Genomic DNA, 60,948 nt, shown 5'->3' on the forward strand with positions numbered 1-60,948 from the left:
CCCTTGGGAAAATAAAAAAATGGTGACTAAAAGATCATGTTTGTGGAAAAAATACGAATTATTTATTTTCACGCCCGAGCATTATAAACTTCTGTGAAGCACTGGGGGGGTCAAAGTGCTCACCACACATCTAGATAAGTTCCTTAGGGGGTCTAGTTTCCAAAATGGTGTCATTTGTGGGGGGTTTCCACTGTTTTGGTACATCAGGAGTTTTCCAAACGCGACATGGTGTCCGATCTCAATTCCAGCCAAAAACGTCAAATGGCGCTGCTTCCCTTCCGAGCTCTGCCATGCGCCCAAATAGTGGTTTACCCCCACATGTGGGGTATCAGCGTACTCAGAACAAATTGCACAATAACTTTTATGGTCCTGTTACCCTTGGAAAAATAAGAATTGAGGGTGAAAAGATCATTTTTGTGGAAAAAATATGATTTTTTAATTGTATGGCTTTATGTTATAAACTTCTGTGAAGCCCATGGGGGTTCAAAGTTCTCACCACACATCTAGATAAGTTCCTTAGGGGGTCTAGTTTCCAAAATGGTGTCATTTGTGGGGGATTTCCACTGTTTTGGTACATCAGGGGTTTTCCAAACGCGACATGTGTCCGATCTCAATTCCAGCCAAAAACGTCAAATGGCGCTGCTTCCCTTCCGAGCTCTGCCATGCGCCCAAATAGTGGTTTACCCCCACATGTGGGGTATCAGCGTACTCAGGACAAATTGCACAATAACTTTTAGGGTCCTGTTACCCTTGGAAAAATAAGAATTGAGGGTGAAAAGATCATTTTTGTGGAAAAAATATGATTTTTTAATTGTATGGCTTTATGTTATAAACTTCTGTGAAGCCCATGGGGGTTCAAAGTTCTCACCACACATCTAGATAAGTTCCTTAGGGGGTATAGTTTCCAAAATGGTGTCATTTGTGGGGGATTTCCACTGTTTTGGTAGATCAGGGGTTTTCCAAACGCGACATGGTGTCCGATCTCAATTCCAGCCAAAAACGTCAAATGGCGCTGCTTCCCTTCCGAGCTCTGCCATGCGCCCAAATAGTGGTTTACCCCCACATGTGGGGTATCAGCGTACTCAGGACAAATTGCACAATAACTTTTAGGGTCCTGTTACCCTTGGAAAAATAAGAATTGAGGGTGAAAAGATCATTTTTGTGGAAAAAATATGATTTTTTAATTGTATGGCTTTATATTATAAACTTCTGTGAAGCCCATGGGGGTTCAAAGTTCTCACCACACATCTAGATAAGTTCCTTAGGGGGTCTAGTTTCCAAAATGGTGTCATTTGTGGGGGGTTCCACTGTTTTGGTACATCAGGGGTTTTCCAAACGCGACATGGTGTCCGATCTCAATTCCAGCCAAAAACGTCAAATGGCACTGCTTCCCTTCCGAGCTCTGCCATGCGCCCAAATAGTGGTTTACCCCCACATGTGGGGTATCAGCGTACTCAGGACAAATTGCACAATAACTTTTAGGGTCCTGTTACCCTTGGGAAAATAAAAATTGGGGTGAAAAGATCATTTTTGTGGAAAAAATATGATTTTTTAATTGTACCGCTGTACGTTATAAACTTCTGTAAAGCCCTTGTGGGTTCAAAGTTCTCACCACATATCTAGATAAGTTACTAGGGGGGTCTAGTTTCTAAAATGGGGTCACTTGTAGGGGGTTTCCACTGTTTAGGTACATCAGGGACTCTCCAAACGTGACATGGCGTCCGATCTGAATTCCAGCCAATTTTGCATTGAAAAAGTCAAACGGCGCTCCTTCCATTCTGAGCTCTGCCATGCGCCGAAACAGTCATTCCCCCCCACAAATCAGGTATCAGCGTGCTCAGGACAAATTGCACAATAACTTTTGCAGTCCAATTTCTCCTGTTACCCTTGGTAAAATAAAAAAAATTGAACCTGAAGTATTTTTTTTGTGAAAAAAAGTTAGATGTTCATTTCTTTTTAAATATTCAAAAAAATTCCTGTGACGCACCTAATGGGTTAATAAACTTCTTGAATGTGGTTTTGAGCACCTTAAGGGGTTCAGTTTTTAGAATGGTGTCACTTTTGGGTATTTTCTATCATATAGACCCCTCAAAGTGGCTTCAAATGTGATGTGGTCCTAAAAATAAAATGGTGTTGTAAAAATGAGAAATCGCTGGTCAACTTTTAACCCTTATAACTTCCTAACAAGAAAAAATTTTGGTTCCAAAATTGTGCTGATGTAAAGTAAACATGTGGGAAATGTTACTTATCAAGTTGTTTGTGTGCTGTATCTCTGTGATTTAAGGGCATAAAAATTCAAAGTTGGAAAATTGCGAAATTTTCAAAATTTTTGCCAAATTTCCATTTTTTTCACAAATAAACGCAAGTTATTTGAATGAAATTTTACCACTAACATGAAGTACAATATGTCACGAGAAAACAATGTCAGAATCAACGGGATCCATGGAAGCGTTCCAGAGTTATGACCTCATAAAGGTACAGTGGTCAGAATTGTAAAAATTGGCCCGGTCATGAACGTGCAAACCACCCTTGGGGGTGAAGGGGTTAAAAAGCAATGCAGAGAACATTTTTTTTGCTCCATTTGCTTGTTGGCACTGCAGAATACTGCCAGATCCTTTCCATATTACAGAGCTTAAAATCCATCTATTTAAAACTGTGGTTTGTCCATCACAAGGATAACATATAAGTGCACTCAAAATTCTGCCATTTCTGGCCTCCATTTAAATTTTGTTGCAGTGTGTTAACAAAGTTATTGACACCAGTTTGCTGTTAAAAATAGTTACCTACATGCCAGCTATATAAAACTATGTATACCGAACAGATCAAGGAAGAATATTGCCATAAAATACACATTGCTTTATTGAAGTTCATACAAAAGACACAGACAATTATAAAAAGAGATGGATATTCAAATAGATACCTCACGTACATATGCCTACATGCAGTGCCTAAAAGTACATAAGGGGATACAGTCATGTGTGTTCAACACATTTGAAAAATCATAGTATAATACAAATTGTATAAAATATAGGGGGCACCAAATATGTGACCTGTACAAAATCTACACTGCAGAAAAATGCCACCAAATTATATATCACCAGCATAAAGATAAGAAAACTCTGCAAGTTATGCCTATTACTGAATTCTATCTGTGAAAATAAATTAGAATAACAGTGGGAGAGCTTATAATGTAGTACTTGGCAACAGTGCCATGCCAATTTAATCAAATGACACCGGAGGTATATGACAGTGTGTAACAGGGATTAAATGTAACTAGTGCCAAGACACTGAGCATTAAAATACCAGCATAAGTGCTCACATGACATTAGTCCCCCTATATCAAATATGTTGCAACAACCCCTAAGAAATAAGGTGGCAAGCATATGACCTGTAATATCGCAGACTCCGACGCGCATTTCGCCTTAGCTTAGTCCTGGAGAAGTAAGTGAATGAGGCTACAAGATAAGCATGGACATATATAGTGACATAATCACACATCTGTTACATGTGTGAAACTGTGATCGCACAGCGCCCGGCGTGTGACGTCATCATGGAGCGCGTCTCCCGGCCATCCAGTCACTCCCACATCAGACACGTCATGATGCGGAGGCAGCAGGGTCAGGCAAGGAAGGACGCATCACCAAGGCAACGCACCACGCTGCGGGATGACGTCGCGGACGGCCAAGCCACTCCTCCGCCCGGCGTGTCAGGGCAGAGAGGCGGTCCCGGCCCATCCAGCGAACCTATCCACGCAGAGTGTGCACAGATCACTACTGTGCTAAAGGAAAGGGACAACTTTCAAAGGAATCAGTATTATTATGTCATTTGCACCAATAATAAACACATTGCATGTGCACATATATAAGGCACGTTAGTCACATAACCATGATATATGAGAGATCAGTACTCAGTATATTAAAAGATCTCATATAATATAGCATGGTGAGGGGACCAGCCCCTCCAGGGTTTATATATGTAGTGTACATGATGCGATCCCACAAAAAGTAAATGAACTTAATGTTATTATATCGATTGTACCAATAATCAGGGATCCCTCTTGCATACACATACTGCGTATACATATGTATATTACACATTAATCGCATAACCATGATATATGGGAGATCAGTGCAACCAAGGGTATCCACCGATCCTCAGAAATTCTACAGCTCATATACTATAACATGGTAGGGGACCAACCACTCCAAGGTTCATTTGTGCAAAATACATGTTAAAAAATATACATACAAATATATAAAGATTCCCAACAGGAAATCTTATACAATTATGCTTGTCCAAATCTGAAAAAGCTGCAGATCATTCAGGTTTCCTATCAATTCCAAATAGATATAGGTTGATTCCTTTAGATGCTGTCCAGTGTCTGTTGACCCGTAACGGTTTCCCAGTCCGCTTGCTTGAGTCAGTGATACCTCCACCGATTCATCCATGCATCGTGAAAAAAATCACAGGATATTAGAAAGGACGATACACTAAAATAAAACTGAAAATTAAAAACACGTAGACCAAAACAACCACTTACAGGAAAGGGGCAAAGCTCAAAACCTCATTGAGTCCTTTTGGTTGTACTGTTCCCAGCTTGTATATCCACTCGACTTCTATTTGAGCCAGTTTTTTCCTCCAATTTCCACCACGCTGGTCAATATAGACTTTATCTATACCACAGACCTTAAGCAATTTAGGATTACTATCATGGAATAACTTAAAATGTCTCGGGACTGGTTTGAGAGTAGTGTTGTCTTCAATCTCAAGGGCATTTTTAATGTCCCTATAGTGTTCCCTTACTCTAGTTTTTAGAGGTCTAGAGGTCATGCACACGGCATAATACACTACACCAATAGAATTACAGGTGATGTGCTGGGTGATGTTATATGTTTTGCAACCATCACTGGACAAGAAGCAAGATGCCGGTATCATATTAGGACACGCAATGCATTCTCTGCAGGGAAAAAATCCCCATTTAGGACCCTTTGACACAAATATTTTCTCAGGCTTTTGGCCACCATGGTAACTATGTACTAATTTATCCCGGAGGTTGCTCGATCTCCTATATGTAATGGAGGGATGTCTAGGGATAAATTTTTCCAAAGTCCTGTCGGTCATAAGAATTGGCCAATATTTTTCCAGGGCTTGCCTGATTTCTCGCCACTTATCATTAAACGAAGAGATAAACCTCACTTTTTGTGTTTCTATGGGCTTCTTCTTTTGTACAAGAAAATCTGCCCGCTTAGCCCAACTGGCTTTTCTCATTCCTCTATTGATACCTCTCGACGCAAATCTTTGTGTTAAGTCCTCCACTTGCCCCCGATAGGCTTCTTCACTTGAACATATGCGTTTTGCCCTAAGAAACTGCCCAGTTGGAATTCCTTCCACTAAGGGTTTTGGGTGTGAGAATGCAGCGTGCAAAATGGAATTTACCGCTGTATCCTTACGATAAACGTCAGTACGTAAAATCCCATTTGCTCCCTTGGAAATTTTGATGTCCAAAAAATCAATGTCAGACTGACTATATTTGCATGTAAGCCTGAAATTGATGGAGTTGTCATTAAGTATGTCCAAGAAGCTGAGAAGGTCCTGCTCTGTCCCCTGCCATATCAGGATGTCAGCTATGTATCAGGCCCAGAACAGGACCCTCTCAATAAAGGCAACAGGGCGAGTGAAAAAGATATCCCTTTCCCACATGCCCAAGAATAAGTTGGCATATGAGGGAGCAAACGCCGCCCCCATAGCCATTCCTTGTTTTTGGAAATAGATAGTCTCTTTGAACATAAAATAATTATGTTCCAGGGCAAACCTTAGTAGTGTCACCAATAGGTTAACAAATTTCTCATCATAATTGGACATCAAATATGACTGGCTAACTCATATACCATCCCGATGTTGAATGGATGTGTACAAGGACTCAACATCAAAGCTGACAAGCCACATATCGTCTTCAATGGGGATGCCCTCAATTTTCCTAAGAACATCGCTCGTATATTTCACAAAAGATGGGAGCTCAGAGACTAAGGGTTTTAAATAAAAATCAAGATACTTTGACACAGTCTCGCACAAACTCCCATTACCCGATACAATCGGTCGCCCTGGTGGAGTAGTGCGATTTTTATGAATCTTGGGTATAAAGTATATGCACGCCACCTTAGGGAATTCAGGTACGAGGTTGTCCCTAAGTTCTTGACTGATCAACCCATCCAGAAAGGCTTGGTTCAAAATCATTTTAATTTCTTGCTGATACGCTGAGGTAGGGTTGAAAGTCATTTTTTGGTAGCAACTACTGTCCCTTAGCTGTCTGAAAGCTTCCCTCTCATATGATATAACAGGCCATACCACAACATTTGTCCACGGGTTTTATCACTACTTCTTTAAGGTTACTGAGCTCTTTGAGTGCTTCCCTTTGGGCAAAAGAAAGATTGCCATGGGAGATGTGTCTCGAGATTTTTTCAAATTCATCAGTAACTAATCGGACAAAGATTTCCACATTTGAGAGGGGGAAATTTTTTTGGCACAGGAGGTCTAAACTTACCCCTATTGGAAGGTCCTTCATTTTCTTCATTAAATTCCTCCAAGATAGCAATAGCATCCATTTCTTTAGGACTCCATACATCTCCATTATCATTTTTATCATGTAATTTTTTGAGTATTAATTTTCGTGCGAACAGGTGAAGGTCTTTTATCGCTGTAAAACAATTAAATGGAGCTGTAGGTGAAAAGGAGAGTCCTAAACTTAAAACTTCCATCTGTGGTTGGGTCAATTATAACTCAGAGAGGTTTATTACCTGGAGTCTAGAGGGTGTCGGCGTTTCCATCCTTCTATCCCTTTTCTTATAATAATCATTTCTCCTTTTATTGATGTTTTTTCTTAAGTTATATACCCGATTACTAGGTCTGTTCTCATCTTCTCTAGAGGAGATGGAAGATAGTGAAGATGACCTAGAGGTCTCCAATCCACCTCTAATAGCTGATTGCCACCTGTAGATCTGCCCACTTTTGAAATCATTCAGATCCGTCTGAAACTTCTTAGCTTTTGTATCTTTAACTTCTTTCTTCCATATATTCAATTGGGCATCTATCTCCTTGTTAAATGTTTCCACCTCTGACCCTGATAGTTTTTCAAGTAACTTAATTCGAATCTGTTCGATCTCAGAGTCTATTTTATCCAGGCTTTTCTTATTGTTGCCAATAAGCAATTTTTTGAGCAATTTTATGAGGGATCTTGAGCATATATTACAGGCATCTTCCCATCTCATACGAAAAGTGGTATCCTCCACAGGGTATGATGGCATAATCCTAACCCTTAAACCTCGAGGTATAAGACTTTTCGCCAGATAATTCTCTAATGATGCCTTAGTCCACCACATCCTGGTTCTTTTCATTAACAAAATTTTTATAGAACTTTTGAGGTCTGACCTTTGCCCACTTTCTGTAGTACTATTGGATATACCATCTCCATTAAAAACAGTCTCCATAGAGGTTAACCAGCATTTAGCATCTAGCTTTAGTATCCATAATGGCCACACAACACTGTAACAAAAGTACAGGAACCAATTATTATAATTCCACAAATTAGGCCTAAAGAAAATGGCACTTCCCAAGAAATATGTATACTGAACAGATTAAGGAAGCATATTGCCATAAAATACACACTGCTTTATTGAAGTTCATACAAAAGACACAGACAATTATAAAAAGAGATGGATATTCAAATAGAATATTTTTGGGCATGTGGGAAAGGGACATCTTTTTCACTCATCCTGTTGCCTTCATTGAGAGGGTCCTGTTCTGGGCCCGATACATAGATGACATCCTGATGATATGGCAGGGGACAGAGCAGGACCTTCTCAGCTTCTTGGACATACTTAATGACAACTCCATCAATGTTAGGCTTACATGCAAATATAGTCAGTCTGACATTGATTTTTTGGACATCAAAATGTCCAAGGGAGCAAATGGGATTTTACATACTGACGTTTATCGTAAGGATACAGCGGTAAATTCCATTTTGCACGCTGCATCCAAACACCCAAAACTGTTGTGAGTTCATTCTCTGGTTCACCAGTTGTGAGTTCCCCTTCTGGGCTCCCTCTGGTGGTGACGGGAGGTGGTGCGACTGGTTTGATCGGTGGAGATCTGCCACCTGAGATTGAGGATGACGATTGGATCTCAGGATTCTCAGATTGGATTTAAGACAGCCGACACCCTATTCAGTTGCTGGTGATTCCTCCTGGCTTGTCAGCTCTTGGTTTTCAGCTCTGTTCCAGTCATCTAAAGCTAAGTTTTTCTGCTAATGTTCACACTTGATTTTGTTGGTCTATTCAGTTTTTTGTGTGGTCTGCCAGCCCCGGCTGGGGGCTGAGCTGAATTTCCACTCTTATTTATCAGTATTTTGCCAATTGGCTTTTTGTCCCTTACTAGTTCGGACTCTTTTTGCTCTGTCTCAGAATATTCCAGAGTGCTGATATAGTGGGAGAAGTCTAGTGACTTCAGGGTTAATTTTGCTATCAGAAGTGTTGGACATTATTTTTGTAGGGTTTTTTGCAGGTTGCAGATGGTGACTTGCCTTTCCTTTCCTGTCTAGTTAGTTTGGGCCCCATCATTTGCTCAGCCTATTTTCCTGCCTGTGTTTGTGCCTTCATCTTGTTTCACCGTCAATACATGTGTGGGGACTGTCTATTCCTTTGGGGTCTGCTCTGGGGCAGTTAGTTTTCCCTTTTCTTGCTTTAGGCTTATGTAGTCCTCCGGCCGTGACGAGGCATCTAAGAACATCGTAAGCACGCTCCACGGCTACTGCTAGTTTTGTGGTAAGATCAGGGATCTGCGATCTGCATACTTACCAACTTCTCTGGTTTTCTGTGGCTTAGCTTGTTTTGTTTTTTTTCTCTCCTCGGTGACCCATTCATAACACAAAACCCTTAGTGGAACGAATTCCAACTGGACAGTTTCTTAGGGCAAAACGCATATGTTCAAGTGAAGAAGCCTATTGGGGGCAAGTGGAGGACTTAACACAAAGATTTGCGTCGAGAGGTTACTCTAGACGTAGTATCAATAGAGGAATGAGAAAAGCCAATTGGACAAGCGGGCAGATTTACTTGTACAAAAGAAGCCCATAGAAACACAAAAAGTGAGGTTTATCTCTTCGTTTAATGATAAGTGGCGAGAAATCAGGCAAGCCCTGGAAAAATATTGGCCAATTCTTATGACCGACAGGACTTTGGAAAAATTTATCCCTAGACATCCCTCCATTACATATAGGAGATCGAGCAACCTCCGGGATAAATTAGTACATAGTTACCATGGTGGCCAAAAGCCTGAGAAAATATTTGTGTCAAAGGGTCCTAAATGGGGATTTTTTCCCTGCAGAGAATGCATTGCGTGTCCTAATATGATACCGGCATCTTGCTTCTTGTCCAGTGATGGTTGCAAAACATATAACATCACCCAGCACATCACCTGTAATTCTATTGGTGTAGTGTATTATGCCGTGTGCCCGTGTGAGAAAATATATGTTGGCATGACCTCTAGACCTCTAAAAACTAGAGTAAGGGAACACTATAGGGACATTAAAAATGCCCTTGAGATTGAGGACAACACTACTCTCAAACCAGTCCCGAGACATTTTAAGTTATTCCATGATAGTAATCCCAAATTGCTTAAGGTCTGTGGTATAGATAAAGTCTATATTGACCAGCGTGGTGGAAATTGGAGGAAAAAACTGGCTCAAATAGAAGTCGAGTGGATATACAAGCTGGGAACAGTACAACCAAAAGGACGCAATGAGGTTTTGAGCTTTGCCCCTTTCCTGTAAGTGGTTGTTTTGGTCTACGTGTTTTTAATGTTTTTAATTTTCAGTTTTATTTTAGTGTATCGCCCTTTCTAATATCCTGTGATTTTTTTCACGATGCATGGATGAATCGTGGAGGTATCACTGACTCAAGCAAGCGGACTGGGAAACCGTTACGGGTCAACAGACACTGGACAGCATCTAAAGGAATCAACCTATATCTATTTGGAATTGATAGGAAACCTGAATGATCTGCAGCTTCTTCGGATTTGGACAAGCATAAATGTAGAAGATTTCCTGTTGGGAATATTTATATATTTGTATGTATATTTTTTAACATGTATTTTGCACAAGTGAACCTTGGAGTGGTTGGTCCCCTACCATGTTATAGTATATGAGCTGTAGAATTTCTGAGGATTGGTGGATACCCTTGGTTGCACTGATCTCCCATATATCATGGTTATGTGATTAATGTGTCCTATGCATATGTATACGCAGTATGTGTATGCAAGAGGGATCCCTGATTATTGGTACAATCGAAATAATAACATTAAGTTCATTTATTTTTTGTGGGATCGCATCATGTACACTACATATATAAATCCTGGAGGGGCTGGTCCCCTCACCATGCTATATTATATGAGATCTTTTAATATACTGAATACCGATCTCTCATATATCATGGTTATGTGACTAACGTGCCTTATATATGTGCACATGCAATGTGTTTATTAATGGTGCAAATGACATAATAATACTGATTCCTTTGAAAGTTGTCCCTTTCCTTTAGCACAGTAGTGATCTGTGCACACTCTGCGTGGATAGGTTCGCTGGATGGGCCGGGACCGCCTCTCTGCCCTGACATGCCGGGCGGAGGAGTGGCTTGGCCGTCCGCAACGTCATCCCGCAGCGTGGTGCGTTGCCTTGGTGACGCGTCCTTCCTGGCCTGACCCTGTCGCCTCCGCATCATGACGTGTCTGATGTGGGAGTGGCTGGATGTCCGGGAGACACGCTCCATGTTGACGTCACACGCCGGGCGCTGTGCGATCACAGTTTCACACATGTAAGAGATCTGTGTGATTATGTCACTATATATGTCCATGCTTATCTTGTAGCCTCATTCACTTACTTCTCCAGGACTAAGCTAAGGCGAAACGCGCATCGGAGACTGCGATATTACAGGTCATATGCTTGCCACCTTATTTCTTAGGGGTTGTTGCAAAACATTTGGTATAGGGGGACTAATGTCATGTGAGCACTTATGCTGGTATTTTAATGCTCAGTGTCTTGGCACTAGTTACATTTAATCCCTGTTACACACTGTCATATACCTCCGGTTTCATTTGATTAAATTGGCATGGCACTGTTGCCAAGTACTACATTATAAGCTCTCCCACTGTTAATCTAATTTATTTGCACAGATAGAATTCAGTAATAGGCATAACTTGCAGAGAGTTTTCTCGTCTTTATGCTGGAGATATATAATTTGGTGGCATTTTTCTGCAGTGTAGATTTTGTACAGGTCACATGTTTGGTGCCCCCTATATTTTATACAATTTGTATTATACTATGATTTTTCAAATGTGTTGAACACACATGACTGTATCCCCTTATATACTTTTAGGCACTGCATGTAGGCATATGTACGTGAGGTATCTATTTGAATATGAAAATAGGTGGGGAAGCCAGCACTGCTTAAGGTTAGAACGCATAAATTGAAGTGCATATGCACATAATATCCAGCTGTATTCAAAAATGAGATATTTAGCAAAAAAATTGATCAATTCAATTGAGCCACCCCGCCGCGCCAAGGCAATCTCATATGGGGGGTCCTACTCTACATTTATAATAAATACTGTGCCATTACGGCCTCCTAAGAGCATGACCACATCAGGTGCTATCTGTACCTGAACATTGCTGGATCGCTCCCATGAAGCCAGATGAAGCAAGTGCAGATGAAGGCCAACCAGGTCTGAACACAGACATATCAGGATTGACCTCCACACATTGCCCAACCAGCAAACATAGATGAAGGGCGATATTGGCCCGGACACAGGTGCACAATTAAATAAAGCTTGGGGCAGGGCGGGGCTGCCGTGTGTGTGCACAGCAGCCTAGATCCATCATAATGAACACAGAAAAATTTATAGCGGACATAGCCAAGCGTGCACGGCAGCAGTGGTGGTGAGCCACAAACCAACAACAAGAAAATAGGGGGGGAAGCCAGCACTGCTTAAGGTTAGAACGCATAAATTGAAGTGCATATGCACATAATATCCAGCTGTATTCAAAAATGAGATATTTAGCAAAAAAATTGATCAATTCAATTGAGCCACCCCGCCGCGCCAAGGCAATCTCATATGGGGGGTCCTACTCTACATTTATACTAAATACTGTGCCATTACAGCCTCCTAAGAGCATGACCACATCAAGTGCAATCTGTACCTGAACATTGCTGGATCACTCCCATGAAGCCAGATGAAGCAAGTGCAGATGAAGGCCAACCAGGTCTGAACACAGACATATCAAGATTGACCTCCACACATTGCCCAACCAGCAAACACAGATGAAGGGCGATATTGGCCCGGACACAGGTGCACAATTAAATAAAGCTTGCGGCAGGGCGGGGCTGCCGTGTGTGTGCACAGCAGCCTAGATCCATCATAATGAGCACAGAAAAATTTATAGCGGACATAGCCAAGCATGCACGGCAGCAGTGGTGGTGAGCCACAAACCAACAACAAGAAAATAGGGGGGGAAGCCAGCACTGCTTAAGGTTAGAACGCATAAATTGAAGTGCATATGCACATAATATCCAGCTGTATTCAAAAATGAGATATTTGGCAAAAAAATTGATCAATTCAATTGAGCCACCCCGCCGCGCCAAGGCAATCTCATATGGGGGGTCCTACTCTACATTTATAATAAATACTGTGCCATTACGGCCTCCTAAGAGCATGACCACATCAAGTGCAATCTGTACCTGAACATTGCTGGATCGCTCCCATGAAGCCAGATGAAGCAAGTGCAGATGAAGGCCAACCAGGTGTGAACACAGACATATCAGGATTGACCTCCACACATTGCCCAACCAGCAAACATAGATGAAGGGCGATATTGGCCCGGACACAGGTGCACAATTAAATAAAGCTTGGGGCAGGGCGGGGCTGCCGTGTGTGTGCACAGCAGCCTAGATCCATCATAATGAACACAGAAAAATTTATAGCGGACATAGCCAAGCGTGCACGGCAGCATTGGTGGTGAGCCACAAACCAACAACAAGAAAATAGGGGGGGAAGCCAGCACTGCTTAAGGTTAGAACGCATAAATTGAAGTGCATATGCACATAATATCCAGCTGTATTCAAAAATGAGATATTTAGCAAAAAAATTGATCAATTCAATTGAGCCACCCCGCCGCGCCAAGGCAATCTCATATGGGGGTCCTACTCTACATTTATAATAAATACTGTGCCATTACGGCCTCCTAAGAGCATGACCACATCAAGTGCAATCTGTACCTGAACATTGCTGGATCGCTCCCATGAAGCCAGATGAAGCAAGTGCAGATGAAGGCCAACCAGGTCTGAACACAGACATATCAAGATTGACCTCCACACATTGCCCAACCAGCAAACACAGATGAAGGGCGATATTGGCCCGGACACAGGTGCACAATTAAATAAAGCTTGCGGCAGGGCGGGGCTGCCGTGTGTGTGCACAGCAGCCTAGATCCATCATAATGAGCACAGAAAAATTTATAGCGGACATAGCCAAGCATGCACGGCAGCAGTGGTGGTGAGCCACAAACCAACAACAAGAAAATAGGGGGGGAAGCCAGCACTGCTTAAGGTTAGAACGCATAAATTGAAGTGCATATGCACATAATATCCAGCTGTATTCAAAAATGAGATATTTGGCAAAAAAATTGATCAATTCAATTGAGCCACCCCGCCGCGCCAAGGCAATCTCATATGGGGGGTCCTACTCTACATTTATAATAAATACTGTGCCATTACGGCCTCCTAAGAGCATGACCACATCAAGTGCAATCTGTACCTGAACATTGCTGGATCGCTCCCATGAAGCCAGATGAAGCAAGTGCAGATGAAGGCCAACCAGGTGTGAACACAGACATATCAGGATTGACCTCCACACATTGCCCAACCAGCAAACATAGATGAAGGGCGATATTGGCCCGGACACAGGTGCACAATTAAATAAAGCTTGGGGCAGGGCGGGGCTGCCGTGTGTGTGCACAGCAGCCTAGATCCATCATAATGAACACAGAAAAATTTATAGCGGACATAGCCAAGCGTGCACGGCAGCATTGGTGGTGAGCCACAAACCAACAACAAGAAAATAGGGGGGGAAGCCAGCACTGCTTAAGGTTAGAACGCATAAATTGAAGTGCATATGCACATAATATCCAGCTGTATTCAAAAATGAGATATTTAGCAAAAAAATTGATCAATTCAATTGAGCCACCCCGCCGCGCCAAGGCAATCTCATATGGGGGTCCTACTCTACATTTATAATAAATACTGTGCCATTACGGCCTCCTAAGAGCATGACCACATCAAGTGCAATCTGTACCTGAACATTGCTGGATCGCTCCCATGAAGCCAGATGAAGCAAGTGCAGATGAAGGCCAACCAGGTCTGAACACAGACATATCAGGATTGACCTCCACACATTGCCCAACCAGCAAATATAGATGAAGGGCGATATTGGCCCGGACACAGGTGCACAATTAAATAAAGCTTGGGGCAGGGCGGGGCTGCCGTGTGTGTGCACAGCAGCCTAGATCCATCATAATGAACACAGAAAAATTTATAGCGGACATAGCCAAGCGTGCACGGCAGCAGTGGTGGTGAGCCACAAACCAACAACAAGAAAATAGGGGGGAAGCCAGCACTGCTTAAGGTTAGAACGCATAAATTGAAGTGCCCCAAGCTTTATTTAATTGTGCACCTGTGTCCGGGCCAATATCGCCCTTCATCTATGTTTGCTGGTTGGGCAATGTGTGGAGGTCAATCCTGATATGTCTGTGTTCAGACCTGGTTGGCCTTCATCTGCACTTGTTTCATCTGGCTTCATGGGAGCGATCCAGCAATGTTCAGGTACAGATTGCACTTGATGTGGTCATGCTCTTAGGAGGCCGTAATGGCACAGTATTTATTATAAATGTAGAGTAGGACCCCCCACATGAGATTGCCTTGGCGCGGCGGGGTGGCTCAATTGAATTGATCAATTTTTTTGCCAAATATCTCATTTTTGAATACAGCTGGATATTATGTGCATATGCACTTCAATTTATGCGTTCTAACCTTAAGCAGTGCTGGCTTCCCCCCCTATTTTCTTGTTGTTGGTTTGTGGCTCACCACCACTGCTGCCGTGCACGCTTGGCTATGTCCGCTATAAATTTTTTCTGTGTTCATTATGATGGATCTAGGCTGCTGTGCACACACACGGCAGCCCCGCCCTGCCCCAAGCTTTATTTAATTGTGCACCTGTGTCCGGGCCAATATCGCCCTTCATCTATGTTTGCTGGTTGGGCAATGTGTGAAGGTCAATCCTGATATGTCTGTGTTCAGACCTGGTTGGCCTTCATCTGCACTTGTTTCATCTGGCTTCATGGGAGCGATCCAGCAATGTTCAGGTACAGATTGCACTTGATGTGGTCATGCTCTTAGGAGGCCGTAATGGCACAGTATTTATTATAAATGTAGAGTAGGACCCCCCACATGAGATTGCCTTGGCGCGGTGGGGTGGCTCAATTGAATTGATCAATTTTTTTGCCAAATATCTCATTTTTGAATACAGCTGGATATTATGTGCACATGCACTTCAATTTACAGTATGCGTTCTAACCTTAAGCAGTGCTGGCTTCCCCCCTATTTTCCCATCTATTTGAATATCCATCTCTTTTTATAATTGTCTGTGTCTTTTGTATGAACTTCAATAAAGCAATGTGTATTTTATGTCAATATGCTTTCTTGATCTGTTCGGTATACATATTTCTTGGGAAGTGCCATTTTCTTTAGGCCTAATTTGTGGAATTATATATAAAACTATAGTTTGTCCATCACACGAATCACATATAAGTTCGCTCCAAATTCAGCCATTTGTAGTGAACGTGTAAAATATTTGTGAGCAGGTTGCGGGATGCAGTGACAGACAGGAGATAGAGCAAGGGTTAATGTATTTTACTTTAACAGAGATGTACTCCATGCAGAGAGATAGGGAGTTAAACAGGGATGATGCAGGTAGTCAGTAATAAAGGATATGCAGTTTGGACAAAATGAAGGGGAACAATGAAGGTAGCAGTCCTTCAGGTATCACTTATCCGATGACTTCCAGAGTCCATGAAACAAGCGTTGGCGCCAACAACGGTCAGCGCGGGGTTAATCCGGTGTAGTCCTAAAGACAACGACGAGCTGCCTCCTTCCAGCAGCGGTGAATCTCTGGTGTCTCCTGCGGGATCCTCAGTCCGGCAGGTGCTGTGGATGGTAAGGCACAGGCCACAGCAATGTTGGAGCCCAACGTTTGGATGCCCAAATATTTGAGCAGCCACGGCCACACGAAGGCGACGGTGGGAAAGTGTCACAAGAGGTGGACAATGATGAGACACAATTGCCAGAAAGTCAGGAGGAGGATCAGGGTGCGGAAGTGTAAAACAAGATGTTGGATGATATAGTAACTGACCCAACCTGGCAAGAGGAAATGCATAGTGAGGACAGCAGCACACAGGGGGAGGGAGTCGTAGCACCCCAACAGGCAGGAAGCAGTGTGGTGGCCGTTGACAGAAGGTGGGCAACCGCTCCCCATAACACCAATACAACGGAGGTTGCCAGTCCAACTGTTAGGTCATCCTGAGTCTGGTTGTTTATTAAAGACTCTGCCGATAGCCCCAAAAAGGCCATTTGCACGACCGGCCAGGCCAGCATCAGCAGGGGTAGCAAAACTACCAGCCTGTCTACCACCAGCATGATCAGGCACATGGCAGCAAAGCACCCGACTTTGTGGGCTGAACCCCAGGAACAGTGTCTGCGGGTGACACCACTGCTTCTTCCGCTGTTGTGCGTGCAAGCCAATCCCCTGTCCATGGTGCATGCAAAGATGTCTCCTGCCCTGCACCTGTCGTTGCAAACACTCAACTAGCACCATCATCAAACACATCCACATCCTTGTCCCAGTGCAGCGTTCAGTTGTCCATACCCCAGTCCTTGGAACGCAAGCACAAATATGCAGCCAATGCCCCTCAGACCACAGTACTCAATTCCCATATTTCTCGTCTGCTTGCGGTCAAAATGTTGCCTTTTAAGCTTGTGGAGACGGAAGCTTTCCGCAACCTGATGGTGAGACAGTCCCAAGGTACTCGGTCCCCAGCCGCCATTCTTTCTCCGGGTATACCATCCTGGGCATTACAAAAGCACGTGTCCCACAACATTAGCCGTGCCGTCAACAATGCAGTTACTGGGAAAGTCCACCTAACCACGGACACATGGACAAGTGCTTGTGGGCAGAGACGGTACATCTCGCTGACGGCACACTGGGTTAACATAGTGGAAGCCGGGACCCAGTCGGACCTTGGCATGGAACATGTCCTCCCGACGTTGAGGATTGCAAGCCCTAGGTCAATCAGGGTTGCCCCCACAGTCTACAGCTCCTGCACCTCATCCTCTTCAGCCTCCATCTCCGAAATGACCACATCAGTCACAAGCTGAAAGCACTGCCTCAGTCAAGAGACAACAGGCTGTGCTGAAGCTGATATGATTAGGTGACAAACGGCATAATGCTGAAGAGTTGTGGACAGCTCTGAAAGAGCAGGCAGATCTGTGGCTGACTCCGTTGAACCTACACCTGCTCCTCGGATGGAACACAGACCTATAAAATCCGTGAATATATTTCCTGCACGAGTGATTTCGTTGTATATTATGCAACCTGCCTGTGCAGGTTAATATATGTGGGATTAACATCTCGCGAATTGCGCATACGTGTAAGGGAACATGTGAGGGACATTATGGCAACCTCAACTATTGATGATATAGCCTCTCTGAAGACTATTCCACGCCACTTCAGGTTAAAACATGCATCCAACACTGACTTACTTAGGGTACGGGGTATTGACCGTATCCATGGGGGAATTAGGGACGGTAACTTAAAACATAAATTATCCCAACTTGAATGTAAGTGGATTGTGAGGTTAGGCACAATGACACCATCTGGATTAAATGAGAAACTTAGTTTCTCATCCTTTTTGTGATCCATTACAATATATGCTCTCTTTTCTTTTTTGTATGTGTGTCTTTCCTTGCCTTTGTTTGACAAGTATCCAGATATTTGTGTGCACGTATGTACGTGTACACATATATACATGCACATGTGTTGTGTATGTGCATTTCTTAGTCTATTTTTGGCCTTGCATCTAATTATCGTTTTCAGGAGTCTTTTTATCCTTCTTGATTTTAATTGTATATATTTCTGCGTTTTATGTTTTCAGTATCGTAGCTGACGATTTGCTCGTTTGAATGGTGCCCCTATCTCCTGGATCGGAACCATCTTCATATCATGCTTACACTTCAAGCCACCTTTGCCATATATGTGTTATTGTATGTTTACACTGTATACAATATGTTACTATCATATATTTATCTTGGTATTTTTTTTATATTTTTGTTTTAGAAGTTGGTTGCCTGGGTTAATTTGCATAGATGCTGTTTAACATATACTTGTACTGTACTCATGTAGCCTAGATGTATATGTTTTTTTCGGCTAATATGTCCTCCTTTTGTATATCTATGTATGGTATTACGTGGCTCTATCATCCCATTTCGTTTTCTGTTAATATCGCCACCCTGTGAGTAGACGCGCTGGCGGCGTCTTCTAGGTTACCTTCGCCATGTAAGGAGAATTTGCATAGATGCCGTTTAATACATATTTATACTCATGTAGTTTATATGTATTTTATTTCAGTTAATGTTTTTTTTTGTTTATTTTGTGTATTTAATGTAAGGCACTGCGCGGTTCTATCATCTCTCTTCTGTTTTTGTTAACATCGCCGCCCTGTGTGTGCGCGCGCTGACGGCGTTTCCTAGGTTACCCTCACCACGGAATGTGTCAATATGACGAGCCTGCGTTCCACTGACGTCAGTGGAGCAATTGCTCCGGGAGCGCGGCACGTCCGACACCGGAAGTGATGTGGTGGTGCCGGATACTCCGCCTCCGTGCTCCCATTTTACACAGAGATGCTGATTGGATCCTTTCTACACATGGGGACCTACTTAAACGGGCGGTTCATGAGGGACTACAATGCCCCCCGAGGAAGCGAGGTGCGAAACGCGAGTTGGGGTGTTTGTGTGACATGGTGACACTTTTACAATGGGTAAGGAAACTCCCGCTGTTTATGTATATGGCCATTATTGTTAATGCTGTCTGAAGGATTAATATTGCGACTGTTTCTCTTTACATAGAGAGTCTCTATTTGCATTTTACCTTTACTCTTTCTTTTACCTTTGCTCACCTCTATGCTTATGAGATGGTATCTATCTGTATTGACAATACGGCCATTGTTTTGTATATTTATATGGGAATCTCTGGCCCCTATCTGTTTACATAAGTCCCCATGCCACTATCACGGCTGCATCACTGTCTGCCTTTTTATGTATATAAAGCTGGAGTCACACATAGCGACTCACCAGCGATCCCGACAACGATATCAACGTGTCAGGATCGCTGGTAAGTCGCTATGTGATCGCGGGTGAGCTGTCAAACAGACAGCTTCACCAGCGATCAGCACAGCGACGCTGAGCGCCCGGCGTCGCTGTGTACGTTAGTTACCAGCGTGCTGATGCAGGGAGCTTGTAACTAAGGTACACATCGGATATCTAAGGGACGTGCATCCCTTAGATACCCGATGTGTATGTTAGTTACCAGCTCCCTGCATCAGCGCGCTGGTAACTAACGTACACATCGGGTATCTAAGGGACGCACGTCCCTTAGATACCCGATGTGTACATTAGTTACCAGCTGATCGCTGGTCTCCCGCCTGTCACACGCAGCGATGCGTGCTGGCCAGCGGGAGACCAGCGACCAAAAAAATGTCCAGGGCTTTCCTTCAGCGATACCGGCGGGGGGGTGGTCGCTGATCACTGTCACACACAGCAATCTCGCTGGTGAGATCGCAGTTGTGTCACAAAACTTGTGACTCAGCAGCGATCTCGCTAGCGAGATCACTATGTGTGACGGGGCCCTTACTCTTCGTAATTTTTTGTAACTTTATGGCTTGTTTTGGGGAATTTTTTGTATTTAATAAAGTGAACTTTTTGCATATGTGACGAGACTTTCTCTTATGATTTCTTATATACATATATATTTATATACACTCACTGGCCACTTTATTAGGTACACCTGTCCAACTGTGTGTTAAGACTTAATTTCTAATCAGCCAATCACATGGCGGCAACTCAGTGCATTTAGGCATGTAGACATGGTCAAGACAATCTCCTGCAGTTCAAACCGAGCATCAGTATGGGGAAGAAAGGTGATTTGAGTGCCTTTGAACGTGGCATGATTGTTGGTGCCAGAAGGGCTGGTCTGAGTATTTCAGAAACTGCTGATCTACTGGGATTTTCACGCACAACCATCTCTAGGGTTTACAGAGAATGGTCCGAAAAAGAAAAAAAATCCAGTGAGCGGCAGTTCTGAGGCCGGAAATGCCTTGTTGATGCCAGAGGTCAGAGGAGAATGGGCATACTGGTTCGAGCTGATAGAAAGGCAACAGTGACTCAAATTGCCACCCGTTACAACCAAGGTAGGCAGAAGAGCATCTCTGAACGCACAGTGCGTCGAACTTTGAGGCAGATGGGCTACAGCAGCAGAAGACCACACTGGGTACCACTCCTCTCAGCTAAGAACAGGAAACTGAGGCTACAATTTGCACAAGCTCATCGAAATTGGACAGTAGAAGATTGGAAAAACGTTGCCTGGTCTGATGAGTCTCGATTTCTGCTGCGACATTCGGATGGTAGGGTCAGAATTTGGCGTAAACAACATGAAAGCATGGATCCATCCAGCCTTGTATCAACGGTTCAGGCTGGTGGTGGTGGTGTCATGGTGTGGGGAATTTTTTCTTGGCACTCTTTGGGCCCCTTGGTACCAATTGAGCATCGTTGCAACGCCACAGCCTACCTGAGTATTGTTGCTGACCATGTCCATCCCTTTATGACCACAATGTACCCAACATCTGATGGCTACTTTCAGCAGGATAATGCGCCATGTCATAAAGCTCGAATCATCTCAGATTGGTTTCTTGAACATGACAATGAGTTCACTGTACTCAAATGGCCTCCTCAGTCACCAGATCTCAATCCAATAGAGCATCTTTGGGATGTGGTGGAACGGGAGATTCGCATCAGGGATGTGCAGCCGACAAATCTGCGCCAACTGTGTGATGCCATCATGTCAATATGGTCCAAAATCTCTGAGGAATGCTTCCAGCACCTTGTTGAATCTCTGCCACGAAGAATTGAGGCAGTTCTGAAGGCAAAAGGGGGTCCAACCCGTTACTAGCATGGTGTACCTAATAAAGTGGCCAGTGATTGTATATATATTGTTTATATACTTTCTCTGAGGGGGAAAAAAAACTCATTTTTTTCTTGATGTTTTTTCTACAGGCCACAGCAATGTTGGAGCCCAACGTGGCCCGACAAACATGCACCGGGAGGTCAGTATTCAGTTCACGGTCACACACCCGGTACTTCTTAGGTGGCAGCGTGCAGTACTCACGAGCCTGGAGCGTTTGGCACCTTGCTTTGCGGGGGCCAACGGGCACACAGTGTTTCTCAGTTCACAGTCTCTGCGGGAGGCAGCGGGGATGCTGGAGCGCAAGGCCTGCGCTGTTTTGGTGCTTCTGCTTTTTTACCTCAGACACACTCCCTGTTGCCAAGTGCAAAGGTCGGTCCAGTGCTTTTAGCTTTCCCCTGGACAACAGAGACAGCACCGACAGTTCCGGACCCGGCGCAAGAAATGTACCCCCAGCCCAGTCCTTCTGCTTACATATTGTCCTCCATTTAAAATGGGCAAGGCGCGTGGCAAGGGATGGGGAACTGAACATTATGGTGATGGTGCATGCAGAGGCCAAGCTGAAATTGTGCTACAACAAACACCCACATCTTCTCGCCTGACCTTCCTGTCCCAATTACTAGGGGACCGCAACACACCACTATTAAACCCAGAGAAGTGTCAAAAGGTTGTTGGTTGGCGAGCAGATAATGCTTCCAGTCACTTTGCCACCACCACCACCCTGTTTTTCACACGGTCAAGTCTCAATAGCCATGAGTCTGGACCACATATTCCTCACCCTGATCTTCCTTCCTCCCACCATGCCGAGTGCCCGGAGACAACTGATCCCACACTTGGACACCCCGAAGAGCTGTTCACTTTTCCATTTATAGATTCGGGCCTCTCGCCCGGTCCATGTGAAGCAGGGCAAGAGAAGATCGCTGTGGAGATGCCCAAATATTTGAGCAGCCACAGCCACATGAAGGCGACGGTGGGAAAGTGTCACAAGAGGTGGACAATGATGAGACACAATTGCCAGAAAGTCAGGAGGAGGACCAGGGTGCGGAAGTGTAAAACAAGATGGTGGATGATATAGTAACTGACCCAACCTGGCAGGAGGAAATGCATAGCGAGGACAGCAGCACACAGGGGTAGGTGTTGTGAGCTCATTTTCTCGTTCACCTTTGATGTCCGATGAACTCCCTCTGCTGGTGAAAGGAGGTGGTGAAACTGATTTGGATGGGAAAGACCTGTCACCTGAACAGGTGGATTGCGATTGGACATCAGGAATCTCTGAGTGGATATAAGGCAGCCGACGCCCTGTAGGGTTGCTGGTGATTTCTCTGCTGTTATGAATGAGTCACTGGAGGAGGAAAAAACAAAAATACAAGCTAAGTCCAGAAAACCGGAGAGGTTGGTAGCTAGCGGATTGCAGACCCCTGATCCTATTCACAACAACTAACAGTAGCCGTGTGGTGTTCTTACGGTGGTCCTAGACACCTCGTTCACAGCCGGAGAACTAAATAAACCTAAAGAAAGAAAGGGGAAATCTAAACTGCCCCAGAGCAGACCCCAAAGCAATAGACAGCCCCCAACATGTATTGACGGTGAAAACAGATGAAAACACAAACACAGACAGAAAGACAGGCTGAGCAAATGATGGGGCCCTCACTAACTAGATAGGACAGGAAAGAAAAACAACTGTCTGCAATCACGCAAAAACCCTGCCAAAAATAAAGTCCAACACGTCTGATAGAAAAGGCCCTGAAGTCACTAGACTTCAAAATCACTATATCAGCACTCAGGTATATTCTGAAAACAGTGCAAAGAGATCAACTGATCAGAGACAAAAATGGAGTTCAGCCAGTCCCAACCAGGGCTGGCTGAACACAAGCACTAAGTAATCCAGACAAAATCTCATGGAAAAATAGCAGAGCTAAAACTTAGCTTTAGTAGACAGGACTAAACTGGAGGCCAGAGCACAGAGCAGAGAGGATCACCAGCACCCAGCAGGGCGTCGGCGGCCTTATATCCACTCAGAGATTCCGGATGTCCAATCACACTCCACCTGTTCAGATGACAGGTTTTTCCCATCCAAATCAATTTCACTACCTCCTTTCACCAGCAGAGGGAGTTCATCGTTCATCAAAGGTGAAGGAGAAAATGAGCTCATAACACTCTGCTCTGAGCTCTGGCTTCCAGTTCAGTTCCTGTCTTCTAAAGCTAAGTTTTGCTCTGTTATTGTTCCATGAGATTTTGTCTGATTTTCTTAGGCTGGTTTCACATTTGCGTTAAAACAACGCTGCGCCCTGCGTCGTTAAGCCCCGCCCCGAGCCGGCTCCCTGCCCGCCCCATCCGGGATCACCGCCTACTTTCGCATTTGCACGCATGCGATCGGCGCACCCTATCTTTAGCATAGGGTGCGCAGATCATGCGCTGCCAGTGTGAAAGTAGCGTGCTGCGCACTTTTGACGGTGCGCCGTGCGCGCCGAAATGCAGCATGTTGCATTTCGGCGCGCACGGCGCACCGTCAACAGTGCGCAGCACGCTACTTTCACACTGGCAACGCATGATCTGCGCACCCTATGCTAAAGATAGGGTGCGCCGATCGCATGCGTGCAAATGCGAAAGTAGGCGGTGATCCCGGATGGGGCGGGCAGGGAGCCGGCTCGGGGCGGGGCTTAATGACGCAGGGCGCAGCGTTGTTTTAACGCAAATGTGAAACCAGCCTAAGTTTTGTGTTCAGCTGCCCCGGCTGGGGCCTTGCTGAATTTCCATTTTGTCCCTGATCGGTTTAATCTCTTTTGCTCTGTCTTCAGAATATATCGAAGTGCTGATATAGGGATTTTGAAGTCTAGTGTCTTCAGGGCCGTTTTTCCTATCAGACATGTTGGAACATTTTTGATAGGGTTTTTGCGGATTGCAGCCAGCATCTTTTCTGTCCTGTCCTATCTAGTTAGTTGGGCCCCATCATTTGTATTTTCATCTGTTTTCACCGACAATACATGTTGGGGGCTGTCTATTGCTTTGGGGTCTTCTCTGGGGCAGTTTAGATTTCCCCTTTCTTTCTTTAGGCTTATGTAGCTCTCCGGCTGTGACGAGGTGTCTAGGACCACCGTAGGAACGCTCCACGGCTACTGTTAGTTGTGAATAGGATCAGGGGTCTGCAATCCGCTAGCTACCAACCTCTCCGGTTTTCTGGACTTAGCTTGCATTTTTGTTTTTTCCTCCTCCGGTGACTCATTCATAACAGAATCACCAGCCATGCGGCGGATTCTAGGGTACTCAATAGCAGGAAAGAATTGTAAAAAAAAAAAAAAAAAGTGTCAGAATTTTTTTTTTTATGTATATTTTTTCCTCTTTTTCTTTGGGGCCATAGGAGGAATTTTTTCTTAATGGAGATTAAGCAATTGTCTGATCGTGTGGAGCAGCTCACTGCTGAAGTGCGGGGAATTTCCACCTATCTTGCTCATTCACATGCTGCTGAACCAAAGATCTCTACTCCTGATGTGTTTTTTGGGGATCGGTCAAAATTTTTGAATTTTAAGAATAATTGTAAATTATTTCTTGCCTTGAAGCCTAACTCATTGGGGAGCTCTGCGCAGCAGGTTAAAATTGTCATCTCTTTGCTGCGCGGCGATCCCCAGGATTGGGCGTTTTCTTTGACACCTGATGATCCTATTCTAACTAATGTGGACACATTTTTTCAAGCCTTGGGGTTGTTGTATGATGAACCTAATCCTATTGATCAAGCTGAAAAAGCCTGTTGGCATTGAGCCAGGGTCAGGATTCTGCAGAGTTGCACTGTACTATCAAAAATTCTGAAAGTGGGCGGTCCTTACTACCTGGAATGATGGTGCCTTGGCAGCTCTCTTTCGGAAGGGTTTGTCAGAAACCGTAAAAGATACTATGGTGGGATTTCCTGTTCCCTCTGGTCTTGACGATTCTATGTCATTAGCCATTCAGGTTGATCGGCGTTTACGTGAACGTAAAATTACACGAGAAATGTTGCCACCTGTTGAACAAATGTCTGAACCTATGCAATGTGATAGTTTTGTCTAGGGCGCAACGTCAGGAGTTCAGAAGGCGTAATAAGCTGTGTTTTTTCTGTGGAGATGCCTCTCATATTATTTCTGTCTGCCCTAAATGAGAGAAACGTTTTGCACACACATTTGCTGTAGGTGGTGTACAGCCTAAGTTTTTTCTGGCAATTACTCTGATCTGCTCCCTGTCCACATTTTCCGCTAAGGCTTTTGTGGATTCAGGAGCGGCTCTGAACCTTATGGACTTGGATTTTGCTAAACGTTGTGGGTTTCCTATGACACCACTGCGGACGCCTATCCCTTTGAGGGGTATTGATGCTACTCCTTTGGCGAAGAATAAACCTCAGTTTTGGACCCAGGTGGTAATGCGGGTTGCCCCAGACCATCAAGAAAATTGCAGATTTTTGGTGTTGCATAATTTGCATGATACCATTGTTCTGCGGTTTCCCTGGTTGCAAATCCATAATCCAGTTTTGGATTGGAAATCTGTGTCTGTGGTGAGTTGGGGTTGTCGGTGTGCTCTTAGTGACGCTCCTGTTTTCTCCACCTCTCCCCAGTCGCATGATGTTCCTGACTATTTGGATGATTTTTATTATGTATTTAGTGAGAATAAGTCTGCGTCTTTGCCTCCTCATAGGAGTTATGACTGTGCAATTGAGCTGAGCCCTGGGTGTAAAATTTCCCAAGGGTCGACTTTTCAATTTATCTGTACCCGAGCATGAGGCTATGCGATCTTATATTAAGGAGCCGTTGGAGAAGGGTCATATTAGACCATCCTCTTCACCCTTGGGTGCGGTTTTTTTTTTCGTGGCCAAGAAAGATGGTTCATTAAGGCCTTGTATTGACTATCGTTCCCTCAACAAAATTACTGTTACATATCAGTATCCGTTACCCCTGATTTCTGATTTATTTTCCAGAGTTAAAGGTGCTTGCTGGTTTACCAAGCTTGACCTCAGGGGGGCGTATTATCTTATTCGCATTAAGCATGGGGATGAATGGAAGACGGCGTTTAATACTCCGGAGGGACATTTTGAGCACCTGGTGATGCCTTTTGGGCTCACTAATGCCCCTTCTGTCTTCCAGTGCTTCATGAATGATATTTTCCGGGACTGTGTGGATACATTTTTGATCATCTATCTGGATGATATTTTGATCTTTTCCAGGGATTGGGACGCTCATGTGGAACATGTTCGGACTGTGTTCCAGATTTTGAGGGAGAATTCCCTGTATGTTAAGGGATCGAAATGCCTTTTTGGTGTACAGAGGAGTTCATTTTTGGGATTTATTTTGTCTCCGTCAACTATTGAAATGGACCCGGCCAAGGTACAGGCCATTTATGATTGGGTTCAGCCCACTTCTTTGAAGGCCCTCCAGAAGTTTTTGGGTTTTGCTAATTTTTATCGTAAATTTATAGCTAATTTTTCTGGTATTGCCAAACCATTGACTGATTTGACTAAGAAGGGTGCTGATGTGCTGAATTGGTCTCCGGAGGCTGTTTCTTCCTTTCAGGAGCTGAAGTGGAGGTTCACTTCTGCTCCGGTTTTGCAGCAACCTGATGTCTCACTCCCGTTTCAGGTAGAGGTGGACGCTTCTGAGATTGGTGCAGGAGCTGTTTTGTCCCAAAAAGATCCAGTAACATCTAAAATGAATCCCTGTGCTTTCTTTTCCCGAAAGTTCTCCCCATCTGAACGCAACTATGATGTGGGGAATTGGGAACTGTTAGCCATGAAATGGGCATTTGAGGAGTGGAGACATTGGTTGGAGGGAGCTAGACATCAAGTCGTGGTCCTCACTGACCACAAGAATTTGATTTACCTTGAGTCGGCCAAACGCTTGATTCCTAGACAGGCTAGGTGGGCCTTGTTTTTCACATGTTTTGATTTTGTGGTCTCTTTTCTTCCGGACACTAAGAATGTCAAGGCAGACGCCCTCTCTAGGAGTTTCTTTGCTGAGACTCCTATTGTGACCAAGCCTGCTACCATCTTAGGTGAGGGGGTAGTTCTTTCTGCCATCTCGCCCGATTTGAGACGTGCTCTGGAAGAGTTTCAGGAGGACAAACCTGAGCGTTGTCCCATTGGAAAATTGTATGTTCCTGACCAGTGGAGGAAGAGTGTGATGTCTGAAGTTCATTGCTCCGTATTGGCTGGTCATCCAGGTATTTTTGGTACTAGAGATTTGGTGAGTCGGTCTTTTTGGTGGCCCGCCTTGTCTCGTGATGTCAGGAATTTTGTGCAGTCCTGTGGGACTTGCTCCCGGTCTAAACCTTGTTCTCGCTCTAGTGGGTTGTTGATGCCTTTGCCGGTGCCCAGGAGGCCATGGACCCATATTTCAATGGATTTTATTTCTGATCTGCCTGTCTCTCAGAGAATGACTGTTATCTGGGTGATTTGTGATAGATTCTGTAAGATGGTCCATCTTGTACCACTCCCTAAGTTGCCATCTTCCTCAGAGTTGGTGCCTTTGTTTTTGCAACAGGTGGTTCGCTTGCATGGGATTCCTGAGAACATTGTATCGGACAGAGGAGTTCAGTTTGTCTCTAGATTTTGGAGGACATTTTGATCCATGCTGGGAATTCAGTTGTCCTTCTCCTCTGCGTTTCACCCTCAGACCAATGGGCAGACGGAGAGAACAAACCAGACTTTGGAGTCTTATTTGAGATGTTTTATCTCTGCTGATCAGGATGATTGGGTCTCATTTTTGCCCTTGGCCTAACTTGCTTTAAATAATAGAGCTAGTTCTGCCACTTTGATGTCACCCTTTTTTTGTAACTTTGGGTTTCATCCTCGATTCTCTTCAGGGCAGGTGGAGCCTTCTACCTGCCCAGGTGTTGACACTGTGGTGGAGAGAATGCACCAGATTTGGGACCAAGTGGTGGATAAGTTGTCTCTCTCCCAGGAAAAGGCCCAGTGGTTTTTCAACCGGTATAGGACCATTGGTCCCCGGTTTAAGGTGGGTGATATGGTTTGGTTGTCATCAAAGAATATCTCTATGAAGGTGGCTTCTCCAAAGTTTAAACCTAGATTTATTTGACCTTACAAGATTTTGGAGATTCTTAATCCGGTCTCTTTTCGATTGGCTCTTCCTGTTACATTTAAGATCCATAACGTGTTTCATAAGTCTCTGTTGAAGAGGTTTGTTGAGCCAGTAGTTCCAATGGAGCACCTCCTGACCCTGTATTGGTTGAAGGTAATGTGGAATATAAGGTTGAGAAGATATTGGATTCTCGTCTGGCTAAACGGAGACTCCAGTATTTGGTTAAGTGGAAGGGTTATGGCCAGGAGGATAATTCTTGGGTCTTTGCATCTGATATTCATGCCGAAAGATTGGTTCGTGCTTTTCATCGGGCCCATCCTGATCGGCCTGGTGGCGTGGATGAGGGTTCAGTGACCCCTCCTCAAGGGGGAGGTACTGTTGTGAGCTTATTTTCTCGTTCACCTTTGATGTCCGATGAACTCCCTCTGCTGGTGAAAGGAGGTGGTGAAACTGATTTGGATGGGAGAGACCTGTCACCTGAACAGGTGGATTGCGATTGGACATCAGGAATCTCTGAGTGGATATAAGGCAGCCGACGCCCTGTAGGGTTGCTGGTGATTTCTCTGTTCTGAGCTATGGCTTCCAGTTCAGTTCCTGTCTTCTAAAGCTAAGTTTTGCTCTGTTATTGTTCCATGAGATTTTGTCTAATTTGCTTAGTTTTGTGTTCAGCTGCCCCGGCTGGGGCTTTGCTGAATTTCCATTTTGTCCCTGATCGGTTTAATCTCTTTTTCTCTGTCTTCGGAATATATCGGAGTGCTGATATAGGGATTTTGAAGTCGAGTGACTTCAGGGCCGTTTTTCCTATCAGACGTGTTGGAACATTTTTGCTAGGGTTTTTGCGGATTGCAGCCAGCATCTTTTCTGTCCTGTCCTATCTAGTTAGTTGGGCCCCATCGTTTGCTCTGCCTGTCTTTCTGTCTGTGTTTGTGTTTTCATCTGTTTTCACCGACAATACATGTTGGGGGCTATCTATTGCTTTGGGGTCTGCTCTGGGGCAGTTTAGATTTCCCCTTTCTTTAGGCTTATGTAGCTCTCCGGCTGTGACGAGGCGTCTAGGACCACCGTAGGAATGCTCCACGGCTATAATAAAAGAAGCGATCCAGCTGAGTGCTCTGGTGATTTATTGAATGCTGTTCAGACAACAGAACGTTGTTAACGCGTTTCTGGCTAAACGCCCTTAATCATAACGATTGGTTATGATTAAGGGCGTTTAGCCAGAAACGCGTTAACAACGTTCTGTTGTCTGAACAGCATTCAATAAATCACCAGAGCACTCAGCTGGATCGCTTCTTCTTTTATTATTGCTGTGCGGCCAGGGCAGGGCCGGATCCGAGTCTGAGGTGCGGTGAGGTCAGACGTGGGTGAGCTGGACTTTTATACAAAATGCTCCACGGCTACTGTTAGTTGTTGTGAATAGGATCAGGGGTCTGCAATCCGCTAGCTACCAACCTCTCCGGTTTTCTGGACTTAGCTTGCATTTTTGTTTTTTCCTCCTCCGGTGTTCATAACAGGTAGGGAGTCGTAGCACCCCAACAGGCAGGAAGCAGTGTGCTGGCCGTTGACAGAAGGCAGGCAACCACTCCCCATAACACCAATACAACGGAGGCTGCTAGTCCAACTGTTAGGTCATCCCGAGTCTGGTTGTTTATTAAAGACTCTGCCGATAGCCCCAAAAAGGCCATTTGCACCACCGGCCAGGCCAGCATCAGCAGGGGTAGCAAAACTACCAGCCTGTCCACCACCAGCGTGATCAGTCACATGGCAGCAAAGCACCCGACTTTGTGGGCTGAACCCCAGGAACAGTGTCTGCGGGTGACACCACTGCTTCTTCCGCTGTTGTGCGTGCAAGCCAATCCCCTGTCCATGGTGCATGCAAAGATGTCTCCTGCCCTGCACCTGTCGTTGCACACACTCAACTAGCACCATCATCAAACACATCCACATCCTTGTCCCAGTGTAGCGTTCAGTTGTCCATACTCCAGTCCTTGGAACGCAAGCACAAATATGCAGCCAATGCCCCACAGACCACAGTACTCAATCCTCATATTTCTCGTCTACTTGCGGTCAAAATGTTGCCTTTCAAGCTTGTGGAGACGGAAGCTTTCCGCAACCTGATGGCGAGGCCGTCCCAAGGTACTCGGTCCCCAGCCGCCACTCTTTCTCCGGGTGTGTACCATCCCGGGCATTACACAAGCATGTGTCCCACAATATTAGCCGTGCCGTCAACAATGCAGTTACTGGGAAAGTCCACCTAATTACAGACACATGGACAAGTGCTTGTGGGCAGAGACGGTACATCTCGCTGACGGCACACTGGGTTAACATAGTGGAAGCCGGGACCCAGTCAGCCCTTAGCATGGAACATGTCCTCCCGACGTTGAGGATTGCAAGCCCTAGATCAATCAGGGTTGCCCCCACAGTCTACAGCTCCTGCACCTCATCCTCTTCAGCCTACATCTCTGAAATGACCACATCAATCACAAGCTGGAAGCACTGCTTCAGCCGAGAGACAACAGGCTGTGCTGAAGCTGATATGCTTAGGTAACAAACGGCACAATGCTGAAGAGTTGTGGACAGCTCTGAAAGAGCAGGCAGATCTGTGGCTGACACCGCTGAACCTACAGCCAGGCATGGTCGTGTGTGACAATGGCTGGAACCTGGTGGCGGCTCTGAGGCGAGGCAAACTCATACACGCACCATGCCTAGCTCATGTTCTTAACCTCGTGGTTCAGAGGTTTCTCAAAACCTACCCAGAGCTGCCGGATCTGCTTGTCAAAGTATGTCGCATGTGTGTCCATTTTAGAAAATCAGCTACAGCTTCCACAACGCTTGCCGTGCTTCAGCAGTGTTTGCAGCTTCCGGCTCACGGACTGGTGTGTGATGTCCCCATGCATTGGAACTCTACACTGCAGATGTTTGGAAGGATTTGTGAGCAGAAGAGGGCAGATGTTGACTATCAGCAAGGTCATTGGTATTCAGTTCACACTTCACACATAAGACCTCAGGAGTGGACATGGATATCAACCATACAGTACAGACCAAAAGTTTGGACACACCTTCTCATTCAAAAAGTTTTCTTTATTTTCATGACTATGAAAATTGTATATTCACTCTGAAGGCATCAAAACTATGAATTAACACATGTGGAATTATATAATTAACAAAAAAAGTGTGAAACAACTGAAAATATGTCTTATATTCTAGGTTCTTCAAAGTAGCCGCCTTTTGCTTTGATTACTGCTTTGCACATTCTTGGCATTCTCTTGATGAGCTTCAAGAGGTAGTCACCGGAAATGGTTTTCACTTCACAGGTGTGCCCTGTCAGGTTTATTGAGATTTCTTGCCTTATAAATGGGGTTGGGACCATCAGTTGTGTTGTGCAGAAGTCTGGTGGATACACAGCTGATAGTCCTACTGAATAGACTGTTTTTTGTATTATGGCAAGAAAAAAGCAGCTAAGTTTTGATGCCTTCAGAGTGAATATACAATTTTCATAGTCATGAAAATAAAGAAAACTTTTTGAATGAGGTGTGTCCAAACTTTTGGTCTGTACTGTATGTACCATCAAAACCGTGCGGATTTGCTACTGTTTTTTTCTGCCAAGAGAGAAAGAATCCACGCAGAATTTTACAAAAGCAAATCCGCAACGTGCGCACATACAGGCCGTACAGATGACATCACGCCAGCTCTGGCTAATCAAAAGCCACACCGGAAGGTTAGAGATTCACGGCCTCCCTTCCAGCCGCCCGGTACCAGTGACCTGCACCCTGGAGGAGTCCCACAAATTGATCTATTCATCTCTAGTCCCAACTGTCTGACAAACAGCTGACACTCTTACATTGGATTCTACGCCCTACCGTCTTGGGTGTCTTCTGAATGTCCCTCACTGCCAATGCCCCTCTGATATTTCCTCATTACAATAGTGTCATTTTTAATTTGCTTTTTACAAAAATAATAAACATCACAAAACAGCAAATAACACAAACATATTTGTGTCCCTGTAATCGTAACGGCCAGCACAACACAGCGATCAGATTATTTACCGGGATCGGTAAGTGGCGTCAAAAATGGCGTCATCGATATTTTTCTCTATTAAACCCAATAATAAAAGTGTAACACTAAGGCCGTGTTCACAAGAAGTGAAAATGCTGCATTTTTTCTACTGTTTTCGTGCATGTTTTCTGCAGGTGTCAACACCACACAATAACAATCTTCTCTGATTATTGCACGTTTGCAATGTTTCCCCCCCATGTTTTGTTTTTTCGGTGTAGATGTGAAAACGTGTTCTTTAATGCATTTTTAATAGTACAGACAAGCTTTGATACCACTTCAAAATGCAGCTGTTTTGGTTTTTTTTTCCCCTTGTGTTTTTTCAGGCTCCACATGGAAGCCAATAGAGAAAAGCACCAAAACCCCAGAGTACAGCTGCACCGATTGGGGAGATTTCATGGCGTCACATCCACTTTCCTGAGACATTTAGGCCATGTTCACATGTAGTGTAAATACTCTGTATTTTCTGCTTTTTCTTTGCACAGATATTCTGCTGCGTTTAACGGTCCAAAGTGGATGTGATTTCATGAAAACTGCGCCACCTGTGCTCTACAGACGCTGCTCAACCACGTGGGTTGGTTTTTCCCTCTGGAGCCTAAAAACATGCATGTAAAAAAAACTGCAGTTACTTTTTTAAATGCAGAATCAAAGCTTTTCTGCATTAGAAAAAAAAGAAAAATGCCTTCACATGTGCACCAAAAACGCATCACATCAGTGGGGAAAAAGGCAAAAAAATGCAGAAAAAAAATAAGAGAATATTGTTATAACGTAGTTTGGTGCGGACGTCTGCAGAAAACAAAACCACAATACTTATGCACCGTGTGAACACGGCCTTACAGACACAGAGAGCCGGATTTCATATTGGGAAGCGACATCTCCTGCCATGGGGGAAATACATGGTAAATGAGCATGGATCGGGGTCTGCCCAATAGTCCAAATATAAGATTTTTTAGGAAATAAACGCTGCTCTGGAGCCTTATGTCCGACTATGGCAAAGCAGCAGTGCAAGGGCAGCCATTGCTGGAAGCTTCACAGTCACACACAGCCTGGGAGTAGAAAGAGCGCCCTCTTCTGTCCTACTGCTGCGCGCTTTCCTCGTGACTAGTACTAATAATTTCTTTGCTCCCCCTAGCGTTCCCGCAACGCAATGACAGGAAGGCGCCGGAAGTGGCGTATAACGCCGGAGACGGCGCACAGCATGTGACGTCATAAGTGTGAGCCCAGGCCTTCGTTGTCGCTGCTGCGAGGACTGTTACATCCGTCGATTTCGCCAGGAAAGGTTTCAAGATGTCTATCGAGATCGAGTCGTCTGAGTAAGTATGACATTGCCGCCTGCACCTGAGTGCTCTGCCGCCTCTCTACCGTGAGCATGCGCTGCCGCCATTGGCGCCTCATGAGAACCCCGCACTGCAGCCTTTGCAAGCGGTGGTGACACGGAGACAAATAATTCAGCTGAAGAGCAGATTTCTCCTCCAGCGACAGCCTGTCAGGCACCATTACTGCTCCTGGGGAGCTGTCATTCTGTGCACTGCAGACCTGCCCAGTATTGCGCCCCATCACTGCACATCTTATCCAGGAGGATTTCCAGCTGTTTTCTGCATTGCCCTCTTATAGCATGTAGGGTATGTCCCCTCTGAAAATCCCAGTCACCGGGCCCATTTATAAAAGCCTGCGCTATACTCATTGGTGGTGTATCTCAGCCGCTCCTGGTATCTGATATTGGCTGCAGTGCTGGCGACATGTCGGCAGGGAGTGGAGCAGCCAAGCACTGAGTTCAGCAGCTCAGAATGGCGCTCCGTGTCAGCGCCGCAGCCAATATCAGGAGCAGAGACTCGGCACCAGGAGCACAGTTGTTGTTGTGTAAGCTGAAAACTCCTCCAGCAGCGCCTGGAAATAAGTGATGACTTACAGACATCTCAATGGTTAGGTCTTGTGCAACCCCCTTAAAAGGATTGTCTCCTTTCAGAAAACCCATCTGCAGAGATATATATCTATATATGAGAGCTATATCTCTGCAGATAGGGGTTTTCTGAAAGGGGACAATCCTTTTAAGGGGGTTGCACAAGACCTAACCATTGATAAGTCTGTGATCGTCGCTTATTTCCAGGCGCTGCCGGAGGAGTTTTCAGCTTTTTGTTGTAGTGCTGGACTCCCACCAGTCTTGTATTGAGGACCTGTCCCAAAGAGAGGTTATCAATTATTAGGTGTTCCACAAACATTTTAAAGGTATGCTCCAGGCAGAGATCATGTTCTGCGTTATGTAGTGCTGGGTATGACATGGAGTTCACTTTTTGGAGATGCGTAGTGTACACAGTCTCACAACTCTGCATAATACGTGGTATAATGAATGTTACAAGATTTCACGTGTAACTATGGTAGGTTATTTCTCAGCAGCAAGCTGTATGAGCGCCAGTATCTCCCCTTATTGTGTACACTCACACTTTATTCTGCTGGGGTGGTAATTATTGATGAGTGAACGTGCTCGGACAAGATGTTATCAGAGCACGCTCGGGCGCTAACCCAGTGACTCTAGCTTGATAGAGTAATATGTTTGAGTCTCCGCGGTTGCATATCTCACAGATGTTCCACAGCTACAACACATGCAGGGATTGCCTATTTGTTAGACAGCCGCAAGACATGCAGCTGCGGGGACTCCAGCATATTTTTCAAGCACCCCAATGTCACTTGGATGCTTAGCTAACCGCACGTTCGCTCATCACTAGCGGTAATACATCTTTGTTTCCTTAGTGTCATCCGTCTGATCATGCAATATCTGAAAGAGAACAGCTTACACCGTACATTGGCAACATTACAAGAGGAGACTACCGTGTCATTAAACACAGTGGACAGTATAGAGAGCTTTGTGGCAGACATTAACAGTGGCCATTGGGATACAGTGTTGCAGGCTATCCAGTCGCTTAAACTGCCGGACAAGACGCTTATCGACCTATATGAACAGGTAAGGAGGTTTTCTTTGTATGGAATGTATTTTCCATGTCAAATAATTTTTACTGGAAATAGTAAAACATCTCCTGGAGAGGCATTTGGCACTAGACAGCTGAGTCCATTGATTAACTGCACTACTCTCCAATAAATTAAGGGACTATTGCTTAATCGCAAAAGCAGAAAATATGTTGTCCCCATATACCGAGTCCAGTAAGTGCTCGGTATTTAGGGTGTGTTCTCATCGCTAGCACCGCACTCTTGCTGTTTATTGCAGTGTATCTCTTACGTTTCATTCTCACATTGCAGGTTGTTCTGGAATTGATTGAGCTCCGCGAGCTGGGAGCTGCCAGATCTCTTCTGAGACAGACTGACCCCATGATCATGTTGAAGCAGACCCAGCCTGAAAGATACATACATCTTGAAAACCTCTTGGCTAGGTCTTATTTTGATCCCCGTGAGGTAAGATTCATATTGTTCTATAGTAAAATCAGTGCCTTATTTTGTAAGGACTAGTTACCTGCACAGATTATGTCTAGTCCAGTTGTGGCATAAGCAAACAGAAAATCAACAAGCCCTCTGCGGTAGTCTTGTTTAAAAAAAATAACTAAAGTTTGTGTTGTCATTTTCTGACATTTTCTTTTATTTTTCCATCCGTGAAGCCGGATATGGCCTTGGTTTTTTTTTATGTGCTTGGCTGACATTTTATTGATACCATTTTTGGGGTATATGCAACATTTTGATTGCTGTTTACTGTATTTTGGGGGGGAGTGCGGGGAATTAAAAGCTCCATTTTTGGCTTTTTTATTTATTTTGAAATCACTGTGTTTATTTTTTGCAATTACTATATTTTTAATGAGCAAAAAGGAGGTAATTCAAATCTTTATTTTTTTTTTTTTTTTTTATACCTACATATATTGTTTTATTTTTTTTCACTTTATATTTTTTAGCAAAGTCGCCATTCTGCAGGCCCCTGCCTCCTATAGTAACCCATGAGTTCTCTGTGGTCACGGGTGACAAGGTGGGCAGAGATTTACAGCAGCATTTAAAGGGGTATTCCCAGCTCCAAGATTCTATTCCAATTAAAAAATGGAGTATAGTTCTTCTGATTCTCTTTGTCACTTACTCCTTGTGCAGGCATTGCAGTTGCTTAGGTATCCATGGCTACGACCACTGCATAGTGACAGCTTTTAGTGGTCATAACCATGGATACAAAAGCTACTGCAAAGCCCTGCACGTGGGGTAAGTGACATAGCTAATCAAAAGAACTATACTGCATTTCTAGTTTGAGGTCTTTGCTAATAATGTTATTACACCTACTACACATTGGGATAGGATCATGGAGATGAGAATACCCCTTTAAATGCATAAACTGCAGTGATCAATGCAAGCTCCACTTACATCAGATGCCAACTGTGCTACTCGGCCAGCATCTGACTGGTATGAAGGTGTCTCAGGTGCTAAGCTGGATTCATACATTTCTTAGTGAACTCTGATGAAAATATATGTAGTAGGTCGTTAAAGAGTTGACATTTTTCTAACTATATCAAATGAATAGTAAAGTTTTAAGAAAGGGTGCTTTTTTTTTCTCTTTAATTTTTTTTTTTTTTTTTTTGCAAAAAAAAAAAGTTGAATTTTGCTCTTGTGCATTCTCTAAGTTTGGATGACTTATTACGATTCCTACAGGCATATCCAGATGGCAGCAGCAAAGAGAAAAGAAGAGCAGCTATAGCCCAAGCTCTTGCTGGTGAAGTGAGTGTGGTACCGCCATCTCGTCTCATGGCTTTGCTGGGGCAGGTATGTAAATAATAACCGGATGCAGTTTTTTTTTTTTTCCATTCCTGCAGTTGGACTACACAGTGTACAGTGAGGAAAATAAGTATTTGATACACTGCGGATTACAGACCTCTCCATTCTTAGTAGTTGTGAAAACTTGTAAAATCGGCATTGTATCAAATATATCTTTTCTCCACTGTACATCGAGAAGTAATTGGACACCTGATGATCACATCTATGTCTTACATAAGGGTGTTATACCTCTGTTGTATGTAGTACTTCAGGCATACAGACGGCAAAGGAAGTTTTGTTTCACAAATTGTCTTTTTCAGGCTTTAAAATGGCAGCAGCATCAGGGACTGTTACCTCCAGGAATGACCATTGATTTGTTCCGTGGTAAAGCGGCTGTGAAGGATGTAGAGGAAGAAAAGTTCCCTACACAACTGAGCAGACACATAAAGGTAAAGCAATTTATTTATTCTTATTCTGCTCTTTCCGTGCTTTGCAATATCCCCACTATGTGTTACCCTTTCACCGCCGAGCCTGTTTCACAAGGGTAACTGGAGAAAATGCACCATTCAATTTGTTTGTCATTTTCTCCTGGGTACAACGATACCCCATACATTGTTAATGTATTGATAAAACTTGGATAATGTCTTCTCCTGTTAATACATTTGTGTTCTGTTCTCCCACTTATGAACACCGCGGCTAGCATTTAGGCACCATCCTTTTTTTTTCTAACCTTATATATTGTCTGAATATATTTTTTTTTTTTAAACACATTTTCCATGCCTACACTATGATGAAAAATTATCTATGTTCCAATATACCTTTTTATTGTCATATTTACTAATACTTTATGAATGGAACAGTCTATTCTTCCACTTATAGCATGTAAAGTGAATTTATTAATTATATGTCATAAATGTAATGCAGCTTTCTTCAATGGAAAACCTGTATATTGTAAACTATATATAACAAGTCATAAGCATAATAAATGGTTGTCATTGTGTTACAAATTGATGGAAATTTACCTTTTACTTTCGTCTTGCCAGTTTGGTCAGAAATCTCACGTTGAATGTGCTCGCTTTTCACCTGATGGTCAGTATTTGGTGACTGGGTCAGTGGATGGATTTATTGAGGTGTGGAACTTCACAACAGGAAAAATAAGAAAGGCGAGTACTTTACTTTGTATATAACAATAAGTTTTGCTGTATTAAAATAAGGAAATAAGGACTCTGCTCACATGACTGTGATTGAAATAGTCTGTGAGGGGTGCATAAACTGCTGCCTGCAAAGCAGCTAGTTGTTACCCCTGTACAGACATAGATGACCAGTCAGGCATTGACTTTTACCGTAGATCCTCTGCATTCCACTCTAGACATCTGCCAAATGCAGATGTGTTCGTCAGACTACCTGATGGTGAACTGTGATTCATTAGTCCCAAGACACTCTCTCTTTTGCTTCCTACCCTGCCCAGGAGCTGTGGTATGATCAGACCAAGTTCTGATACACTTTTACATTGCCGACCACCCGGGCCAGCCCCTGCAAGACTATATAGTAAAGTGAGCGTAAAAGCATTATAGTAAAGTGAGTGTAAAAGCATATATTTGCTAAAGGGGTGGAATCATGAACAATGTACGTTTTAATCAATAGATCGTGGATTAAAAATAAATTCCAGAAAATAAAAGTTCCTGTGCTGAGATAATCTTATAAATGTGCCCCCACTGTGTACTGTGTAATTGCTGTGTCTGACGGTGCAGGAACTTGGTCTGATCATACCACAGCTCCTGGGCAGGGGAGGAAGCAAAAGAGAGAATACAGACAGGACAGCATTGATTAAAATGTACTTTGTTTGCAGGGGCAACCCCTTTAAAGCAGACTGCTATAACACAGTCCTAGTGTGACATGAGCAGAAAATTGGAGTAGCTGCTCCATACTTATGCATTTATTGTAAAATTTCTATTTCCAGCTAGAAATTCATTCATTTCTAGGAGCTCTTAATACACTGCTACCGGGGATAAGCTTCTATGTTGTGGCTTTCAGACGATAAAAGCTGATCATGTAACTCTCATAGTTTTCTGTTCTCTTTAGGACTTGAAGTATCAAGCACAAGATAACTTCATGATGATGGATGATGCTGTATTGTGCATGTGCTTTAGTAGAGATACTGAAATGTTGGCGACAGGAGCACAAGATGGTAAAATTAAGGTACAACTATTTAATTGCGTGAGCTTCCTTTTTTTTACATTATGCAATGCAAATATAGTATGAGGAAATATGAAGGGAAAACTGAGCACAACCAAAGTTTCCATGAATTCCATGTGTCGGCTTTTTACCTTTTTCTTGATGTTCAGTCATAGAAATAACACTTGGATGGTTAATTAACAACAGCCTGAGTCCGTGTCATGCTTTTATATTTCAGCATAACGGAATCTACAGTACTGTGCAAAAGTTTTAGGCAGGTGTAGAAAAATTGCTGCAAAGTAAGATTGCTTTAAAAAATAGAAATGTTTAATAATTGATACAAAAAAATTTTTTACAAAAATTCCAGTGATTGAACAAAAGCGAGATCTAAATCATATCAGTATTTGGTGCAATCACCCTTTTCCTTCAAAACATCAATTTTTCTGGGTATGCTGGTATACAATTTTTAAAACTGCGATGAGGAATAAGTAACTTGCCCCACCCAGCTGGCACAAGTGACAGGGGACGCCCTGCGACATTGGTCCCGACAGGTTTTGGAATCAATCGGAGCAGCTTAATCCCTTAAACATCTCTGTCAATCGGGACAGCGGCATCTAAGTGGTTAAAAGACCTATTTTATTCGGTCTCCCATGACTGCACCACGAGAGAGGGGATCCTCCCTTGAGGGACAGGAAACCTACAGACATAAAAAAGCAGCACCTCTCTCCCATATCAGTTGGGAGACATACAGTGCCTTGCAAAAGTATTCAGCCCCCTGGAACTTTTCTCCATCAAACCACACTGAGCTCAAGCTGTTTTCCAAGGAAGAATGGGCAAGAATTTCAGTCTCGATGTTCAAAACTGATAGAGATATACCCCAAGCAACTTCTAGCTGTAATCGCAGGAAAAGGTGGCACAGCAAAGTATTAAGTTAAAGGGGCCGAATAATATTGCACACCCCATTTTTCAGTTTTTGAATTTCCACAAAAATTTAAAATAAACTTCACAATTGTGTCCCACTTGTTGTTGATTCTTCACCAAAAATTTACATTTGGTGTTTTTATGTTTGAAGCATGATATGTGGGAAAAGGTTGAAAAGTTCCAGTGGGCCGAATACTTTCGCAAGACACTGTACCTGTGGAGGAAGGTTGAAGACTGAAGAGAGACTCAGGCAGTGGGGGTCCCCTGCCTCAACCTGTCCGGGGTGCTGGAAGCGCCACAGTGCAGGGGGACTGCACTTGTGAGCGACGGCAGGAGAAGCACCCTCTGGGTACGAGAGCGGGCTTGGTGGTGGTCCATTGCCGGGGTGTAGGTAAGTATACGGCTGCGGTAGTGTGTGGTCCCTGGGGCTGCGTCTGGGCTCAAAGCGGTGATTCCTCTGGCGGCTGGCGGGCCCGGTTGGTGTCAGGTGGTGGGGCGCGCTGTGGCCTTCGTGTCGCGGCCGGGGCGGGACCTCGGAGACTCGGCCGGTCGGGTCCCTATGACATGGCCGGGGGTCACCGGGAGAGATGCGCGGTGGATGCCGCGGCCGGTCGGGTCCCTATGACATGGCAGGGGGTCGTTGGGTGAGATGGTCACAGCGCTGAGTCTGGGGGCGCGGTCCACAGCTGTGGGCAAGTGCACCAGAGCCGGAAGCTGCCGTTGGTGCCATTTACTGGGGACAGGTATGGGGTCACCACACGTGGGTCGGGGGCGCGGTCATGGGGAGGCACGGCCAGCGGTCTGCATGGCAAGCACCAGGCAGGCCACATTGAGGACCTGCTGGCCCCGGCCTGGGGCCGTACTGAAGGGGAAGTGACCGGAAGTATTTAAGGAGGCCTTAGTGGGTGCCAGTTGCTTCTAGACCCTTTATCCAAGATGGAGTCACCAGAGCAGCAGGTGCAACAGCAGTCACCGATGCAGCAGCAGCTCACGGAGAAGCCCCACGTAAAAATCACCCAGCGACGGCTGCAGGCAGCAGGTGGTTGCGTTGGTGACAGGAGATCTGGTCATGGAGTTACAGTAGAGTGGACGAGTCTCCAGCCATTAAGGAGGATCTTTCGGCTGAGAGGGGTCCCCTCCGCGGATTATGGTGCCATTCAGTAGCACGTCACTGATAAGTGATCTTTGTGAAAGTTCAGTTGGTGATATAGGTTTTTCCCCTTATCTCTCCATTTTTTGTTAGTGGAAAAAATGTACCTCTAAGGCCAAACACAGGGAGTGTGCGGTTTGCGGAGTCCCGCTACCAGATCACTATGAGAAAAAGCTGTGCTGGCCATGCATTCAACAGATGGTGGCGGAGGAGATGCCATACTTTGTATCCAGTTTAAGGGAGATGGTTAGAGCAGAGGTCAGGGATTCAGTAAGATCCCTTTCCCAGGAGTTGGTCCATGAGGAAAGAAGACCCAGGTCTCCTGTGTCAGTATGTGGTAGTGACTCTGAGGAAATTGTATCAGATTCATCACCTTCATCTTCGTCATCTCCGGTGGCCCGGTCAAGCCATTCCTGCTTCCCTCTTGACTATGTGAACGGGGTAGTGAAACCGGTCAATAATATGATGGGTATTGTAGAGCCCCAGCCGGAGAGGTCCATGCAGGACGTGATGTTTGGGGGCCTGGATCAAAAAGTTTGCAGATCTTTTCCCCTGAACGATAAGATCAGTTCACTAGTCTTGCGTGAATGGAAGAGGCCTGAAAGGAATGGTTCTCTGCCTCCAGCCTTCAAGAGGAGATACCCGTTCGAGGATTCGTACTCGTCCTCATGGGTTAAAGCCCTGAAGCTGAACGCAGCAGTGGCTAAGGCGTCCAGGAGGACCTCACTGCCGTTTGAAGATATGGGGAATTTAAAGGACCCGTTGGACAGGAAAGCAGATGTCTTTCTAAAGAGTGCCTGGGAAATGTCAGCAGGGTCCGTTAGGCCGGCGGTCGCTGCCACCTGCACAGCCAGGTCGTTAATGGTCTGGTTGGACCGGTTGGAGGATCAACTTAAGTATAAGGATTCCAGAGAGAGTATCCTGTCTTCCCTTCCCATGATCAAGGGGGCTGCAGCTTTTTTTTGTCAGACGCATCAGCAGACTCAGACTGGCAGCATGAGCTGCGGCCCCTTCTAATGCTGCCCGTAGGGCCCTCTATGGCTGAAGTTTTGGCCATAGAGTACTGCAATGCATGAGACCAGCGATCAGACCAAGTGAAAAAGTAACAGAAGTGAAATAAAATGTGTAAAAAAATAAATAAAAAAAAATGCATGAGACCAGCGATCAGACCAAGAGAAAAAGTAACAAAAGTGAAATAAAATGTGTAAAAAAAAAAAAAAAAAAAAAAAAAAAAAAAAAAAAAAATAGCCACTGAGAACAGTGGAACAGTGTTTGTATTAAAACAAAAATAAACAAAAAAAATGTACACACAAATTATATTGCCGCATCTGGAACAACCAGAAATATAAAACGTTCATACTATTTATTCTGTACTGCAAACACCATCAAAAAATAATGAAAAACATGCTAAAAATGTTGCTTTGCCGTAATACACACAAAAAATTGAACAAAAAGGCAATCAAGAAGTGATATGTAAAAAAAATTGTCACCAAATGAAACACCAGTGATGATACAATAGAATGTTACTCTATTTTGCTTTCACAGGTGTGGAAGATTCAGAGCGGCCAGTGTTTGAGGAGGTTTGAACGTGCTCACAGTAAAGGTGTCACTTGCCTTAGTTTCTCAAAAGACAGCAGTCAGATCCTCAGTGCTTCGTTTGACCAGACTATCAGGTGAGCTACTGTTTTTTCCAGCTTTCAAAGCCCCAACATCAGTATTCCACGATTATAGTTATAAAAAATGTTTGAGGAGTCCCAAAATATATCCAAGAAAATTTGAAACGGTAAGAAGCCGAAAAAATTGAAGAAGGGTACAACCACGCTGTACAAGATTGCCAACGTTTCGCTCCTCCCATTATCCATTTTTGGTACCCATGACATGCTGACAGATCAATACCAGACCAATAACTTGTCTTCATTGCAACTAAGGAATGCTCTGGTCATTAGTTCACTATTGTATAGACATCCATCCTACCCCTGAGTACCACCATCCACCCACAGTGCTGACCATAACTTTTGTAAAGTAATTATGTAGTGAAATTTATTGTACTGAAGAACTATTTCATTTTTTACAAATTTGTAACAGACCCATGGAAATCTTTGTGCTGTGGTTAAAAATTTCCTGTCATACCCAGTTGAACTTTGAAGACCAAGAACAGTTTTACGGCTACATCTCTATTATGGGCTTTTTTTTTTTTTTTTTTTTTTTTTTTTTTTAATGCAAAGTGTATACAAAAGTAATCCTGGCTTAGTGTCAGGCTCGGCCACCAGGGCCAACCTCAGCAAAAGTAAACTGGTTTTCTGGCCAAAATAAGTCTTTGCCCAGGAGATTGGATGGTTAAAAAAAATAATAAACTCGGTCATACTCTTCTACTGGCACCCACCTGAGTCTAGCTCTATGGTCTGCACAGAGGCAGGAAGTGGTGTTGTCACCAAGTTGTGTTTTGCTCAGACAACACGCCGACCACCACTGATACAGAAGGGTTGCAGCAGTGAGAGGTGTTATTTTCACTCCTGGAGTTTTGCCTTTCTTGGTTGTTGACACAGCCTGTGATAATTGGAATCATGAAATTTATTTTATTCTTTTATAGGTAAAGCTACACTTTAAAGAATTAGACTGTTGTTTTTTTTTGTTTTTTGTTTTTTTTTGTGGAATAACTACTGTATGTTAATGTAAGCGCTGTTGACTCTTAATAATGATGATTTATTTTGAAACTTTGTTTTCAGAATTCATGGATTAAAATCTGGTAAAACCCTAAAGGAATTCCGAGGCCATTCCTCATTTGTGAACGAGGCTACATTTTCACAGGATGGTCACTACATTTTAAGTGCTTCCTCTGATGGTACTGTGAAGGTATAGTAAGAATCAGATTATTGGATATCAAATTGGTAATATATACTAGCGTCTTCAGGATTATGGGTCATTGCTGTTGCCCACAGACTTTTCGTGACGTACATTATAACAATCTGACCAAAACAGTGTAGGTTCCTCTGGTGCCACCAAATGACTCTTATTCGTGAAGACGTTGATAATTTTTAAAGACCTGTTGCTAATGTCTTCGTGCCAGATACGACAGGGCACCTCTAAAGGTCTTATGTAGTGTATCACCTGTGATTGACTGCTATTATTAATCTAAAAACAATGGTTATAAACAGGTGACTTGACTAAATATACATAACAGTGCCTAACCAGTCTCTAGGACCCATCTTTTTTTCCAAAAGCGTGATCCAAACTTTCATTTCGGAATCACAGCTTGTTCAATTCTCAGCTAATGCTAAAAAGGCATTCTTACCAGGCTACGGACTCCAAACAAAGCAAAATACAGTACAGTGTATGTGCTCTGGCACGTTCCTGTCATAGCTAGCATGATTGTTTTTTAGCTATTTGTGTTACTACTCACCAGTGATAGTGTGCCTCGGTCGCCCGTGACCTTGGTGCTGGTTCAACCAGTTTCCTTCCTTGGACTAAATTTTGTAGGTACTCGGAAGTGCATACTGTGCTCAACCTAAAACACCTGTCATTTTGAAGAAGCTCTCAATCGATTCTTTCCATTACAGATTTGCCTTTATTAAAGTCCACTGTCTTATGCTTGTCAATTTTCCTGTTTCCATCACTTCCAAGAACTGTTGTTCATTTGCTGGCTAATATTTCCATTGACAGATGCCATTGTAATGGGATAATCAATATTCACCTGTAAGCTGATTTTTTTTTTTTTTTTTCTTTTTGTTCAGGCTCTTAGTGGTGTTGTCAGCTCATTCTATATTTATTGTCTTTTGCGATGCTTGATTAGACTTTTTTTTGTAATTTTTATTAATCCAGGTTTGGAACGTAAAGACCACGGAATGTGCCAATACCTTTAAGTCCCTTGGCAGCACTGCTGGAACAGACATTACCGTAAACAGTGTTATCCTGCTGCCGAAAAATCCAGAGCACTTTGTTGTGTGTAACCGATCAAACACCGTGGTTATTATGAACATGCAAGGACAGGTAAGAAGAGGCAAAGTGCTACAACATGGGTACAATGGGTAAAGAAAGAGTAGTAGACAGTTGACTACCAGCTAAGCTCTGGGAACAGTGGGCCATGTGGTTCATGGTTGTAAAGTGAATGCTTTGTGTAACCGAATAGTGACTTTTCTATTTAATGCCACGTAGATTGTAAGAAGCTTCAGCTCCGGTAAGCGAGAAGGTGGTGACTTTGTGTGCTGCACTTTATCGCCCAGAGGGGAGTGGATTTACTGTGTTGGAGAGGATTTTGTGCTCTACTGCTTCAGCACAGTCACTGGCAAACTGGAGAGAACTTTAACTGTAAGTGAGGACACTTTTATGGCCAAGTTTTTTTTTGTAAAATATGACAACTGTTAATCATTTATTTGACAGTGAGTAAAGATTTCAACAGGGTATTTCTCTTTTATGTTTTATTATCCTTCTGAAAATGTCTCCCATTCCTGTTCTAGGCTACAGAGAATGTCACACCTTGTGCCACTGTTCTGCCAACATTTCACTAAGAGCTATCTGGATGTTCATCATAAGAAGCTAATGGCAAATGTGAAAAGCTTTGCAGTCCTGCATCTTTTGTGAGAGAAGCAGAAAATGTAAAGTAGTTTCACATCTAAATGTGCTTATTATTACCTTTTTCACGGGGCCATGTTTCTCATGCTGGGCAGCAGATTGTGCAGTGTCAGTAGCAGATCAGCGATTTCAATGAAAATGGCAAGTAATTTCCATAGGGCCTTTCACTTTGTAATGGAAGGCCTGTGAGGCCGTTAAGAGCAGGCAATATCCTTGAAAGGACTTGTAGTCCTTTAAATTAGAAATCCCACCCGCCGAACCAGCAAGCGCTGGCAGCATGGAAGTGGTACCTCTCAGAACTGGCAAGATCATGTCATCAGATGATGTGCATTTGGATACTCTACATTTAACCCCTTCCTGACATGAGACGTACTATCCCGTCCATGGGACCCGGGCCCCTATGCCCATGGACGGGATAGTACGTCTAGCGCGATCAGCGGCGCCCACGTGGTGAGCGCCGCTGATCGCGGCCGGGTGTCAGCTGATTATCACAGCTGACACCCGGCACAATGTGTCAGGGGCGGTCACGGACCGCCCCCGACACGTTAACCCCTTGCACACCGCGATCAAACATGATCGCGGTGTACCGGGGGTTAAAGGGAAGCATTGGCAGGGAGGGGGCTCCCTCCGTGCTTCCCTGAGCCCCCCACGGCAGCGCAATGTGCAGCGCTGCTGCGGGGGGCTCCTTTCCTCCAGGCCCCCGAATCCAAGATGGCGACGGGGGGCCTTCGGAGGCATGAGGAAGCTTTCTGCAGTGCCTGTGTCAGATCGCTGATCTGTCACAGTGATCTGTGATGTGACAGATCAGCGATCTGTCACAGGACAGTGATGTCCCACCTGGGACTATTTAATAAAGTAAAAAAAAAAAAAAAAAAGTGTTAAAATAATTAAAAAAAAATCGCCAAATAAATTAGAAAAAAAAAAAATATTCCCCCAATAAATCCATTTTCTCGTTCGCCTTATTGGGGGACACAGAGACCTTGGGTGTATGCTGCTGCCACTAGGAGGCTGACACTATGCACAAAAAAAGATAGCTCCTCCTCCGCAGTGTACACCCCACCGACCGGCAGAGAATTCCTCAGTTTAGCTTAGTGTCAGTAGGAGGTGGACACGGGTCTTTTATTAGACCCATATCTACCTCGTCGTGCGTCGTTCCTTTTCAGGTTCTACGGAGGGATACAGAGTGAAAAGTCACATCTGTACTCCCACATGGAGTCTGCAAGTACGGTGTGTACTGCCACCCCGTATCCTTGCAGTTCTCCGCGGCAGGACCAGCCAGACAGACGCCGACACCAAGACGTGCCAGCGACTCCAGGGGTCCTTGTCGCCAGTCTCCCTCCCACTCGCCTACCAGAGCCTGTCGGTTGGATGAGACGCAAGACTTCTTCAGACAGGTAACGGATCGTGGATAGGTGAGTATGAGGCCCCGGCTTCATATTTATTTACCTGCTGCCCATTCCCGACGGTCACCTCTTCAATGGTCACAGGGGTAGGCGCTGCGGTCGCTCGCAGTCGCCACAACGCTATAGGCAGCTCAATCTTGCTGGGCATCCCCCCCTTCCCTCCCCCCCCTTCTGGGTACAGGGAGCACAGGGTTTTTTCCCATTGGGAGCGACTTGCGACTGCGGCGTCCCACTTTTTCGGACCTCCGCGCCGACCCCCTGCTGACAGGCGTCCGCCGCAACTAATTTAGGCCCCGGCTTCAGTTCGGGCCTACCGCTGCGTCGCGGCCACGCCCCCCGCCCCTTTCTTCTAAGCGGGCTTCTCTCCCGCTCTTCCCAGGCCCTCCCACCGCCTGTCCTTCACCTGCCCAGCCTGCTATTGGCTAGAGGGCGGTGAATTTTAACCCTGCGAGGTGCTCCGCCCTCCCTCCTCTCCTAAGGCGCGCTTTTTCTCAGGACGGCGCCATTTTCCCAGCCTGTTAGCCGGGCACCAGCTCCTCACTGGACAGCATCTTTTCCAGCTGGTTTTTTCAGGAGGTCTGTCGGCCGGATTTCGCTCTGACCTGCATCCATTGACAGGTCGCAGAGCATCGCTTCTGGGGACACCGGACCGTGAGTAGCTCTGCACTGCAGACTGACCCTTCTCCGCCCTCTGTCCCCCAACCTTCCGGCATTACCTCAGCTTTTCACTATGTCTAAGTCTGATCGTACCCGCTCTACCGCCCCCCCCTGCACTTTAGTCAAGTACTTTGCATGTTCTTCGTGCAATCGCAAACTTCCCTCAGGCCAGTCCACTCCCCTCTGCCTGGATTGTAGCAATCCAATTCAGCCTGACGCCGTCCAGGAGCCATCTGCGGCCCCAGGTGAGAGTGAGCCCCCCATGCCTGGCTGGGCCTCCTCGCTATCTCAATCAGTGGCAGACCTCACCAGGGTGTCTCAGTCCCTGGTGGCTGTTCTTGATAAGTTGCCCCTGTACTCTTCAGCAGGGCCAAGCAGGTCCCAAATTGTTCCATCTGAATCAGCCAGCGGTAGTCGCAAAAGACCCAGGCAAGATTCTCAGCCGGAATCCTCTCCTAGTCCCATCTCACCGCATAGCCCTTCTCACCAGTCTCCCTCTCGGGCCTCCTCTCCCGAGTCAGGGGAAGCGCTTTCGGACAGGTCATCTGAGGGGATTTTAGAGCTGGATTCAGACCAGGATGCAAGCATGAAGGTCACAGTGCAGGACCTCATTGCTGCGATCCATCATACCTTCGATATTGCTGACTCCCCTGCGAAATCCTCAGATCAGGAGGTTTCGTTCAGACGGGCAGAAACTCCCTCCAGGGTTTTTCCTTTCCATTCCCAGTTTGGGAAAATTTTTACCAAGGAAAGAGAGGATCCGACCAGACGCTTTCAAAGAGGAAAACGTCTCGGCATACTCTACCCATTTGCTAAGGAGCTCACGGACAACTGGTCGGCCTCTCCCTCGGTTGATCCGCCCGTGTCCAGGCTATCCAATAACACGGTTCTCCCGCTTTCAGGCGTGGCGTCCCTAAAGGATTCTAATGACAGGATTATAGAATCCCTGGCGAAGTCTGCCTTTGAAGCGGCTTCAGCGGCGGTGTGTCCAATCTTTGCTTCATCCTGGACAGCAAAGACCATAGCCACGTGGGCAGACGACCTTCGGCAGGGCATCTTAGATAAGGCGCAACCGGAGCATTTGGCCAATCTCGCCAATCAGATCTCCCAGGCTGGGGACTATCTTCTCTCCGCTTCCTTGGATGCTGCATCCTGTGCAGTTCAGGCGTCAAGCAACGTTATTGCAATTCGACGTACACTTTGGCTAAAGGCATGGCAAGCGGACTTGTCTTCTAAAAAGTCCCTCACTAACCTGCCTTTTCAGGGGGTGCGCCTCTTTGGGTCCCAATTGGACCAGATTATTAAGGACGCCACCGGAGGCACGAGTTCACTCCTCCCTCAGTCCAAGCCTCGCAGACCCCCACTAAGGCGTCAGTTTCGACCCTTTCGGACTTTCCGCCGTTTCAATACGGTGGACAACTCCTCCAGCCAACAGAGACCGCAGGCTCGCCAGGAGAGAAGGAAAGTTTCCTTCAGACCCACTCCTTCCTGGCGACCCCACTCCTCCCAGGGCAGACCGTCCAGATCTAGATCTGGACGGTCTACTTCAGCATGACTATCGTCGGGCACGCGAAGGGCCTTTCCAATTGGGAGGTCGACTTCTTTCCTTCAGGGACGTTTGGCTGGCCGCCGTGGAGGACGCCTGGGTCAGGGAGGTCGTATCCTCAGGATACAAGATAGGGTTCGTCTCTCTCCCACGGGATCGTTTCTTCGAATCCCGGCCTCCAAAGGATCCAGCCTTGATCCCGGGGTTCTCTACAGCTATCGCCGCTCTCCTCAGTTCCGGGGTGATTGTGCCCGTTCCCGAATCGGAGCGCTTCACGGGGTTCTACTCGAACCTGTTTGTAGTGCCGAAAAAAGACGGCGCAGTTCGACCCATCTTGGATCTCAAGCTGCTCAACAAGAGGGTCCGCCTTCGCCACTTCCGCATGGAGTCGCTTCGCTCGGTCATCGCCTCCATGGAGGAGCAGGAATTCATGTGCTCAATAGACATCCAAGATGCCTATTTACATGTTCCAATTTTCTCCGGACATCAGAAGTTCCTGCGCTTTGCGATTCGACAGCACCACTACCAGTTTGTCGCACTGCCCTTCGGTCTTGCCACCGCTCCCAGAGTCTTCACGAAGATCATGGCTGCGTTGATGGCTTTGTTGAGAGTCAGAGGCCTCGTTCTTTTCCCGTACCTAGACGATATTCTGATCAAGGCTCCCTCATTCCAACAGGCTCACCAAAGTTTGTCAATCGTCCTGGACACTCTTTCCAATTTCGGGTGGATCGTCAACAGGAAAAAGTCCTGTCTGATTCCTACCCAACGCCTGGTCTTTCTAGGTCTTCTGTTCGACACTCGTCGGTCAAGGGTCTTTCTCCCACAAGAAAAGATTCTCTCTCTGCAGCAGGAAGTACGATCGCTGCAGACCTCGCGATTCCCATCCCTCCGTACAGCCATGAGGGTCCTGGGAAAGATGGTCGCGGCGATAGAGGCAGTTCCCTTTGCCCAATTTCACGCCAGGCCTCTCCAGCAGGCCATTCTGTCGAAATGGAACAGGTCGCCTCGGTCCCTGGATCGCCCTGTCCATCTTTCTTACCGGATCAAGCGGTCTCTCAACTGGTGGTTGTCGTCACCTCTCATTCTATCGGGTCGTTCCTTCCTTCCCATTCGCTGGCAGATAGTAACCACAGATGCCAGTCTCCTCGGTTGGGGTGCTGTGTTCCGCAACCACACTGTTCAGGGTCGATGGTCGGATCGGGAATCAGCGCTACCGATCAACGTTCTGGAGATTCGAGCGATCCATCTTGCTCTGGTCCACTGGGAAAGGCTCCTCAAGGGACTGCCGGTACGGATTCAGACAGACAACGCCACAGCGGTGGCATATGTCAACCGCCAAGGGGGAACACGGAGTGTTTCAGCCCTGGCGGAGGTGTCCAAGATTCTTCGTTGGGCGGAGATTTCTGTCCCGACAATTTCCGCGGTTCACATTCCCGGCGTAGACAACTGGGCCGCCGATTTTCTCAGCCGCGAGGGTCTCGCGGCGGGAGAATGGTCCCTACATCTGGAAGTGTTTCATCTGCTCTGCCTTCGGTGGGGAACCCCGGATGTAGACCTCATGGCGTCTCGCCTCAACAGGAAAGTCCCACAATTCGTGTCCAGGTCTCGGGACCCTCTGGCAGTGGGCGCCGACGCCCTGGCCGTTCCTTGGTCCCAGTTCGAACTTCCCTACCTGTTCCCTCCTCTGCCTCTTCTTCCCAAGCTGTTGAAGAAGATCAAGGCAGAAGGACTTCCGGTCATTCTCATCGCCCCGAATTGGCCCAGAAGGTCTTGGTTCACGGACATTGTCAACCTTCTCACGGACGCCCCCTGGAAGCTTCCAGACAGAACAGATCTGCTGTCTCAGGGTCCGATTTGCCACCCCAATTCTCGGCCGCTCAATTTAACGGCGTGGCTGTTGAGACCGAGGTTCTGAAACGAGCAGGATTTTCCGACCACGTAATTCAGACCATGATCCGAGCCAGAAAGCCATCATCTTCCAAGATTTACTACCGTACTTGGAAGGCCTATTTCACTTGGTGTGAGACCAATGACGTCGCGCCCATGTCCTTTTCGCTCCCTTCAGTCCTAGCGTTTCTTCAGGCAGGATTGGATGCGGGGCTTGCCCTCAGTTCCCTGAAGGGTCAAGTTTCGGCGCTGTCCATTCTGTTTCAGAAAACGTTGGCTTCCCGTCCTCAGGTTAAGACCTCTCTTCAGGGCGTGGCTCACACGGTCCCGCCGTACCGGGGCGCCCGTGGATCCATGGGATCTTAATCTGGTTCTTGAGGTTCTGCAAGGTCCGCCCTTTGAACCCCTCAGGGATATTTCCCTTTCTCTCCTTTCTTGGAAGGTAGCCTTTCTGGTGGCCATCACCTCCGTCCGGCGCGTGTCGGAATTGGCAGCTCTTTCGTGCCGCTCTCCCTTTCTGGTTCTCCACCAGGATAAGGTAGTTCTGCGGCCTCCGCCTTCGTTCCTTCCGAAGGTAGTGTCCTCGTTTCACCTCAACGAGGATATCGTGCTCCCGTCCTTTTGTCCGAATCCAACTCATCCCCGAGAGCGGTCCTTGAACAAGCTGGACCTGGTTAGGGCGGTAAGAGTCTATCTGTCTAGGACGACTTCCTTGCGAAAGACAGAGTCTCTTTTCATTATCCCTGATGGAGCGCGGAAAGGTCACCCGGCGTCAAAAGCCACCATTGCTCGCTGGATCAGATCGGCTATCCTGGAAGCCTACCGTGTTAAGCGTCGCGGAGCCCCTCCGGGTATCAGGGCCCACTCTACTCGAGCAGTGGGTGCCTCCTGGGCGGTGCGCCACAGAGCTTCCGCACTGCAGCTTTGCAAAGCTGCAACATGGTCATCGGTTCACACGTTTGTGAAATTCTACAGAGTCCACACCTACGCTTCGGCGGACGCCAGCCTAGGTAGACGGATTCTGCAGGCCGCGGTGGTGAGTCCGCTGGCCTGATGGAAGTTTGTTTCCCACCCCAGGGACTGCTTTGGGACGTCCCAAGGTCTCTGTGTCCCCCAATAAGGCGAACGAGAAAACAGGATTTTTGGGTTGCTTACCGTAAAATCTGTTTCTCGGAGCCTTCATTGGGGGACACAGCACCCTCCCATGTTTTACTTTGGTTGAATGGTTACAGTTGAGTTGTTTATGTTGTCAACCTATTCTGTTACTTCTCCTGCTTTCTCACTAACTGAGGAATTCTCTGCCGGTCGGTGGGGTGTACACTGCGGAGGAGCTATCTTTTTTTGTGCATAGTGTCAGCCTCCTAGTGGCAGCAGCATACACCCAAGGTCTCTGTGTCCCCCAATGAAGGCTCCGAGAAACAGATTTTACGGTAAGCAACCCAAAAATCCTGTTTTTTGGAAATAATAAAAAAAAAAACAATAAAAGTACACATCAGGTATCGCCGCGTCCGTAATGACCCGCCCTATAAAACTGTCCCATTAGTTAACCCCTTTAGGGAACCCCTTAAAAAATAAAAATAAAAAACGAAGCAAAAAATAATGATTTATTATCATACCGCCAAACAAAAAGTGTAATAACGCGCAATCAAAAACACGCATATAAATATCCATGGTACCGCTGAAAACGTCATCTTGTCCCGCAAAAAACGAGCCGCCACACAGCATCATCAGCGAAAAAATAAAAAAGTTATAGCTCGCAGAATAAAGCGATTCAAAAATAATTAGTTTTTATATAAAATAGTTTTCATTGCATAAAACCGACAAAAACATAAAAAAATGACATAAATGAGGTATCGCTGTAACCGTACTGACCCGAAGAATAAAACCGCTTTATCAATTTTACCGCACGCGGAACGGTGTAAACGCACCCCCCCAAAAGAAATTCATGAAACGCTGGTTTTTGTTCATTCTGTGTCCCAAAAATAGGAATAAAAAGCGATCAAAAAATGTCACGTGCCCAAAAATGGTACCAATAAAAACGTCAACTCGTCCCGCAAAAAATAAGACCTCACATGACTCGGTGGGTCAAAATACGGAAAAATTATAGCTCTCAATATGTGGTGATGCAAAAACTATTTTTACAATAAAAAGCGTCTTTTAGCGTGCGACAGCTGCCAAATATAAAAACCGCCATGAATAGTAAATCAAACCCCCCCGTCATCACCCCCTTAGTTAGGGAAAAATAATAAAATAAAAAAAAAAGTATTTATCTCCATTTTCCCGTTAGGGCTAGGGCTAGGGTTAGGGCTCAGATTAGGGTTAGGGGTGTGTTGGGGTTAGGGTTGGAGTTATAATTGGGGGGGTTTCCACTGTTTGGGCACATCAGGGGCTCTCCAAATGCAACATGGCGTCTGATCTCAATTCCCGCCAATTCTGAGTTGAAAAAGTCAAATGTTGCTCCTTCCCTTCCAAGCTCTGCCATGCGCCCAAACAGTGTTTTACCCCACATGTACGGTATCAACCTACTCAGGACAAATTGCAAAACAATTTTTGGGGTCCAATTTCTCCTGTTACCCTTAGGAAAATAAAAAATTGGGGGCAAAAATATCATTTTTGTGGAAAAAAATGATTTTTTTATTTTCACGTCCGAGTGTTATAAACTTCTGTGAAGCACTTGGGGGTTCAAAGTGCTCACCACACATCTAGATAAGTTCCGTGGGGGGTCTAGTGTCCAAAATGGGGTCACTTGTGGGGAGTTTCAATAGTTTAGGTACATCAGGGGCTCTCCAAACGCACATGACACCCGCAGACCATTCCATCAAAGTCTGCATTCCAAAACGTCACTGCTTCCCTTCCGAGCCCCGACGTGTGTCCATACAGTAGTTTTCTCCCACATATGGGGTGTCAGCGTACTCAGGCCAAATTGGACAACAACTTTTGGGGGTCCAATTTCTCCTGTTACCCTTGGGAAAATGAAAAAATTGGGGACTAATTGATCATGTTTCTGGAAAAATACGATTTTTTTTTATTTTCATGCCCTGGCATTATAAACTTCTGTGAAGCTCTTGGGGGTTCAAAGTGCTCACCTCACATCTAGATAAGTTCCTTAGTGGGTCTAGTTTTCAAAATGGGGTCATTTGTGGGGGGTTTCCACTGTTTAGGAACATTAGGGGCTCTCCAAAGGCAACATGACACCCGCAGACCATTCCATCAAAGTCTGCATTCCAAAACGTCACTACTTCCCTTCCGAGCCCCGACGTGTGCCCATACAGTAGTTTTCTCCCACATATGGGGTATCAGCATACTCAGGACAAATTGGACAACAACTTTTGGGGTCCAATTTCTCCAGGTACCCTTGGGAAAATAAAAAAATGGTGACTAAAAGATCATGTTTGTGGAAAAAATACGAATTTTTTATTTTCACGCCCGGGCATTATAAACTTCTGTGAAGCACTGGGGGGGTCAAAGTGCTCACCACACATCTAGATAAGTTCCTTAGGGGGTCTAGTTTCCAAAATGGTGTCATTTGTGGGGGGTTTCCACTGTTTTGGTACATCAGGGGTTTTCAAAACTCGACATGGTGTCCGATCTCAATTCCAGCCAAAAACGTCAAATGGCGCTGCTTCCCTTCCGAGCTCTGCCATGCGCCCAAATAGTGGTTTACCCCCACATGTGGGGTATCAGCGTACTCAGGACAAATTGCACAATAACTTTTAGGGTCCTGTTACCCTTGGGAAAATAAAAATTGGGGTGAAAAGATCATTTTTGTGGAAAAAATATGATTTTTTAATTGTACTGCTGTACGTTATAAACTTCTGTAAAGCCCTTGTGGGTTCAAAGTTCTCACCACATATCTAGATAAGTTCCTTGGGGGGTCTAGTTTCCAAAATGGGGTCACTTGTAGGGGGTTTCCACTGTTTAGGTACATCAGGGACTCTCCAAACGTGACATGGCGTCCAATCTGAATTCCAGCCAATTTTGCATTGAAAAAGTCAAACGGCGCTCCTTCCATTCTGAGCTCTGCCATGCACCGAAACAGTGGTTCCCCCCCACATATCAGGTATCTGCGTACTCAGGACAAATTGCACAATAACTTTTGCAGTCCAATTTATCCTGTTACCCTTGGTAAAATAAAATTGAACCTGAAGTATTTTTTTTATGAAAAAAAGTTAGATGTTCATTTTTTTTTTAAATATTCAAAAAAATTCCTGTGACGCACCTAAAGGGTTAATAAACTTCTTGAATGTGGTTTTGAGCACTTTAAGGGGTGCAGTTTTTAGAATGGTGTCACTTTTGGGTATTTTCTATCATATAGACCCCTCAAAGTGGCTTCAAATGTGATGTGGTCCTAAAAATAAAATGGTGTTGTAAAAATGAGAAATCGCTGGTCAACTTTTAACCCTTATAACTTCCTAACAAAAAAAAATTTTGGTTCCAAAATTGTGCTGATGTAAAGTAAACATGTGGGAAATGTTAGTTATCAAGTTTTTTGTGTGCCGTATCTCTGTGATTTAAGGGCATAAAAATTCAAAGTTGGAAAATTGCGAAATTTTCAAAATTTTCGCCAAATTTCCGTTTTTCTCACAAATAAACGCAAGTTATTTGAATGAAATTTTACCACTAACATGAAGTACAATATGTCACGAGAAAACAATGTCAGAATCACCGGGATCCATGGAAGCGTTCCAGAGTTATGACCTCATAAAGGTACAGTGGTCAGAATTGTAAAAATTGTCCCGGTCATGAACGTGCAAACCACCCTTGGGGGTGAAGGGGTTAAAGGAAATGTGTCAAATGAAAAAATGTACTAATGTTTTAATGGTAAATATTACATTTAAACTAATTAATGTGAAACTTTTAAACACTAAGGGCAGTGAAAATTCAGTTTCTTTGCCAGCTGAAGTAAGTATTGAAAAGGTGCCCCTTCACGCATAGTGCGCTAAACATGCATGGAATAAGCACAATTCCTCCATTTTGAGATGGGGGAGTGTTATTTACGGCCTTCATCGAATGACAAAATGAGCTATCATCATAAAGTCAGTATGAATACGGCAATACCTAACTTGTCTCAGTTTTATTTTATTTCTTTTATTTTTCATTTTTGTTTTAAATTTTATTTAATGATAAGGGGGAAAAAGTTATCCGTTTTTATGTTCCATCAGTGGAAATATGTTGGGGCTTATTTTTTTTTTTTTTTTCATGGTGAGGTGGCGTTTTTATTGCTACCATTTAGGGAACATACAAGGTTTTAAACACTTTTATTTCATTTGTTTAGGGAGGCGGAGTGTATGGGAAAAAGTCTTCCTAGCATTTTGATTATTTTTCTTCTTTATGACATTTACAATAAGTTGATTTGTTATTTTGATAGACCAGGCTTTTACAGATGTAGCGATAACATCTGTTTATTTTTAAAATGTATTTTTAATGAGGGAAAGTGGGGAGTATAGTGATCCAAATTTATTTTTTACTTTTTTTTTTTTTCTAATATTTTACTTTATTTCTTGTGGGGGTGGCACTGGTCTTTACTCACTCATTCTGTACTTGCCCTGTGCAATGACCGTGCGCTCTGTTGCCGACTCATAACTTCTGATCAGAGCCTGCAACAGAGCGCATTGTCACTGTGCAGAGAGAAGAACAGTGCACAGTGACAAGAATCTACTGAGCATCCATTAGAATTGAAAACGGATGCATGCTCAGTATGGATTAGCCCAGCCCCTGAAATGGAGGTCACTGATGACTCTTCGTTTCAGGGAGGAAACGGAGACTGCAGCAGTGACCGAAGCCTCTGCCCCCTGATGATCAGGTGTGATGCAGAACAAAGTTGTTTATATATGATATACTATCACTATAGAATATTAATTATATATATTAGCATACCATATACCATCACTTATTCTCCTGTATACTGTATGTGCTATGTACATCATTGATATATGCAGGTTATTATGGGACTGGTATAATATCCAATGTTCTGTTAAATATAGCAGTCACACGTTAACTTGTATAATATATTGCAAAATAATAGCCACAGTGTAAATTTTGGCAATATTTTATGTTTTAATGACAAAACAATATTCTTTTCTTGTCTAGGTGCATGAGAAAGATGTCATTGGAATTGCCCATCATCCTCACCAGAATTTGATTGGTACCTACAGTGAAGATGGCCTTCTAAAACTCTGGAAACCATAATAAGAAAGCCATCTGAATTTGTGGAAAGAGACTGTTTAGAAGACAATAGTTTGAATAGTGTTTGCACCCCCCCCCCCCCAAGGCAATATATAGTTGCGTGAATATTACTGTCGTATTTTATGACCAAATATACATGACTTTTTTTTTTTCTTTTTTTAACTTCTGATTGGAAATACCTTGCTATACAATGATCAGTTTGCGAAGGTCCTCGAGTCATTTTAAAATGGAAAAATATACTTAAAAATATAACCAATTCCAACTTGACAGTTTCCTTGTCTTCTGATAGATGTGGGTCTGCCCCAAATGCAGCATAGGAGATTAATTGAAGGTGTGATGAGTGTCATCACTTTATTTTTGGAAATGTAATGATCTCCTGAATCGTCCAATTTAGCTTAGGGTAGGGAATGTTTGTGGTGAGGTGCTGTCCTACACTTGCTATTTTGCAGGGTAGAGGACCTGGTAGTCAGGCTGTTTATTCAGATCCAAGCACAGTACGTATTTCACACCCATATCAAACCAGCATTAGACAGAATCTTGAATACAAATGCTGGATTGACATATCTGTGAAACATGAATCTTGTCCTGATTGGCATGACTGCCCTACAGCCAGGCTCTCTGGCTTGAGCTAACTACTTCATTCACAACAGGAGATATGGTGATTTGGCAGGTTATTATTTGAAACCTGCCTTAGGATTTAAGATACACACTAAGCTCTTTCTTGTAAAGTCTTGGCTTTATAGTTGGTATGTGCTGTGCGAGAACAGTACTTTAAAGGGGTTGTCCGGGCTTTTCACATAATCTCAGTGCATATCTGGGCTGCAGAATGCTGACAATAAGTAATTTACCTTCTGTGGCCAGTTTGCAGGGTTTCCAAGATATGATCTCTTCTAAGGCTAGTTTCACACTAGCGTTTTGGAGCGCATCGACGGCCTGCGCACGGCCGCCGCTAAGCCGCGCCCCCGCCGGTAGCTCCGCCCACCGGCGCATGACGCTGCATGCGCCCTGCGTCCCCTATCTTTATCACAGGGGGCGCAGGCCGTGCGCAGTATGCGTTTGGCGGCACATGCGTCCTTTTGACGGTGCGCCGACCTGCGCCAAACGCAACCTGCTGCATTTTGGTTGCGTCGGCACACCGTCAAAAAGGCGCATGCGCCGTCAAAAAGGCACATGCGCCGCCAAACACATACTGCACACGGCCTGCGCCCCCTGTGATAAAGATAGGGGACGCAGGGCGCATGCAGCGTCATGCGCCGGTGGGCGGAGCTACCGGCAGGGGCGGGGCTTAGCGGCGGCCGTGCGCAGGCCGTCGCTGCGCTCCAAAACGCTAGTGTGAAACTAGCCTAAGATAAACGTCCGGAGGGGGGGGTGTTCTGGCATTGAAACGAGAACTGGTCGTTTCCTCCTACTCTACTAAAAACATGCCCTCTATAGCAACAACCCCACCCTCCATAGCAACAGGCCCTCCCCGTCCACATGAACAAGCCTATCCCTCCTCACACAGTAACAAATCCTCCCCCTCTAGCAGCCTCAGTGCAGAGAGCAGGACCACCCAACTGCTCCTCCCCCAGACACAAGCTGAGCAGTGATCTATGGAATGTGAAACTAGTGAGGAGGAAACGACCAGTTCTCATTTCAATGCCAGAACACCCCCCCCCCCCCCCTGGACGTTTTTCTTACAAGCAAGAGATGATATCTAGCAAACCCTGCAAACTGGCCACAGAATGTAAATTACTTATTGTCAGCATTCTGCAGCCCAGATATGCACTGAGATTATGTGAAAAGCCCGGACAACCCCTTTAATGGTTGTGCTTGTTATTGCTGCTTGGTCCTTATTTAAAAAACATGTCACACCAGGGGACACTTGCTGATCAGGACTATGAGTTTCTGAATGAAAAAAGGGTACAGCAATAATTTGCCTCACCTATCCACTTTTGCTTGGTGTGTATGCAGCTTTAACCAGTCTCTACCAGACTAAATCCTGCTCAGCTTTCCAACCTCTTTTTATTGAAAGATTCCACAAAATAATATAACAAGCATATGACATTGCAGTGTAAAAGCAGAGTAATCCATAAAATCATCATCCACAATATCAGTTATAAAATCATACTTTTACTCTTTGCCACGACAGCACCCACTTGGAGAGAGGGATTCGCCCATAGGAACAGGAAACCTATAGAGATAAGAGGGCGGTCCACCTCTCCTCCTCAGTTGGTTTCCTGTTCCTATGGGAACCACAGGATTCTCTACATACTGTACAGGCGGTTCCTTGGCCCACGTATCTGCGGGAACGGCAGGGGTTACGGTCCAGAGGCAGCGACGGCGGAGTGCTGGGGTCCGGCTCCCTCCTCGACTGGGACAGCAGCAGCGCATCAGAAACACCGGTACCGGGCAAGGCCGACTGGGGGTTTTCTGCAAAAATACACGCCACCGGGATTTTGGGCGAGAACCATTCCGGTCCGTGTGGGAGCGCGGAACCGAAGAGAGGTGATAGTTTCCGGCGTTCCTGGGGCTTCAGCGTCCAGGAGGACACACATGCAGTGCTGACAGGAAGGTAAGGAGGAACTTCCGGTTTACTGGAGGTTCCTCACCGCAGAGCGCACGCGCGGTCTCAGGAAGCCACGCGAGACTAAAAGCATGGAGGAGCGCTCCCCTCCCCCTCCAAGAAAAAAAAAAAAAAAAAGATGCTTTAAATTTCTCAGCGCCTGCAGCGGTATTTGGAGCCGGACGCATACCAATTAGCCGCGCCTACGGGTAGGGGCACTTGGAGGAGGAGGTACCGGCTTAATGAAGGAGGATATAAAAAAAACCATGGGGATATGGATATGGCGTGCAAACATGTCTTCCGCAAGACAGGACACGCATCCCCAGGCAGGTGAAGCGGCAGCCAAGGATCACTCACGTCGAGATTCCTCAGATAGAAGCCACGCCAACAAGCCTCCTTCTCAGCCTCCTGAGCCGGTACCTATAGCTTCTCTGGGTGAGTGGACGTCCTCTACCTATCAAGCTGATAAATATCTTTGTCTCTCTCTCTCTCCCCTCCGCTACATTCACCGTAGGCTAAGAGGAAGGAAAAATCAAAAAATAAAGAATGTGCCCTCTGTACACGTTCTCTACCGGACTCTTACACAAAAAGACTATACAAAAAATGCATTAATGAAACAGCAAAACAGGCTTCAACATCAGCTACAGACATAAGGGCCATAATAAGAGAAGAATTACAGGCCCTATCCCAGT

The 60,948-nt window shown here is 45.1% G+C and overlaps 1 protein-coding gene across 1 annotated transcript; it reads left to right on the forward strand.

The window, feature by feature from the left end:
- Window positions 1-33,643: 33,643 nt before the first annotated feature.
- On the forward strand, window positions 33,644-57,978 carry SMU1 (SMU1 DNA replication regulator and spliceosomal factor). Its single transcript, XM_073545253.1, has 12 exons — window positions 33,644-33,799; window positions 35,235-35,445; window positions 35,739-35,891; window positions 37,116-37,226; window positions 37,538-37,666; window positions 38,261-38,380; window positions 39,300-39,416; window positions 43,009-43,136; window positions 44,190-44,316; window positions 45,283-45,450; window positions 45,616-45,768; window positions 57,616-57,978. The coding sequence occupies exons 1-12, from the start codon at window positions 33,774-33,776 to the stop codon at window positions 57,712-57,714; spliced, it is 1,542 nt and encodes a 513-aa protein (XP_073401354.1). The 5' UTR covers window positions 33,644-33,773; the 3' UTR covers window positions 57,715-57,978.
- Window positions 57,979-60,948: the final 2,970 nt, after the last annotated feature.

The sequence above is a fragment of the Dendrobates tinctorius genome, unplaced genomic scaffold (assembly GCF_039654945.1).
Source record: "Dendrobates tinctorius isolate UK_male_01 unplaced genomic scaffold, ASM3965494v1 ptg000011l, whole genome shotgun sequence".
Lineage (NCBI taxonomy): Eukaryota > Metazoa > Chordata > Amphibia > Anura > Dendrobatidae > Dendrobates > Dendrobates tinctorius.

Coding starts and splice junctions, on each gene's coding strand:
- SMU1 (XM_073545253.1), top strand. CDS start 33,774: ATGTCTATCGAGATCGAGTCGTCTGA. Junction 37,227..37,537: donor TCATGGCTTTGCTGGGGCAG/GTATGTAAATAA, acceptor TGTCTTTTTCAG/GCTTTAAAATGGCAGCAGCA. Junction 44,317..45,282: donor CCTCTGATGGTACTGTGAAG/GTATAGTAAGAA, acceptor TTATTAATCCAG/GTTTGGAACGTAAAGACCAC.